The following is a 72,089-nucleotide window of genomic DNA, read 5'->3' as shown; positions in this document are numbered from 1 at the left end:
CTCGTGGCTCCTCGCAATCTTTGGGCTTGTACCGGTACCACTGAAGTCGCCCCACGTTGGCCGCGCCAACTGAAGAACCGGGTTTTCAAGTACCCAGCGACGTCAGGGACACGCCCAAAGTCCTCTAGGTTCCCTTGCCTTGGTATACAGAGACACGGAATACTTCTAGGTGGCGTCAGAGATCAAATTTATTAGCTACAGCTAGTAGCAGAAATCCCAGCAATACAACACGGTGTACAACTCAAGAAACTGCTCAATTTTACTAAAGGCGAGACATCCCTATTTATACACAAAAAGGTACATTTAAAATGCACGCCCCTGCACCAAAATTGAACCAATAGAAAGTACATGACATCACACAGCATCATACAGTAAAGCTCATTTTACAGTGTCCCAACCCACAAGTTAATATTTAGGCATAAATAATAATCTGGAAGGCCCGCACAAACCCTTAATTGAAAGCGTAACCCATGAAATGAAGAAACAGTAAAGAAAAGTAGTTTCAGATAATGTGCAAGATAACAGAAACGTATAGAAACTTAAAAGTTAACAAATGTCTTGAATGGTGATTGGGAAAGTAAATAACGATCTTGCAGGGAAATTGGCTTGGCATGGTCAATTCCTAGGTGAAAGGCCAGCTTCTGAAATTAACTCCAGTGCACGAAGAAATCCTTGGTTAATGTATATATATATGATTCACAATAGGTCAGACTGCTTTGCTCACAGACTAACTTCTGAGGCCTACATAAAAAGTAACACCAGATGGCAGTCACGACACATGGCAAAAACCCATGTTTCAGAAAAGAACGTTTTTAAGGAAAGAAACCATTTAGATATTGTTTAAGATAAGATATGAGCAAGGAAACTAAAGGTTAACGAGGTCCTGAACAGTGATTGAAAAACTCAGACAACAATCAGCTAGTGAAACTGGTTTTGCAAAAGGTCAGTTTCAGGTGAAAAGGGTTACTCTCTCTGCAGTTCATTCAGAGTCAGAGAAACCCAAATAAATATATGCACGAACTCAGAAGGCAAGGCCACTTGTTCGTTGGGCCTACTTCACTGGCCTACGTGAGGGCAAAACTAAAATGCAGTCAGGTTTGAGAATTACAGAACCACAGGTATCACCCAAAATAGTCCAAGGACCTGGGTATCAAATGGTAAACATAAAAATGGTCCTAGACTTATAATTAATATACAAAATGAATCAATTATTTGACAGCTATTAGTCTATTTATTTATTTATTTATTTTTGACACTTGTACAGCGCTTTGTTACCCGTAGGTGTCCTGTCCTGTATTGGAATTAATCCTGAGTAAAAAGAGAGAGCGAAATGTTCTTGTCTATGCATATTTATACAATTTACCCATCAAATGTTCCAAAAGATGCTCATGCCGAACATCCACATTTATTTGAATATTTACAATTTCTTAAAAAGCTTTATACATACATCAATTGTACCTTATTCCTTTAATGTGAATTATTAAATCTTTCTTCTATTTATCTTTCCTTTCACACAAACACTTTTTTCCTGCACTTTGCTACTGCGCCTTGCAGTTGTTTCATTGATGTATGTATAAAGCTTTTGAATATTAATTATAAGTGTGTCATCTTTGTAATCATTTTGAACCCAGTTCTGCAAATCATTATTGTAAGATTTGACGCAAAAATGCGAATCGCACACTATTAGTGTCGGGAATTCACGTTCTGCATTTTCAAGTGCCATCTTTAAAGATCTGATTTCAGCTCGCTGAGCCGAACAGTTTCTCAGTGATTCAGTTTTTGTTATTTTCGGTCTGAATTTACCGCAGAGCCAGCGACCTTTAACAATCGCGCAGGCTGCATTGTAGGATTTATCAACTACATTGTAATGCTGTACAAATCTGTCTGTATAGATTATACAAGAGTATTGTTGGAGAGGCAGAATTTCGATTGGCAGAGGATAATCTTCTTCATATTTTAAATCATTCAGTTTTTTCATGTTCGGGACAAAATAGTATGTCACGTCTTCTGCCGCCAGAGAATTTTCCCACTGTATCCATTTCGGATCTAGTGTCACTGTTTTTAGATTTACTGGGCTGAATAGCGCATCGAAGGCTGATTCTGCTGTGAAAACAGTTATTCTTTTGCCTTGGGCTAGGGCTCGTTCTCTTGCTACAGCAGTTTGAAATGCCTTTACAGTATTTTCTGTAAGACTGAATGTTTTTTCTGCTTTTGTGTACAAATGTGATTTGTAAGCTATTGGTACCTTTTCTCCATCATTAGAGGTCAGGTACATGAATCCGCATCTTCCTGGGATGACCCGGATTACAAGGTTGCGTGTATTGTCACGTGTTTCTAATTTTGTTTTAGCTAACATGTCTGTTTGCAGTGATCTCAAAATTTCTGTGTGTTTTTTAGTCCAGTTGATTGGTTTAAAATCAGGTTTTATTAATTCGTAGAGAGGTTTAACCCTCTCTGCATAGTTTAGAATGTAAATTCTTCTGAAATTCAGGAAGCCTAGAATCGATTGTAAGTTCTTCAGCGTTTTTGGTGCTTGGAGTACAGCGCACTTCTCTAAAAAAGTTGCCTGCTAGGCTTTTGCCTTCACTTGATAATTCGTATCCTAAAAATAGGACAGTTAGATGGGCAATTCGTGACTTTTTAAAGTTGAATTTGTAACCCTCTGCTGCGAACCCAAGTATTATGGTGTTCACTCTTTTCAAGTGAGTATCCAAGTCGTCGTCTGTGAGATAGATGTCATCGACATAAGATAATGCCTCATCATCATATATTTGTAGTAACTCTGTTACTCTGGCTAAGAATAATCCTGGGCTGTTCTTGAATCCCTGTGGGAGTCTACAGAAATTTTTCTGTGATCCCATTATTGAGAAAGCGGTCAAGTACCTGCTTTCTGGTGCAATATTTTGACAAAAGAACCCATTAGAGATGTCTAATGTTGTTTTGTATTTTTTGCGAACTATGTTGTTCATTAGTGCCGCACTGTGCGAATTTTGTAATGCAAATGTTTTGCAACATGAGTTAAGGTGTCTGTAGTCCAAGACTAGACGATACGAATCGTCTGGTTTCGAGACAGGAAACAAAGGATTGTTCATTTGAGAGGTGCATGTTTCAATCACCCCTTGGTATTCAAGTTGATCTAAAATCTCCCTGACTTGTTTTTTAGCTTCTTGCTTAATCGGGTACTGCCTTTGTGCAGTAGGTTGACATTTTAACTGGATTTTGTGAGGAGAGTCCTCATCCCATCCTACATGATTCTTATATAGTGCAGGTGCTTGGGCTACTGCCCATTTCCTTGCATATATATATTTAGTGTGAATTGGAATATGATTTGAGAAGGCAGGCATAATCATTTCTTCGCCATGAGGGCACTCTGACAAACTCTGGGGGCCAATCTTTCTCGGCTAACAGGATGTCATAGCCCTTTGAGAGGTTATCACAAAATCAGTGCTTAATTTGTGCCAGTGCTTTCCGGTGCTTAGCACCGGCACTTATTCTTCAGGGCCGGGTCTATACTATGCGTCTAAATGTCAAAAGGCATTGAGTTAAAGTAAACGTAAAATAATCTCCCTGACTCACAGCAGACGCTGTTGTTCCTCCCCCGAGCCTCCGGTAAAGAGTTTTGAGGCTGTGAGAGCCAATGATAGAAACATTGCAGCTCCATTCATGATGCGAATATTAAGCCCGATTCCAGCTATGTCCATGGTGCGAATATTAGGCTCCTTCGTTCAGTGTTGCCCGGTGGGCGGGACACTGAAATTGGGCTGGATTTGATTCTGCTGGTAGGGGCTGTGCTCGCAGCGTGCGTGTGTACATTAATTTCAAATTGCCATGCGTTGTCAGACACAAACCAGACAGTCCCCATCAGTTCAGGTCGACGTTGATGGCTGGCAGCAGCAGCAGGCCCACCACCAGTAACCGTAAGTAGCCAAATCAATGCTGCTCGCTTGCTAATAAACATATTTACACACGCAGCTGACACCACACTTTCACATGCAGCGCCGGGCCACCGCCGCACACGTTGGCACTAACTGCCATTTCCAGCTTGCTACTGGTAACTAAATATTTGGCCCTTAGAAGCAGACAGTGGTTGCGGCATGGTGGCTGACTAGATTTAAACAGTTCTCCAGCTACACCTCCAGAATTCTAGAGTAGACTACACTTCAGGTGACACTCATACCTTTGGTGTCCGTTTTTAACAAAAGGACTTTCATTTTCTAGGGAAAAAAGCCTGCAATGCAAATGGATTTTTAAAAATATGCAAATGCTAGTTTTCCCATCATTGCACTGTGTCATAGTAATGTTTCTCCTATTCATCCGCTGGTGCAAAGCTACTTGGCACAGGGCTGCAATAAAAGCGGACCCACAATGGCTCTGCTTTGTTCAGCAGAGCATTTACTGCGAAAAAACGTTTACAAATTAAGAGTTAAGTGGCAGCTGCTGAAAGTGCCCATAACGGAAAAAAGGTACACACTTTAATTTAAACACCAGCAAATGGATTAAGGTTTTCACAGCCAAAACCCTCACTCCTCGTGTTGGCAACGCCGAAGTTGTTAGGAAACAACAGGTGGTATGGCCTGAGAACCTGTGCGCAGCACCACATCCTCACCTCCTTCTCCCAGCCCAGCCTGCAATGCTCAATGCACCAAACGTTGTTAAACCAATCTCAACAGTGCAGAGGCAGTGCCCCGGCTCTCCCTCGCCCTCCCCTCCCCTCCCCTCATAACTCGAGCTGTGCTTAAATATCGGCCTCAAAGTGCGGAACAGAAATGAGTTGTCAGCTTGTTCCTCTTGCGGGCTAGCAGGCAGGACATCACTGCAGGGCGGAAATGATTGAGGGTTACCCTGGGCCTGATTCTTTGTGACTGCCCCTGTGCTTGCTTCTAAGAGTCGGTGTAAAGCATGGTACACCTGTGAGCACTTCAACACTAGTGATTCTGGGCATCTGGTTTCTGGCCAATGCAGACTTGTCAGGCTAACCTACATTGTACTTTTTGTTCAGGTGCTCTTATATCGCAGCTGTAAAACTAACACGTCTAACACTATAGAGTGGGCTTTGAGTCCACCCCTTCAACCACTGTCTTTCTTCGACTAGCCTCTTTGAGCCATGGGCTTGAGACTTTATAAACCACATCTTGCCTCAATACTGCTTAGTAAACATCTCTCACCCAATGTTATTGGCTGCCTCATTGTACCCCCCCGCCTCTGCTCCAGTTCTTGCATTGATGTGCATAAAGGACTACATTACAACTGTTACCTTCTCTGCCTGCTCCCACTGGAATATTCCCAAGTATCTGTCTGTAATGTAGTAATGCCCCTTGTGTAAGCAAATTAAACCCAGATCTACTGCCTTTACTAATGTTTGTGGTACTTACCCCCTACTGCTCACCTTCCCATCATTGCATTACCTTTGGATATATAAATTTTAATTTTTGTTAGCCAACATCAAGGAAGAGTAGATATAACTGAATTTAGAGGAAAGTGAGCGTAGACTGACAGGGGAGCAGGTCGCAAGGACACACCCCTGATCTTAGGAAGAGTTCCAGCACAACAGTCAAAGTGCTAGCCACAGAGAATCGAAACCCTCAGAAACTTCCATAGAGTGCACCTGGAGCAGGGTGCAGGGTGCAGGGTGCAGGGTGCAGGGTGTATCATAGGTGTTGCCTGCGTTCCATTTACATGACCTCTGGTGCTCATCACATTAGTCTCCGAGGGCACCAATGTGGCCTTCTTAGCAAAGAGCAAAGCTAGCATCTGGCATACATGGAAAGGAGCTGATCTCTCCAGTAAGACAATGACGGGAACAGTTGTCGCCACTGTGCAGGAAGATCTTGCCACCGTGATGTTCTCAATGTGATGTGGGGTAGGTAGGCGTGGCTTATCAGATCAAGGAGTGGATGAGTGTCTTTAGTAATAGGAAACTGTAGGGCAGGCGAAAGGCACCATTGTAATGTGGAGAGGAGTCAGTAGGTGATGGAGGGTAGCCACTTACTTGGTATGAAGTGTGAAGTGAACCGAGTCGGAGACCTGGTCTCTCAGTGGAGAGTTTAATTTGCCAGGTAGTGAAATCCTTCTGCTCTCGTTGCAGTTCACCATTCCCTCAGTGACAATGACACCCTCCGCATAGCTGTCAAGGTTTCAGATTCCTATGAGTGCCATTTTCATAATTTCTGTCATTTCAGTGTAATTATGAGTGACATTTCAACGACTATGAATGACACTTTCTGGAGAGAAAAATAAAGCAATGAAGATTAGAGAAACTTGTAAATATCAGACATTGCACCCATTTGTGCATTGAGATTGTCTGACTTTTATGTTTTGAGCTAAATCATCACCCTTTATTAAAGCATCCGCTACATTATGCTCCCAAACAGGGAGGTGCATGACCATGACTGTTCAACACCTTTGAGCAATGTTTGTAACCGGAGTCCAAAATATCTATAATACTTTAGCCCTCCTATTCTTAATCCCTAAATTCATTACATTAAAGTTTCTTTTCAAATGTGTATGTCTTGAACCGCCTATCAAAACCTTACTATGAGGAAGGCTCCCTTGCTGAAATTCAGATCTGGTATTACATCTGACTTTTACCAGTTCCAGTTGCGGATGTGAGTTGGGGTCAATAGAGTAAGTGGGTGGAGCCAGTGGAGGAAGTGGGTGGAGCTGGGAAACGTAGGTGGGGCTTCCGACAAACATTTGAGCACCTGCACTTCATATTTTACAAATTAAGCACTGCCCAAAATAGACCCCTTATTTTCCTAGTCTTATCTCCCTCTATACGCAACGTTATTTCGTATATTTTATGACGTCCGCTAAATCTGTGTAACAACTGGATTTTTGGACCAGATGGGATCAGCTCCTGAGAGCCCCTCTAACCCAGCCGGAACGTAACCACCTCCCTCCTCAGGACCATCTATCCAGGCACCTGGGTACCTACCTGAGGATGGGGAACTCGCAATATACAAGCTCATATCATCAGAAACACCACTAAATCTATAGGGATACTAAGAATACTCACTGATTACTAAGGACATCCATGCCCTACACTACACTCATACCTCATAGTCTCGCGGCCACATGGGTCCAGACTAATCTACCCTGGGGCAGTTCTGATTATCTACCATTACACACTGATCACCCTCAGTTCTCACTCAAGCCGCAATCTTGCGGGTATACACACTGCTCACCCTCAGTGCTCACTCAAGCCGCAATCTTGCGGGTATACACACTGCTCACCCTCAGTGCTCACTCGACACACAATCCAGCGTGCCATATACACTGGGCTGCAGCCCCAGTGCTCACTCTCTTTCTATTGTGTCCCCAATCCAGCGGAACTACACACACCAGTCTCCTACCTGGTGCTCACTCACTTACAATCCGATCTGCAATCCGGCAGATCTACACACTGACCACAATCAGTGCTCTCACTAACGCCACTTAACAATGACGACCACTTTCCTATGAATACCTTCAGCTCTCTGTCTCTCTATGTTGGGAAGTCTCTCTCACTATTCACTAAGGGTTCGCTACTACAATAATATCATGGGATGGCCGAATTACTTAGTGTCAACAATTCCCTAGCTCAAGGGCTCCTCTTTCTCCCTACTTGTTCAGACTTACCGGATCAGGGGCAGCATCTGTTCTGGCTGTAACATCTGACTAGAAGAAAAGGTTACCTGTTCTCTGAAATAGGAGACACTCTGTTTGCAGGAGTAAAAACGCTCTCTATCATAAAAACCACAAATACACACTAGTTCACTAAGAACTGGGGTCTCTTTATTTTAACAATGATGAAATACACATACACAAATCTGCGGGGTCTCTATGACTAACAGGAACTTTAACACATCGCTGAAAGAAAAGGATTAGACATACAGTAGCCTAGGGAATAAGGACAAGATTAAGGGGTAAGTGTAAAGGGGACTAGTTTAGACTACCTCACCTATTAGAAGGAAGATTTCTCTCTGACTCTGGTGGGATCAGGGCTCTCTCTGTCTCTGGTGGGATCAGTGCTCTCTCTGTCTCTGCCTCCATCACCACAGCACCACGCCTCTGGTTCAATTGCTCCAGCTGACAGCCTTAGCTCCTCCATCTGCTTTGATGCTCTCTGACAAACTGGCAGTCCCAGCTGATAGTCACTACTCTCTCTTCAGCTTCAGCAATCATCTGCCTTATTTCTCCATTCCAGAACTGCACTGCATTCTGCAGCTCCAGCAGCCATCCTGCTCTCTCCTCTGCAAGAACCAAACTGCACTGACCACTCCTCCTCTCCTGCTATTCGCTAATATGGATTCCTCTCCCCTCATGGAAATTTCCAACAGAGGGCTGCCTCCCACCGAATTCCTGTGCTAGCTCCAGAGCTCTTTGCGCAACCGCAGTGGCCAGCTGCTTGTTACGTCTGGGCCCAAGAGACAAACACATTCCTCGGATAAGAAGCAGTCCTGACTGGTTTTCCCCTAGCAGTCAACAGCCTTAACTATAAACTTTACCTTTACCCCTGAAGCCTCTCAGCTCCATCAAAATGGAGTTTCTCTAGTTCTGGACCTTGTAGGCCTAAGAAGGATGAAATAACCCTTAGCTCTGTCAGAGTACCTACATAAACCATACCAATGTGTAATATAAAGTCAGGACCACAGGATCCAACCTCTACTATAAGCAAAAATGACAGGCCAAAGCCAATAGGCAATAGATGGCGTCTTCTATGTCTGAAAGAAAGGGCTTAAAAGGGCCAACACAAGCTAGGAATACATATCCTAGATGTGAGCAGGATTAAAGTCTATATCACTGCCAACTAGGGCCAAAAAGCCTGTCTATACATTCCACCCTTAGACTTTATTTTGCGAACATCTATAAACAACAACATCCAAATAAACAAACATCAACATAGTCTATCAACAAAACCAAAAACCAAAAAACTCTCTGAAATGAATGACAACTTAAGAAAATTCCACCTGAAACTTAATGTAGGGAATACAAATCCAACAACCAACTGAAAACAAATCAAAGCACCCTTGACTTGAATGCTAAAACATACCTAAGATTTGATCTGATAACAACAGAAACTAACCAAAGCATCCTCAAACTAAATGTGCCTCAACTTCTAGTGATAACTGATGAAATCTAGTGATATAGGGACTTAATTGTTGAATGAAAACAGCAAGGGGCCTAAATGGGGCCTACCTACTTCGGTCAACTGAAGAACTAAATGTGCTTCAACTTCTAATGATAAAACAACAAAGGGCCTAAATGAGGCCTACCTACTATGGTCAACTTAAGCTAATGATAACTCATGAAATCTATTGGTGTAGGGCCATGTTTGCGGAATAAAAATAACAATGGGCCTAAATGAGGCCTACCTACTTTGGTCAACTTAAGAAAAAATTTGGTGAAATCTGAGAAATAAATATGACAAACGGTTCTCAAGGTCTGGGCAAACATTAATAATAAATGTAGGACATAACCATACTAAAAGACACACCTCCCAGGACAACTGAAAGTCTAGGGTAACCACCCTTGGATCAATAAAAGTGAAAGTGTAATAACAGGAAAATAAAGATAACCCCATTCCTACAAAATAGCTGGTGTAGCACTATGCATATTAGGTAATGAATCAAAGAAATGTATCTAAATGTGGTGCATACATAAAAGCACAAAACAGTTAGCACCTAGTTTCTCACTGTATCACACTGTGGAACACATGTGTGCACCACCATTTAAAAAACACAATCTTTGTGTATCGATCTTTCATTGGCAAAAACTGGTGTGCAGAAAACAGGAAAACTATAAAAGGTGAAAGATAAACCAGTGTAGCAGACTAAAGCAAAATACAAATGAAACAGTGCAGTCATGTGGCACTGCATAAACATTAAAATCAGGAACAGGACTATCAGGTGGGGCCTGTTCGTGGTGATTGCAAAGAAAAACATGGGAATAATGCAGGCCAAGGAATTACATAACAAAATCCTTTTGTGGGAAATATTATCATAATGGGTTCTTTTAGAATAAACATTTTTTAAAAGATGACTATTGGCTTTGTCAGCCAACTGCAGGTTGTAAGTCTAATATCAAGAGTTCAGAGTTCTTTTAGCATAATTTTGGGGTTCAAGGCAGTCAATTGTGGGTACATCAGTGTAGGTCACCACCCTGCATCTTCATCTGTATCCGGTACCAAGGAAGCACTTCCTCCGCCGTTCATCCACCACCATTCCGGTCTGGTCTGGTTCCACCTTCCAAAAATAACAAACTAACATAAAAAAAATGAAAACAAAAAAGTAAAATAATAAAAGGAGTGGGAGGGGGGTGGGCCGACGCACACACCAAACACCACAACCCAGCAACCTAGAACGAGAAAACCAGTATCATTAATCTAACAAGAATAAATTTTCCATTTAAAAAGCACCCCAAGTGCTTTTCTTTTTTTTTTTTTTTTTTTTTCCCCCCATCAACATCAGAATTACATATTCATAATACATTGCCAGAGAAACAGAAACATAAAAAAATAATCTTAAGATTCAAAACACATTATCGCCAAATTTAAAACAAATAGAGCATTTATTTCAGGTACACAAAGAGCTTTAGACTGGGAAAAGTAAGTAAAAGAAAAAAATAATTAAAAAAGGAAAAATGGGAAAAATTCATCTCAGACACAATAGAGAACCATCATTAAGAAATATCACATATTCTTAATTGCATCTGACTTTCCCCCTATTTCATCTTAAATCTCTCCCAGCCTCCTTTTCCATTCAATTATCGGGGCCCATATCCTCCGTCCAGCTTCTTTTTTTTCCCTCCCTCTTTTATCATATAGGGCCATTTCTAATATATATATGGCCAGTACACGAGAGATCCATTGCTGTAATGTTGGAGGGTTAGGGTCCTTCCAGAGTGTAGCTATGCATAGTCTGCTGAGAGTCATAGCTAAATACAGAAACTCATGATGAAGAACATCTACACCCGCCCTCGCTACACCCAAAATCATAACTTCATCTGTCAATGTTAAATGTATCCCCAAAGAATCGGAGAAAAATTGTTCCAAAGATTTTTTATATATGTCCAGAGAGGGGCATGATGCAAACATATGAATTGTATCTGCTTGCGTGGATTGGCATCTCGGACAGATGCCCCCGTTATTTCCCCCCCACTGCGCTATTTTATGAGGAGTGTAATAAAGTTCAAACATAGTCTTATATTGCTGAGATTGTAAATTTGCCACTCTTAAGACCGAGTTTGACAGTTTTAATGACTTCTCTGCCTCATTTCCTGTTAGACCTAGTTTGACTCTCCACTTCACGTACATTCTATCACAATCATCCTTTTTATATTTACAAATTTCTTCGTATAATTGCGAGATGGAGGATCCCCCTTCATCCCTTACACATTCCAGCAGTTCGATTCTTTGAAAATTCATATCTCCTCCCTATGTCTTTACCAGAACTGACCTCACTTGTAAAAAAGTCTCTGCGCCCTAGGTTATATAAGCGTTGTGCCTGCTCAAAAGAGATCAGACCGGTTGCCCCTATAAGGTCCCCGATAGTTTTAACCCCTAATGCATCCCATCCCCTCATAACTGGGTCGTGAAATACCCCCGGCAGTGATGGGTTCCCATACAGAGGGGTATAATAATTAATTCTCCCTAGTTTTAATTTTCTCCTTATTCCAGACCAGACTGATCTTGCGGCCACCAAGGTCTTAAGCCTTACTTTTTTGTGATAGCTCCTCTCCTCATATGTGAGTAACCATTGATTAGAGTTTTTCACTACGAGTTCATATACGTCTGGGATCCCATCTCTACCTCTCCATCTGTCTTTAACACTCCCCCCCAGCATACCTCTGATGTATTGCAGGACCGTTGCTCAATAATATGCCTTAAAGTCTGGTAGCGCCAGCCCACCTCTCTCTCTTGGGAGTGACAGAAATTTTTGGCTGCGGCGTGTTTTGCCTTGGCCCATATAAATCTGTTTGTTACCTTTTCTAGCTCCCTGAAACAGCTATTGTTAAAGATTAGCGGTATGGTCCTAAATAAATAAAGCACTTTTGGCATAAACACCATTTTGATAACATTGCAGCGGCCAATTGTTGTTAGGTGTAGATTATTCAGTTTGTCAAAATCAATTTTGGCCTTATCTATAATGGGGCTTAAGTTCTTCGATACCACTTTCCAAAGGTCTGAGGTTATGCAAACCCCCAGATATACTGCTGTCTCTACCACTCTTGGATCGACCAAAGATACTTTCTGATTTATTACTACTTGGGTCTTATTTACATTTAATTTGTACCCAGACAGTCTTCCAAATGCAGCCGCTTCCTGTTCTATTTCTGTTAGTGCTGACATTGGTTCACTTGATGTTATGGCCAAGTCATCTGCATATCCTAGTATTTTAGTTTCATGCCTGTTCATTACTATGGGCAAGATGTTTCTGTTCTGCTCTATCCTCCTGATGAATGTATCTATGTATAGAGCGAAGAGTAGCGGGGAGCAAGGACACCCTTGCCTAGTTCCTCGTCCAATATCTATTATACCACTCAGCTCCCCCATGGTTCTAACCCTTATTCTTGGATTGTAGTATAAGGCTTTCAGAGCTCCCACATAGCCCTCCCCCAGATTCAGCTTCTCCAGCGCAGCCCAAAGAAATCCCCATGAGACCCTATCAAATGCCTTCTCAGCATCTAAAAGAATCAGCGCCATAGGGTCTCGTGAGGATGCCGTGCCATCAAATAACGTAAACACTCTTCTAACATGTTCCGCTGTTCCTCTCCCAGGGATAAACCCGTGCTGCCATGGAGAGACAATCTTGCCAATTACTGCTCCTAGCCTATTTGCCAACATCTTTGAGTAGATTTTCACATCGCTGTTCATTAGGCTTATCGGCCTATAAGACCCAGGATTGGTTGCGGGCTTATCTTTTTTCAGAAAGACTATCATAGTTGCCTCTCCCCATGACTCAGGAGGTATCGCGCCCTCTTGTATATTTACAGCCAACTCATATAGTTCTTCTTCTATCTCGGCTAAAAATGTTTTGTAAAACTCCAAGGGTATAGAGGCTGGGCCTACCGCTTTACCAGATGGTAAGTCATAAATTGCCCTCTGTATTTCTATTTTATTAAATGCCGTCTCCAATGTCCCCCTGTCCTCTGTCGTTAGTTTCTCTAGTCTGACACTCCCAAGATAATTATCTATATCCTCACTAGGTGCCATATCGTCAGCTTCATATAGCTTCTGATAGTAGTCCCAAAAGCTAGCACATATACTCTCGGGTGTTGTTGCGACACTTCCGTTCTCGGACCTGATCTCAGAGATATCCCCCTTAGTAGCAGCCTGCCTTATTCGAACAGCTAGCATGCGGCCTATCTGCTCACTATACTCATATTGATCTTTCCTTCATGCCAAATATTTCCCTGCTGCTGTAGACACAAATAGTTCCCCAACCGCTGCCTTAGCCATAGCAAGCTCGTATGTTATTCTAACAATATCCTGATTCGCCCTAATTGCGCTACTAAGTTCATGTTCTAGTCTAGCAACTGTCCTTATTCTCGTTTCTACTTCCTCCCTCTCTGCTTTATTCCGCCTAATTGAGTACCTGATTGTCTCCCCCCTTATACCTGCTTTTAGGGTATCCCATACTACTGCAGGGGGAGCAGAGCCTTTATTTAGTACCAAAAAGTTTCTGATCCATTCTTTCATTAGGGCGGTATATTCTGAATCCTGTAACAGGGCTCTCTCAAAGGTCCAATTTGTCATCTTCTTTTGTTGGGCAGCGGTTGTTATATCTAAGATAAGCGGGTTATGGTCGGACATTACCCGGGGTAGTATGCTAATCTTTGCGGTGGATGCTACTGCTAGTGATACCAGAAAATAGTCTAGCCTTGCCAAGACCTTATGAGGGGCAGAGTAATATGTACTACCGGTCCCTAAATTATTTTGCAGTTCCCATATATCTACTAGGCCATTGTCACACATCAGTTGAATCAATGCTCTGTGGCTTCTCTTCTTCCGACCGGAGAATTTCACCGGATCATTCTTCCACAAGCCATTCAGTCCATTCACATTTAAATCTCCACAGACTATTAATGGCAAAGGCCAGTTGGCTATTTCTGAGTTAACAGAGTCCATAACTTCCGGGTCGTCTACTGTGGGAGCGTACAATGAGCATAGTGTGAAATTAAAGCTCTGTACCTGGCACTCCACCAAAACCCATCTACCATAACGGTCTGATTTTTGCCTATTTACAACCACACATCCATGCCTTGCTAAGATCGCTACCCCTCTTGTTCTTGTTCCTTGTGTCGTATATGATACTAATTGGTATCCCAGCTGTTCTAATAGCCCTTTTTGAGAGGCCTCTATGTGTGTTTCTTGTAGGCAGATCAGCTCAGCGTGTAGTGTTCTTAAATATTCCCTCATTGCTCTTCGTTTTTTTCCATCATTTAGTCCGCAGACATTCAGCGAAACTATCCGCATAGGCATCTCTTTTTCATTTTCGCTCTTCCCCAATCAGTTTTTGTTAACCTGGCGTCTTTAGTTTCTTCTATAACCTGATGTGATGAAGTTTTTTCCCCCCGCTTTTCCCTCCCCGGCCATTTCTTATCCCCCTGACCCCTCCCACTTCTTGTTCCTCCCCCCCTACCATTTCCCCTCCCTCAGTCCCCCTCCCTTCCCCCCTTACCATCCTATGAGGCTTGCTGGGTCCCCGAGTACCCAGGTGTGGGCGTCAGTGTAGTCAGAGTGCGCCTCAGTGCGCCCCGCGGGCAGGCCCTTTAAACTTTGGACGTATCGGGTTGGTGGGGTCAGTGATGTAATCAGGTATTTGCCCCAAACCATTATTTGAACACAAATATTCATACCAAATTTCAGATGCATTTATTCCCTCCCCAACCCCTTTTGATTACTCCCCATGCTTTTGTGTTCATAGACTAGTTCCTGATTTGCATTTATGTTCCTGAATTCCCTTTCTCAGTTACTGAGATTTCTCTTAGGTAAGCTTCGGCTTGAATTTCGCTTGAGAAGCTTCTTGTTGATCCCTTATATATTATTTTTAGCCGTGCTGGATTTTGTAGGTAGACTGTTGCTCCGACTTTTTCAAAGGGTGTGATTAATTGTCTCATTCTCCACCTTCTCTCAACAGTTGCGTGGGCGAAGTCTGGTCTGGTGAAGAACGTGAAATCTTTATGTTTCCTCTGCTTTGTGGGCCTAGCCAGATCATAAAGGGCTTCTCTTAAAAGGAAATTTCCAAAGTAAACCAATATTGCCCGGGGGTATTGACGTGATTTTTGTGTATGTTTGGGTAGCGTCAACGGGAATCGATGGGCACGCTGAATTTCTCTGTCCAGGTCCCAGGTACCAAGTTCCGGGAAGGCTGATTTCAGCAGATTAATCATGGAGCCCCTAGGGTCGTTCTCCTCAAAGCCTTCTGGTATTCCAAGGAACCTCAGATTGTTTCTCCTTGATCTGTTTTCATGGTCTTCCACTTTCATCATGAGGTCCTTTATGATTCCATCGTGCTCATTCTCCTGTTTTTGCAGCTTAATTACATCCATTTCCAAATTTTCTGCGCGTGCTTCCACTGAAGCCATTCTATCCGAGATCTCGGTACAGATGTTGCCGACTTTTTTAATTGCCCCTTGTAGCTTCTCAATGGCAACGTGATTTCTTTGGGTTTCCTTTTTAATGTCCTTATGGAAATTTTTTATGGAGCTCAGCACTTCACTCAACAATGGCTTTTCATTGTCGAAAGAAACATCCTAATTAATAAAAAACATTATTCTGAAGTCAAGGAATAATTAAAATTTGTTTGGGCAAAATCTAAATTTTTCATACACAGCCAGAAGGGCTGGGGCTAAGCAACACCCTAATCCTCTGTGAGACAGCCCCTCCCTTCAGAAAGATGTTCATGCTCAGAGTTTTGAATCCGCTCCAAAAAATACGCAGAAGCCAGGCTACAGTGTGAAGTAATTTGAATCACTGCCAAGTGCTGATCTCATTGCAGGAGCAAGGCGCTGCCAAGCACTCGGTTCAAGCATCTCTAGTCTCTAATCAGGGAAGCTCACCCAGGCCTTCAGTATCTATCAGTATCTATCTAACTCCAAGGGCCAAGAGTCTGCCAACTATTCTGCATGTACAAGGATCCCTTATCTGAAGGCAATGAAGCTGTCTGCGCCGACAGCAAGGAAGAGCGACTTGACCCCTCCCTTACATAAACATTTCTTTCGCGGAAGAAATTGGAGGTTGGCCAATGATAACAAGACAGGCACTGCTCGGCGCTCCAAGAGGGAAAGGCCCTCCCTTCACAAAACAGCTTTTCTCTGAGAGCCAGGCGAATTTCAAGGTCAAAAAACACATTCCCTGGAAGTCAAAACAACTCTGTTCCCATGAGAACCACTGTTCTCAAAGTAACTAAATTAAATTGAAAACTTGACGAAAAGCATCCTAATATTAATAAGTAATAAGGGCATATATTTTTTGTAACTAAGTGACATGCTAGCATTTTAAAATAATTCAGTACTGCTACTAGCTGCAAAGGAAAAAATATTAGCAGATACATTACAGTTTAGTATTGGAAAATAACATGTGAAACACCATAATTTTGCATTGCAGGCCAGATTCATCAGTGTTTTCAAATAGTCATTTTTCTAACTGAGTGGGCGCACTCATACAATGGTCTGCTACATATCAGAAACATTTGCATTTGAAAAAGGTGCAGCTTGCATTGGAAAAATAATAATGAGAACACATTTGTTTTAAAAACACACGGTTGCATTTCACTAATTAAAAGCACATGTTACCGTGCACTGTTGGGCAAGAGTAATTATTCACAATCTGTGATCATTCTAAAACATCGGTTGACATATTTCTTTCTAGTTGGAAAACCCTCTACGAAATAATTAATGAAAACAGCCCGTAGCGTGCACTCTAACTGGGCCATCTTTTTAATCATTTATTCATTTCAAATCATGCATTCAAAAATAATTCTCCACACGTCTGTGGATGCATATCAAGTGGCACATTTAAAAGAACACAGCTCCCTCCGTGCAAACCCTTATCTCAATCCGACTGGTTGATTTATAACTTACCGACCTCTAAGGGTCAGACACATGAAGTCATCAGTTCCAAGGCAAACCCACACAAATTCGTAGACGCAATTCAAAAAGAATGTTAAATGAACACAGCTCTACTCTTAGCTCAAGATGTTACCCTTCCGTCAACAAGCTGACAAAGCACATAGGCAGATTCAGCAACCAATGAAAGTCAAATCAAACCATCATTCATCTAAACACTCACTGACTTTTAATGTCAGCTCAAATAACCATGCATGTTAAACAGCATGTTAAAATAAATACTGCCATCTCAATACAAGATATTAACCCTTTGGCAGCTCAAGCACAATCATTCCCCAATGTCTGCAGTACATGGGAAATTCAAGAACTTATCTCTCCACGTTTTCATATAACACGTGCACACATCTACAAAACAAATCCCCCAAGCATTTGAAAGAGATCCAGCTCTCTCCTACCTAACGCAACAATAACATGCTCTGTACAAGCCATAACCACATGGCGCTATTCACAAGCCATATTTACAAGATAGTCAACAAGTTCAAAAAATGACATGCTCCACACAAGGAATATATGCAAGGCGCAGTTCACAAGGAACACAGCAAGTCAAAATGAGAACATGCTCCCCACAAGCCACAACTACATGGCGCTATTCACAAGCCATATTTACAAGGAGCTATCTACAAGGAACTCCATAAGTCATATTACATTGAACACATTACACATTGCACAGCATAAGCAGACGCAGCAAGCAATTTAATGGGCAATTTAAAAGCATTTTTCACGCACATTTGTACAAGTGGATCATCACAAAGATGTTACTGGCTCCCTCATGTAATGTCACCATTCAACCCTGAAAGGTCAAACACCAAGATGAAAAGCATTTCCTCCACCCTGCATAAGCCAAATGCCATGATGTACTGCAATCTCCTCACACTGCAACTGTTCAAGCCCATAGGTCACACAGGCTTCATAAACTGCAAGACTACGCCAGATGGAACTGGCGATCAGGGCACTCCCCCACAACTTATGGGAAACCATCCAAGCACATGGCCAGGTCACACAGGCTTCGTAAACTGCAAGACTACGCCAGATGGAACTGGCGATCAGGGCACTCCTCCACAACTTATGAGAAACTCTCCAAGCACATGGCCAGGTCACACAGGCTTCATAAACAGACGACTACGCCAGATGTAACGACTGGATTTTTGGACCAGATGGGATCAGCTCCTGAGAGCCCTTCTAACCCAGCCGGAACGTAACCACCTCCCTCCTCAGGACCATCTATCCAGGCACCTGGGTACCTACCTGAGGATGGGGAACTCGCAATATACAAGCTCATATCATCAGAAACACCACTAAATCTATAGGGATACTAAGAATACTCACAGATTACTAAGGACATCCATGCTCTACACCACACTCATACCTCATAGTCTCGTGACCACATGGGCCCAGCCTAATCTACCCTGGGGCAGTTCTGATTATCTACCATTACACACTGATCACCCTCAGTGCTCACTCAAGCCGCAATCTTGCAGGTATACACACTGCTCACCCTCAGTGCTCACTCAAGCCGCAATCTTGCGGGTATACACACTGCTCACCCTCAGTGCTCACTCGACACACAATCCAGCGTGCCATATACACTGGGCTGCAGCCCCAGTGCTCACTCTCTTTCTATTGTGTCCCCAATCCAACGGGACTACACACACCAGTCTCCTACCTGGTGCTCACTCACTTACAATCCGATCTGCAATCCGGCAGATCTACACACTGACCACAATCAGTGCTCTCACTAACGCCACTTACCAATGACGACCACTTTCCTATGAATACCTTCAGCTCTCTGTCTCTCTATGTTGGGAAGTCTCTCTCACTATTCACTAAGGGTTCGCTACTACAATAATATCATGGGATGGCCGAATTACTTCAAGTCAAGTCAAGTCATAACATTTATATAGCGCACTACATACCCAGAGGGTTTCAAGGCGCTTAGGAAGGGGAGGAGGATTATTTGTCAAATATCCACGTTTTAAGCTGCTTTCTGAACGCTAGGTGATTCTGGGTGAGGCGAAGGTAAGCGGGGAGTGAGTTCCATGTTTTGGCAGCCAGGTATGAGAAGGATCTGCCTCCCATGGTGGTCTTGTTGATGCGAGGTACAGTGGCGAAGGCTTGGCTGGAAGAGCGAAGTTGGCGGGAGGGGGTGTAGAAGGACAGTCGAGAGTTGAGGCAATCTGGTCCGATGTCGTAGAGTGATTTGTGTGCGTGGGTAAGCAGTCGGAAAGTAATCCTCTTATTGACGGGTAGCCAGTGGAGGTCTTTAAGGTGACCAGAGATGTGTTCGTTGCGTGGGATGTCTAATATGAGCCTGGCTGAAGCGTTCTGGATGCGTTGGAGTTTTTTCTGGAGTTTTGCGGTGGTACCTGCGTAGAGGGTGTTTCCGTAGTCCAGTCGGCTCGTGACTAGAGCGTGGGTGACTGTTTTCCTTGTTTCGGAGGGGATCCAGCAAAATGTTTTTCTGAGCATGCGAAGAATGTTAAAGCAGGAAGAGGATACGGCGCTGACTTGTCTGTTCATTGAGAGTGAAGAATCCAGGATGACGCCAAGGTTCCATGCGTGGTCTGTCGGGATGGGTGCATTTCCGAGGGCTTCCGGCCACCAGGAGTCGTCCCATGCAGAGGGGGATTTACCTAAGATGAGGACTTCTGTTTTGTCTGAGTTCAGTTTCAGACGGCTTTGTTTCATCCATTCGGCGACTTCTTTCATTCCTTCGTGTAGGTTAGTTTTGGCGGTGCTGGGGTCCTTGGTGAGAGATAGGATCAGTTGAGTGTCATCCGCGTAAGAGATGATGTTGAGGTTGTGTTGGCGGGCGATGGCCGCGAGGGGGCTCATGTATACGTTGAAGAGGGTGGGACTGAGTGAGGATCCTTGTGGTACGCCGCAGATGATTTCAGAGGCCTCGGACTTGAATGGTGGGAGGCGGACTCTCTGGGTTCTTCCGGTGAGGAACGAGGTGATCCATTCCAGTGCCTTTCCTCGGATTCCGATGTTTCTGAGGCGATGTAAAAGGGTGCTGTGGCAGACTGTGTCGAAGGCTGCAGAGAGGTCGAGGAGGATGAGTGCGACTGTGTCTCCATTGTCCAGTAGAGTTCGAATGTCGTCTGTTGCTGCGATGAGGGCGGTCTCAGTGCTGTGTTTGGCTCGGAAGCCAGATTGTGAGGGGTCAAGTGATTTGTTGGCTTCGAGGAAGGCGGCGAGCTGGTTGTTGACAGCTTTCTCGATGACTTTGGCCGGGAATGGAAGAAGCGAGATGGGGCGGTAGTTTTTGAGTTCGGTGGGGTCTGCTGTTGGTTTTTTCAGAAGGGCGGTGAGTTCAGCGTGTTTCCAGACTTCTGGGAAGGTAGCGGAGTTGAAGGAGCAGTTGATGACGTCTCGGAGGTGCGGAGCTATGACGGAGTCTGCTTTGTTGAAGATGTGGTGAGGGCATGGGTCTGTGGGGGATCCAGAGTGGATGGAATTCATCAGGCGGATGGTGTCCTCAGTGGAGATTGGGTTCCAGGCGTTAAGGGTGTTAACGGGGGGAAGATGGTCAGCTGATGGTAGGGTGGGTTGGCTTCCGGGTTGGTTGTCAAAGCTGTTGTGGATGTCAGCAATCTTGTTGTGGAAAAAAGAGGCTAGGGAATCGCAGAGGGTTTGAGAGGGGGTGATGTCGTTGGAGTTGGCTGAGGGGTTGGAAAATTCCTTGACGATGTTGAAAAGTTCCTTGCTGTTGTGGGCGTTGTTGTCAAGTCGATCTTTGAATGCTGTTTTCTTGGCTTTTCGGATCAGTTGGTGGTGAGTACGGATGGCGCTTTTGAAGGCGTCTTTGTTGCTGGTGGATGGGTCTTTTTTCCAGGCCTTTTCAAGGGAGCGGCACAGTTTCTTGGACTTCTTGAGGTCGTCGTTGAACCATGAGGCCTTCTTGATGCCAAGTTTGTGTTGACGTTTTTTCAGTGGTGCTAAGGTGTCGGCGGTGTTGGATAACCAAAGAGTGAGGTTGGAGGCGGCTTCGTTGGCGTTAGAAGAGAGGGCTGGGGAGGTTTGAAGGAGCGATGTGGAGATCTGCTCTGTGGTGATTTTGTTCCAGTTTCTTTGTAGAGTTGGTTGGAGGTGGATGATGGGTTTCGGCTTGTTGTAGGTGAAGTGAACGCAGCTGTGGTCAGTCCAGAGGAGATCCGTAGTGTGGCTGAAGGAGACATGGTTGCTGGAGGTGAAGATGGGGTCGAGAGTGTGACCTGCGATGTGGGTGGGGGAAGTGACCAGTTGTTTAAGTCCGAGGTTGGCGAGGTTGTCCAAGAGGGTGGCGGTGTTGCGGTCGTTGATCTTTTCAAGGTGGAAGTTGAGGTCTCCCAGAAGGATGTAGTCTTTGGAGGGGAGCGCGTGTGGGGTGATGAAGTCCGTGATGTCTTCGCTGAATTTTGCGCGTGGTCCTGGTGGTCTGTAGAGGAGGGTGCCTCTGAGTGTGGTCTTGGGGTCGATGTGGATCTGGAAGTGAAGGTGTTCGGAGTTGGCGAGGTTGGCATCAGAGCTGGTTGAGATGCGGATTGTTTTCTTATGGACGATAGCGATTTCACCTCCTGTATGGTCGGTGCGGTCCTTGCGTGTGATCTTATAGTCATCAGGGATAGCGATGGCGATGTCAGGGGCGGAGGAGGCGTTCATCCATGTTTCTGTTAGGAAGGCGACGTCCGGAGAGATGGTGTCTAGTAGATTCCATAGGTCAATGGCGTGTCTGTGGACCGAGCGGGTGTTGAGAAGGATGCATTGTAGGTGGTTGGGGTCGGGAATCTGTGGTGTGGTCGAAGCGGAGATGTTGTCGGTGCCGCTGAATTTGCAGGAGTAGCAGGAGAAAGGTCCATGAGTGTGTCCAGGAGCGGCTTGGACGCAGTTGGGGGCGCGACCGGGGTTACGGGCTAGGAGGGTGGCGGCATCGTAGGTAACGCGGGGGGGCTGGGCAGCGCGAGGGGCAGGGGGTCTGGCGCTGGGCGCGGTCCAGGCGCGGACGGGCGTAGACGGGCTTACCTTTGGCGCACCTTCGGCGTGTACGTAGCGCGTGGACGCTGCGCGTGGGGGCATTTGGCCATAAATGGATAGTGGAGGGGGAGGGGCGAGGGCGCTTCAGCTGGGAGGCGGGGCGGGCTCAGTAAGCACAACAACAACAACAGGGACAAAATGGAGGGGGGAGCAGGGCAGGGCGCCGGGGGTATATCTCGCTAAAATGCACTTACAAAGCTGAAATAATGCAGGCAGGCGAGGCAAGCACAAACTTAATGGCAGGCGACAAGATAAACAGTGGCAGAGTAACAGCGCGAGAATGCTCAAATAATGCAGGCAGGCGAGGCAAGCACAAACTTAATAGCAGGCGACAAAATAAACAGTGGCAGAGTAACAGCGCTAGTCAGCACAGCTTCTACGATACCGTGTCTCGGTAGCCTCGGCAGTGAGACAGGGGAGCGAACCACTCAGGGCAGAGGCGATGAGGGGTCACAGCGCTGCGAGGATCGAGGGCGCCGTAAATAAGTAGTGGGAGGGCGCTTCAGCTGGGAGGCGGGGCGGGCTCAGTAAGCACAACAACAACAACAGGGACAAAATGGAGGGGGGAGCAGGGCAGGGCGCCGGGGGTATATCGCGCTAAAATGCACTTACAAAGCTGAAATAATGCAGGCAGGCGAGGCAAGCACAAACTTAATGGCAGGCGACAAGATAAACAGTGGCAGAGTAACAGCGCGAGAATGCTCAAATAATGCAGGCAGGCGAGGCAAGCACAAACTTAATAGCAGGCGACAAAATAAACAGTGGCAGAGTAGCTAGCTACCTAGCTCAAGGGCTCCTCTTTCTCCCTACTTGTTCAGACTTACCGGATCAGGGGCAGCATCTGTTCTGGCTGTAACATCTGACTAGAAGAAAAGGTTACCTGTTTTCTGAAATAGGAGACACTCTGTTTGCAGAAATAAAAACGCTCTCTATCATAAAAACCACAAATACACACTAGTTCACTAAGAACTGGGGTCTCTTTATTTTAACAATGATGAAATACACATACACAAATCTGCGGGGTCTCTATGACTAACAGGAACTTTAACACACCGCTGAAAGAAAAGGATTAGACATACAGTAGCCTAGGGAATAAGGACAAGATTAAGGGGTAAGTGTAAAGGGGACTAGTTTAGACTACCTCACCTATTAGAAGGAAGATTTCTCTCTGACTCTGGTGGGATCAGGGCTCTCTCTGTCTCTGGTGGGATCAGGGCTCTCTCTGTCTCTGCCTCCGTCACCACAGCACCACGCCTCTGGTTCAATTGCTCCAGCTGACAGCCTTAGCTCCTCCATCTGCTTTGATGCTCTCTGAACAACTGGCAGTCCCAGCTGATAGTCACTGCTCTCTCTTCAGCTTCAGCAATCATCTGCCTTATTTCTCCATTCCAGAACTGCACTGCATTCTGCAGCTCCAGCAGACATCCTGCTCTCTCCTCTGCAAGAACCAAACTGCACTGACCACTCCTCCTCTCCTGCTATTCGCTAATATGGATTCCTCTCCCCTCATGGAAATTTCCAACAGAGGGCTGCCTCCCACCGAATTCCTGTGCTTCCTCCAGAGCTCTTTGCGCAACCGCAGTGGCCAGCTGCTTGTTACGTCTGGGCCCAAGAGACAAACACATTCCTCGGATAAGAAGCAGTCCTGACTGGTTTTCCCCTAGCAGTCAACAGCCTTAACTATAAACTTTACCTTTACCCCTGAAGCCTCTCAGCTCCATCAAAATGGAGTTTCTCTAGTTCTGGACCTTGTAGGCCTAAGAAGGATGAAATAACCCTTAGCTCTGTCAGAGTACCTACATAAACCGTACCAATGTGTAATATAAAGTCAGGACCACAGGATCCAACCTCTACTATAAGCAAAAATGACAGGCCAAAGCCAATAGGCAATAGATGGCCTCTTCTATGTCTGAAAGAAGGGGCTTAAAAGGGCCAACACAAGCTAGGAATACATATCCTAGATGTGAGCAAGATTAAAGTCTATATCACTGCCAACTAGGGCCAAAAAGCCTGTCTATACACTCTGGTATCTGCAGTTTCTACTTGAATGTATTCATTTGTGTCCACTGTCTCCAGATGATTCATCAGGATCTTGCGAGCTATGCTGATTTCTGCTGCGCTGTCTAGCATTGACTGTGCCCACTCTCCGTTTTTCAGCTGTGTCCTCAGTATCCTCGGCATGTTTGATTACTTTAATACTGGCTACCTTCTTTTTTGGAAATTGTAATTTTTTACTTTGAGCAGGTTCCTTGTCTTTGGACTTGGCGTGCTCTTCCCTGTGTTCTGACCGTCCTCTTCTTTCCGATTTCTGCGAAAAAGATCGAGAGGGACGTGTATCAATATCTTGATATCTATCAGGCTTTTTCAAATTATCCCTATTTCTAAGGTTGTATCTTTTTTCAGAGGGCTCCCCTTGGGGAGACTGGTGTTCTTGATTCTGAGTTCTTTCTCTCCGCCGATGAGACCTTCCTCTGGACTGGAAACCTTTTTCTTTGGGAGTGGATTGTTTATTTCCATCCCAGCTCTTTTTAGGAGTGTTTAGATTATTTTTAATAAATAATTTTTCAGGATTTTCAAGTAGTTGGGGTTTTACTGGTTTCCCACCCAAACTATCTCTACCTAGTTCTTCATAGCATTTTTCTATAATTCTGGCAAGCTCAATTGGTTGATCTGTTATATCTGTTTCTTTCAATTTTTGGCGGATCGCCACAGATGCTGCTTCTCCTTTTATGTTGGCTAATAATATAGCAGAGACCTGCTTGAAGTCTTTCAGTAATTTCATACCAAGACTTAAAGCAGGTTCTGGACCGTATTCATTCTGAATTTGTTTTAGCACATCTGGTATTACCGCCATGGACGGAATACCATGTGTTTTTGTGTAAATGGAAGCAAAGACTGTGCCCCAAATGTCAAAGTCCTCCACATGTGGCGTGACCCCCATTGGAAGGCAGATAGTCAGAATTCTGTGTTTCTCAATAGGGGTAGTATTCGGGAATACTGCCTCTATTTGAGTTATTTTCTGTGCTAGCCAGAATAGAATTTGTTCCCGTTTTGCGGGTGTTTTTCCCAGACATGAATGTATGTTCTGTGGTGTAATTTTATTTGTGTTCCCCTGATGAGGGGTCAGCTGTGGAATATTAACAGCTGGTTGGACTGTTGCTGTCTGCATTACATATTGGACTAGCTGTCTGTGTATTTTAATTAATAATTTTAGCTGTGCTAAAAGTTCTTCTCATGACATTTTATCAATGTCTGGATGTGGTGTGTAGCTGGCTAGAACCGGCCACGTTGCTCCTGGTATACCTAGTGGACCGAGCCTGGTGATGTGATCATTATGTTTTAGGGCGCCTTTAAACCAGAGCAGGTGCTCTTGGTAATTTAGTGGTATTTCAATATCCTCGAAAGGAGTATATTCATCCGGTGGTTCCTCTTTTTTGTAATAGTGGAACTCGTGTGTTGTAGCGTTTGCCGCTGGAAATTTTATCCATGAATAGAATACCTCTGTCTGCCGCTATTCGTGTGCCTCTATCACGAAAATGACTGTACCACCTCGTGATGTCAGTCCGTTCTCTATAAGTTTTAAGGTTATAGTTTTTCTTACAGTTGCCGGGATGATAATTGCACCCGGTTCATTTTCATTAAACCCTGTAACATCGAAACCCCGTTGATTCGCATCTACTGCAGCTTCATCGGTTTCGTTGTTGTCGCCGTTATTTGACATTGTTTTAATGAAAGTTTGCAGAGCAGGTTTCCAAGGAGACAAAAGATTAGGTGCACAATATTTTCAAACACTGTATCCTTCAATGTTGACTAAACCAGAAACTCTACATAGGAATCTCTTCCTACTAAGTTCCGGCAGATTTTAACCTTTCACCCACTCCAGACGTCTATTGGAGTATTTACGGGAGAAAGGGTCTGTGTGAAAAAGCACGACTGAGTTACTCTAACGTCTTGCGTTTGTTTTATCGCCTTACCAAACGTTGGGCGCCATGTAGTGTAGTTCCTATTTTCCCTATAGGCCGTGTGCATTGGAATAACATAAACAGCAGTTTAGACGTAGGACTGAGGTCTTCTAGGTCTCTACTGACTGTGTTAGACTTAATTTAGGTTTGCGCCAGCTAGCTCAGAGGTCACTGGAAACTTTCTTGACTGAATAGGAGTGATCAGCTTCCCTGGCTCAGACAAGAAGGGATTCAGCTTCCGACAACCGCATAAACATGACAACTTTGCTCCCTCAGAATAAGAGTCAATCTCTAGAGTCGTGTGAAACAATAGACAGCTATTTCACTCAGTCAGTTGTGCATATTTAACTTCACCAGGGAGCAGAGAATAGAGCGACGGGCGTTTTCGATAAAAGATATTATTTATTGAGCAGTCTTCCTTCTCATGTAAGAGAAATGAATTGCCACAATTGCAAGACTTGTTATAAAGTAAAGTACGTACAGTAAAAGGAGTATTATGAAATAATACTGTAAAAGCATTGATATGGTTTCCTAGCCATAAGACACTTTAAAATGGATAAAATATATATACATATATACATAGGGTAACATACTCAACTGGTGCTTCTAAAATACGCCTACCCCGGTGTACCTGACCTAAGCCTAATACGTGGGAAGGAGTAAGTAAGTAGCAGTTTAAGTTAAGTAGGTTTGTTGCCAAGTATCTGTTCAAGAATTCTCTCTAAGAGTTTAGTCAGCACTGTACCTTGGGAATAGAATGTAGGAGGTCTGGTATCTCCCTCTCAGGACTTGATATTCCAGTCACCCACAAGGGTAGGCTGGAAACGCCGGAGCTGGATTTTCTCGGCAGGAGAAAAGACATTGTCTTTCTCAGCGCGTCAAAGAGGAGGGGCAGCGTCCGTGGGCTTCTCGCTTCTGCTGGGCTCTCGGAAAGTAGATTAGCTGCTCTGCTCCAGAATCACCACCGTGTGTTTGCTTAAGGCAACGTTGGTATAATTATACCTGAAAGGTGCCGAGTTTGACGTAAGGTTTGGACATAAGACGTCAATAAAGATGTCACTAAGAACTGGTCGTTCTTACAGTGCTCGCAGGAGTTCTATTACAAATCAAAACAAAGCAAGCGGGGCTTTCCCAGGTTGCTGGGGGTTTGGTGTGTCGAAAGAAATCGGTGTGCTCTCTAGGAATCCAAGGAAGTAGCTTCTGCTGTGTCATGGACTGCAGAGGTGATTTACTGAAAATATGGCTCTGAATATTAAGCCATTATGGGGATATTTATTGATTATAGCCGTATTGGGGCATAAGGTCACAATATTGAATCGGGTTCCTAGATAAAACACATCACTCTGAGCTCATGTCACCAGCTCTACGTGTACCAGCGTGAGATGCAAACATCAAGCCTGCTGTTCCCTTTCAGGGTTTTTCATTTTAAGGTGGAATATACTTTACTGGAAGGGCCTCTCTATAGTTACTGCAACATCTTCAAAAGATAAACAGTTTTGCCATTTCTTACAGGTGATCTCCCATGATGTAAGCCGAATACTGGTAGGTGCTTTGTGATTGCACATTAATGTTTTTAGATTGGTCGATGTCATTAGGGGTCCCTCTTTTTCAGTCATGAGTTTTATAAACAATAGAATGCATTCTGTAAGTTGGAGTCCTTTTAAACATTGTATGGCAAATTTTAAAATGTCAATGCTTTGTAAAAGGAAATGATAGACCTGAGTAGGGTGTCCCTGGTGACATAGCCTATCTGGTAACCTAGCTAGGCTATGAGCTGTCTCCAGCTTTGTACCTGATAGCTCTTAAACTAAGTGCCTACATGCTGCTTTCACACTGAACAAGTTGAATCAAATACACTGGCCACTGACAAGTCTGAATCAGATCTTTGAGACATTAGTAAAGCAAAAGCCAATTGAGCAGTGCGGGCTGGTGCTATTTCAGAGTGGTGAGGCATAAAAGTTGGGAATTAATTGATTATAGCAAGTGGGTCGTTCTGACATAAGGGCTTTCAACCCATAAATCGTTCACCCAATAATCCTCCCAATAATTCATACATGTTTCCATTATCTACTGGATTCATTAGTTCATAGATACATCTATCCATCCATCCTTCTTGAGACTCTCCTATTCAGTCTTCCACCATCCCATCCATCCATGAATCCATTCACTACAAAATCATCCATTCATTTGTCCATCATAGGGAGCATTCATCCGTTCATTCAAGTATACATCGACTCAACCTTTTGCACACACTCTCATTCAAATCTTGCTCCCATCCATCCATCTATGTATCCTTTCACCACTGGCAAATCACCAGAGCATCCAACCATTTTAGGAAGCTCTCTCACCCATCAATCTATCCATCCATCCATCTTGATTAAAGTACATTTGCTCCCTGTATTTCAACCACATTCTCAATTACTCTGTACGCCAGACAAGCAAAACACAATACTGTTTTGCCGCCTTTGATCCCAGAGAATTTCCGTTGTAATCTCATTTGTTTTGTTATTAATTTTCTGGTGTTCAAGTGCTTCATTCTAATTAGAAGAAGGTATGTTTTGGAAGCATGAATCATTAACAGTTATGGTATCAGTCTAAATCAAACCTGGGTGGACGTGCCTTCCTTAACTTAAAGTAAATCAGGTTAACAAGGGACATATTAAATTGGTTTTTCTTCTTATACCCAGAATAGGTTAAACTGTGTCTGCAAGAGAAAGATCGACTGCGATGGAATGCGAGCTGCAAATCCTGAGCATAACAGTGCTGCAATTGATTCCAATTTGACATTTATCCACAGTTTAAATTGATATACCTGTTTATCGCTCATCTGCACCTCATGGTGATATCCCTCAATGCCATGAGACGGGGAACCGCTAGCACATACGTGCTGTACATGAATGCAGGCTGAGCTGTCCGGATGCCTGAACAATGGTACTGTGACAACTGGTCAGGCAGGGGCGGAGTCAGTCACATGACAGTAAAGCCAGTGATTGCTTCTGATGGAGCGAGCTTCAGAAATAATTTTATTCTGGCTCGTGAAGTTAATCCCTTGTAACATGAACTAATATAATAATGTGTTATTGCATGTTTGTTGTACTAAATCAATCTAGATTAAACGTTCATCATTGCATTACACGCGGGTTTAATGATAAATGTGCTCTTGTTGCATTTGCAAGTACGTTTTATAATACATAACTAATGTTGTTTTGTTTGTCCTATTGTCTTTGTCAACATTAATGCGGCTGATTTATTGATGGCATGTGCCTAATTTATATGTGCTACTGTCTATGTTATGTTGTTGTCTATGTTGTGTTTGTTTTTCTTTTTATCATTTCAGATTTATGAAGAATCCTGCTGGACCTTATGAAGAATAGTAGATTATAAATGTGCTGCTTTTCTATGTGCTTCTGCTAGGTGACTTATATTAACGGGATAACATTAGTAATGGAGGTTGGGTAACAGAATGACTTTCTTTTCTTGTATTAATTATTCTTTTGTTTTTGTTTGAATACTAGCCCGAGAGAAAGGCTTGAGACCTGGTTCTGGAAAATGATGGTTAGCCTGACTGTGAGCAGAGCCAAGCACAGCCATGTTGAAGCTTTTGCACAAAAACTTTTCTCTGAAATAAACTGAAGCTCAAACAAAGACATTTGTGCGTAATGTGCTCTGAAAGATATTTTTTCAAGGCTAAGGAAGTGACAAGAGATGGTTTGGCTGAGCTATGGAGGAAACTGTGAACTGACTTTGGTTATTGTATCAATCCTTCGGAAGCCGGTGTCGCTTCATGTCAATGGACAATGACGGGTGACGTTTTGGTATTTGGAAGCGGTGGCCTCTCGGTGGTCTGACAGACAGCAACCAATCAGGGTGCTGGAAATTATTAAAAATATATCGTTTAGTTAGATTAGTGAGTTAGAAAAAGTATAAGAACTTAGCCCATTGAGGGGAGCGGGGCTGACTGTTCCTGAGGGCGAAGTGCTGTCCGATTTTCCTTGGACACGTAAGAAATCCAAATGCATTTTTAAATGTCTTACTTTTACAGGTCAGCAAGCTTAACATAGGGAATTTGGGTTAATGTTTATTTTAATTCATTAATTTTGTGCAATTTTGATGTGTCAGACTTTTGTGCCAATAAACTAATGGATAATACTGAATTAATAAAAAAAAAAATTGAATTTAATAAATGAGCTAATAAAGAATTTTGAAACTGAAACATTGACATTTTAAAAATAAAAGACTTAAAACATCAAGCTGGTCTTGATTATTTTAGTCGTTACAATCAGTTAATCCATTGACCAAAGTGGCCTAATTAAATGTGTTTTTCTTGAAATCTATGAATAAAATGTTTTACTGCAGTTGTATATAATGTACATAGTTTGTTTAGATAGTGTGATTAATTAGGTCACATGATTCAGATGCTCACTTTTCTGTCTCTGTTTAATGGGCCTTAGTTTGATTAGTATGGTGAGTATTAGGTGGAGATTGGTGCTTATAGAGGGGCAGAATTTCTATAGTGACGCTGGATCAATTCTCTGGTAGCAGAGTTCGGTTTCTATGGTAACTGACATGTTACATGTTAATTACATAGGATGCATGTCTAAAACATGTTGTTAAGTTTGTTCATTTGTTGAATGTAGTCGAAAGGATTTTTCCTGCAGTGTGAAAAATTCCTGGTTGTTTGCCGGCAAAGAGTAGTGTGACTAGAAGAGTTACACAGTGCATTTGCTCTGTTTCAAAATTGTGGTATAGAATATATCGCAAAGTGTTGTGGACGTACAGCACAAGTTTAGGGACCTTAGATGTGACTGGTTAAATGTAATTGTGAGAATCGTCTATGAAATTGTAGCATTAAGCATAGGGACCTGGAGAGCCCGTTTTAAAACTTTTTGTGAAAAGAGTAATAGAATTATTCGAGCTTGAGTGAAGGGTAAGATGGCGTCGTCTATTCTTATTAACGTTTGACGATTTCTGTGGTTGGTTAAAGTCCTGCCAAGATTTCGTGTGTGTGTGATCAGGCTTTTCTGTTTGAATGCGTGAATGATCGTATAGAAATAGCGTCGTCTATTTTATGCGAAAAGAATTCTGAATGTTTGTAAAACTATTACTTTATTTAGTGAAACAGACAAGTGGTTTGTTTATTTGTAGTTTCTAATTGAAATTCATTGGAAAAGTATTGTTTAAAATGGCGCTGTGAAAAGCTTTTGTGAAGGAGGGGTGAGTTTACGGAGTAACACACAGTGAAGCTGCAGCGGCAGTGTACGTCATTTCGGTCCGCGCTGTGATTGGCTAACATACGTCACAGGAAGCGCACTGATTGGTTCACGTGACAGTGACGAGCTGATACCAGATTGGACAGTTCTGAATACTGTATTTTTACTGGTTGAGCAAGGTGGTGACGTAGCTTGACCTGATTGGCTTGTTGGTGTCTTTCGCGCACGGATTGGCTGAAGTAGCGGAACACCAGGAAAACATTTCGAACGTTTCGGAATAAGTGATTTTGATTTAAAACATGAGTTATTGGTATGATAAAGAGAAAACGAAGCCTTCATGGTTCCAGAAAATGAAAAATTTATTTAAACCTGACAAGAAAATTGAAACGCGTGGTGGTAAATTACTTCATAAGTACAAAACACCCGCAGCCTATATGGAAGGTGAATATGGTTATCATACTGTAATTTGGTTTGAAAATTGGATGCATTATACACAAAAGGATGGTGTATTAGCATGGCCGGAAGATGGGTCATTTAATATGAAAGTTTTGAGGAACCTGAGAGAAAAGATGATGGATCTTGTGCAAAAGGCTAGACCTACAGAATTTGAGGCTTTAGTTGAATGGGAGGTTGAGATGATGGAACTTGAACGTGAAAGTAAATGTTCAGCACCTAGACATTCAAGGCAGATTTTAAATAGAGAAACACATGAGGATAAAGTGAGACGCTGGAGAAAAGCAGACATGTATGATGGTCTGTATCCAGTAAGAATAATGATCACTAAAGATCCAGGTCAAAAGGAAGCTCAACAGAAAAGTAGACTTGATGAGGAATTAGATGATGCAATTTTAGAGGACATTTATTCTACTAAACGCAAACCGCCACCTTATCAAATAGATTCTCAATCCACCCCGGGAGTTTCTACAGGAACTTCTCCAAGTGCACCTCCTCTTAGGGAAGCTAATGAAGGTTCACCCAGATTTTTAAAATTACCTGAAAGAGTAGGGTCAATAAATAATTCTAGTACACCCAGAGAAAATAGAATTTCAGAACAGAGAAATAATTTTCAAAATAATCAGGAAAGAATTCTTGCTGATATGCCAGAAATGCCAAGTTATAATAAAGCAAAGGAAGATTTAATTCAGCAATTAACAAAAAGCATGGAAGCAGTGACAGTACCAGTAACAATTGGTCCTGTTGTGCCAGTTTTGATCAAGGAGAAAATAGACATTCTGCTTTGACAGTCCCATTGAATGCAGAAATTCAAAAAGTGGCTGAAAAATTCTATTCGGAACTTTCAGAAATTCACAGAGAAAAATCTATGATGCCAAATTTAACTTTAAATCGAAGATTAACAGGTTCTCAGACACCATCCGTTGCAGAATCAGATCCAGGTCCCTCAGAAAGCGGGTTAAATAAAATAGATTTAACACAAAATGCATTGTCTCCAGAAGCTCTTGAATTTAAAAAGCTTGATGTTGCAAAATTAAAAGCTGATTTGGAGGAATTAATTATTGGCACGATTGGTACTGACAGTCTGAAATTGTATCAGGATGATGAATTACTTTTTATTTGTAAGAGTATTCAGTGGAAAATGAAAAAAAGGTATGAGCAACTGGAAGAAATGGCTGCTGAATTAGAAATTGATCTGAGCAAACAAAAACATTTGCAGAAACATTACAGAGTGTTTTTTTCTGAAAAGGATATTGATAATCTCAATACTGCTGGAAGAATGACCCATATTAAAGAATTTAGAGTTTTTCTTAAAAGATTAGGTGAATTAGGAAAATGGAGAATGAAATGGTCAAAGAATAAAGAACAAGACAAAAGGGTCAGAAGTGAAACTGTTTCAGAATTTCTAATGAGGGAAATAGCAGGTGGAGGATATGTGCATGTCCCATGGTCAAGACAGGATATACTGTTGTTTACCAACGATTTTCCTCGGCTGAGAGAAAAGCCTGTTGAATGGTATCGACAGGTAGACAGACTCATTAAAGTGTCAAAAGTTCTGTGGATTGATCTGGATGGATTCTTTGACATTGTTGTCCCATCAGATCTTTGGACAGAATGCAAAGTTTCTGTGGGTTGGCCGAAAGAAGAACCTGCCCGAGACACAATTACAGGTGCTCCATCGAAAGATGTTATGGAAATGTACAATAAAGTAATTTATTGGCTGAAAGGAAAAATTCCCCTTGAAAGAAGTAGATTGGGTTAAAATTGACAGAACAAATCAAGAGCCAAAAGAATCAGTACATTCTTTTTATGAAAGGTTGCTGTTAGTATTTAAACAGTACAGTGGCTATGAAAAATTAAGTGAAAAAGACATGAGCCATTTTATTTATAGATTCGTCTACGGCCTGAGACCTAAAATTGGTGAGATGATTAAAAATGGAATTGTGTGCTGGCAATCACTTTCGGTTGATGATATCCTGAGAAAGGCAAAATATTGCAGTGATGAGATAGATGCCAAATAGAAAAATCTTATGTGGGCAATGTGGGCACAAGTGAAGGTAGCTGAGCAACAGCAAATGGCTTTTGAAAATAAAAATGCGCAGCAGAATCAAGGCAAATTTAAGAACAATTTTAATAATAAACCTAAATTTAATGTAAATGTTGAAGAGTTAAAACAGAAGCTCCCATCTTTTAATTGCGGCGAAAATGGACACTGGACGTCCAAGTGTAAAAACCCACCCAGAAATTTTAAAAATACTTCATTGAATTCACAGATGCAGAGTGAGTTAAATCAGCAGCAACAGCAGCAGCTACAGCAGCAGTTAAACGAGTTATGTCAGCAGCGACAGTTACAGCGACAGGTAGCGAATCAGCAGAGCCAGATACAGCAGAGCCAGATTCAACAGAGCCAAATTCAGCAGAGCCAGATTCCACAAGCACCATTTCCAAACAGTGTAAATGCTCAAAGGTTTACACCAGAAACAGGTTTCTGTGGAGGTAATCAGGTAAATAATGGGTCGAAAATGAGTATGTCAAATGCTTCTCAGCAGTTTTGGATGAAAAATAAGGAAGAGAGTGATTCATCAGAAGATTATTCATGACGGTGCCTGAGAGAGGAAGAAGAGTGTGTGCTTGGACCCACTCTTTTTTTTTTTAAAAACCTTTACTGATGCATTCAAAGTATTACAAGCGCAGGCCTACAACCACAGGGGCCGGCCGCAAACTCAGCAAAACAAATTAGAATTTATGCATATATCATCGACCCTGGCAACAGCTGCGAAGAAATTATAGCGTGTAATAGAATGCGCCACCAGTCCAAGGGATATATCAGAGGTTTAGTTTTTTCTTTTTTGAAGAATCAGTAGTAGCATTACTATAAGAGGCGTCACACCATACCATAAGAAGCAATAAGAGATGAGGGGATGTACCACGCACTGCAGTCAAGAACAGGTAACAAATAATACAGCCTTAGTCACGCAACGCCTGAGATAGACAGACAAGGAGTACAGATTGATCCATTAGCAAGCGATCTAGTGCGAGCACCATCCAGAAAACCCACTCTTAGGAGACAGTAAAGCTAAAGCTGGTATAGACGCCCGATAAAGCAAGAAATGAAATGAATGAAATGAAATGAAAATTGCACTTGTATAGCGCGTAACTACCCGGAGGCCTCGCAGCGCTTGTGACTGAATGCTTAACGCGAGCTCAGGGTAGTTCAGCAGGTTTTGGCAAACAGGTGCGTTTTCAGAGCTTTCCTAAAGGACATATGATTATTGTTTTCTCGAAGAGAGAGAGGGAGAGAGTTCCAAAGTCTGGCCGCAGTGTGGGAGAAAGAGCGGCCACCCCAGCGGGCTCTGTTAACTTTGATGGAAGTTTCCAGCTGGAGGGTACAAGAGCGAAGGGGACGGGACGGGACATAAGGCGTGACCATGGGATGTAGAATTGCGGGGCCTGTTCGATGAAAGGACTTGTGCAGGATGCACATGGCTTTGAATTGCACTCTTGCCGCTACTGGGAGCCAGTGGAGTTTCTTTAGGGCCTTCTTCGCTGACTGCCAGCGGGGCAGGTTGTAAAGTAGGCGGGCAGCGCTATTTTGTGTGACTTGAAGCTTCTGAGTGACGGAAGCCGGGGCTCCCATATAAAGAGCGTTCCCATAATCCAGACGGGAGAGTATCAAGGCCTGGACCATGACCCTTCTCGCCTGGAATGGGAGCAGGGGGAGCACCTTGCGCAGCATCCTCATTAGACCGAAGCAAGTGGCGGCAGTATTGGTAGCTTGAACCGAGAAGTCGAGTGCTTTGTTGAGCCAGATCCCGAGGCACTTTATCTGGGACTTAGGAACGGGTGGAGAGCACAGACATGGTGGCCAGATGGATGCAAGGGCAGAGGGGGAGGGATTACCCAATAGGATGATGTCTGTCTTCTCCCCGTTAAGCTTCAAACAGGAAGATTGCATCCACCTGGCAACAGCCTCTAGACAGGGGCCTAAGGTGTTGGACGATCCCTCAGAAGTGACAGAAGGAGAAACAGCCGACCCTACTGAGAAGAGGAAAGGAAAAGAAAGGGACCATAGAACAAAACAAACAAAAATAACAAACCCCCCCAACACCCGCCACCCTGCACCCCTGTAATGGCTACGGCCTACCCCACTAACAGCGTGCCTGTCGCCCCAGAACTAACCCTAAAGAAAGGAAAAGAAAGCGGAGGAGGAGAACAACATACACACTCCTGATCTACCTTACCCCCCGCCATTAGCGACCTCCCCAAGACATATTAGCCACTGTTTGAAGCAAGTATTTAACCCCAACCTGGGGAGGACATCAACAGAACCACCCGACTCCCGTACGATATAAGGTACAATGCCGGCACAGATCACATTACGTAGCAAACCCCAAAAGCCAAAGTCAACCCTGACCAGTACGGTTCTTTACGAAAGCCCTTGTCGCCCAAGCCACAGTCATCATAAGGAAATCGAAGCATTCAGAACAGTTCAAGTCAATGGAATCGGATCGAAGACAGGATACAAGATGGCGACATCCACAAATCCGGCAAGGAAAGATGAAGAAGAAAGGCAAACCTCTCCGATAGTCACTGAAGAGCTGTTTGTGGCGATCAAAACCTTTAGTAATTAACGATGATCATAGGTGCGCCATCTATGAAGCCAGAGTCATCAAAGTGGGCTAAACCAGGCTTCCGCCCGGGAACCTCACAATGGTAGACAGAGTACTCCAAAGGAACCACAGTTTGCTGATAACATGTCGGAGCATCGTCCTCCGGTCTCAAACAGACATTTTCCAGCGTTACAGACATCCGAGCGTACCTGACGGTGACTTGGGAGTGGAGTGCCCCATTGGCGGCCATTCCGGACCTCAACGATGGTGTGTCGTCCGTCCCCTCCATCCCCTCTCGCGAAGTGACGTAGCAGGGTTCGAACCCCGGACACAACTCCGAGGCACCAGGCACACCCAGAGCCGATGACAACAGCGGGTGCTCTCAAAACTGGCAGAGTCGACACCTTTGCCACCCGCGGGGGCCAAGCCCGTCAACCCCGTCCCCCCAGCACGGTCTCCTGGCGTCTGACCCCCGACCGCGGCTACTGATGTTCACTTGCGTCACTGTACCGTCTCCTTAGCGTAAGCCGGTCACTGAGTTGCCAATCGGAAATACAAAGAAGATCCGAGTTCGGGAGGCCGGACGCAACCCTGGTCCCACAGCCGATGTTGATCAATTCTAACCCGGATGGGCTAGAAATCGACGTCCCGGTGTCAGCCCTGGAGTAGGCCAAGAATAGAACTCGACATAACTTCGTCACCCGGTAAGTTGGAAAGTCCGGTATTGCGCTGCAGGAGTCAGGTGCGGGAGTCCGGCATGCGGAAAGGCTGGTTAATAGGATATACGAGCTGCCGGCGGAGGTCGGTGGAGCCGGGAGCTTATTCGGCCATCTTAGTTCGTAGCGTAGCTCCTCCCCCCTTGGACCCACTCATGAGGTAGATCAGTCTGGTCCATTTGTTAATGGTAAAGTGAATGATGTGGATATCACTTTTCTAGTGGACACAGGTGCTACCCGTTCTACTGTTAGATCAACAGAAATTGAAAACCTTCCTCTCTCTGGTGAGTCCATCCAAGTTGTAGGTGTAGCAAATCAGCAAATTAAAACAAGTCTGACAGAACCTGTAAAAGTTGAGATTGGAAATACAAAGATAAACACAGGTTTCTGGTTTGTGACAGTAGTCCAGTAAATCTGTTGGGTCGTGATATATTGTGCAAAATGAATTGCAAGATATATTGCTCACCAGATGGCATCGAGTTACAAACATCAGAAGTAGATGGTCTTTACAAATTAACAATGTTGATGGTCGAAGACGAAAGGAAATTATTATTTCCTGTCTTTGACAAAAATGATTTGCCAGAAGAGCTCAAAAAGCCAGTCAAACCAGAAATTTGGGACTTAACTGGAAATGATATGGGTCTTATGAAAAATGTGGATCCAGTAAAAATTACTGTAAAAAAAGGAATAGATTTTCCGAATGTTCCACAATACAAAATGAAAGCTGAGACAATTGAAGGTGTCATTCCAGTGATTGAAAAATTCATAGGTCAAGGTGTACTAAAAGAAATTGAGAGCAGCCCATGTAATTCACCGATAATGGGTATCAAAAAGCCGAATGGAACGTACAGAATTGTTCAAGATTTAAGGAAAATTAACCAAATTGTTGTTCCATGTTGCCCAATTGTTCCAAACCCTCCGGTAATTCTTTATCAGATTCCGCATGATGCAGAATGGTATACGGTCATTGACCTATGTAATGCCTTCTTTACAGTTCTACTGCATCCAGAGAGCCAGCAAATGTTTGCATTTAGGTTCCAGAATCGCATTTTAGCATGGTGTTGTATCCCACAGGGGTATACTGAGAGTCCATCTAGCTTTAATAAGTTATTAAAGAAATCCCTGGAAGATCTGATTTTACCTGGAAATTCAACATTGGTCCAGTATATTTATGACCTACTCGTGGCAGCAAAGACACGAGAAAATTGTGTAACTGACACCATTACTCTTTTGAATCGATTGGCATACGAGGGACATAAAGTGTCACCTGCGAAATTACAGTTTTGCAAACAAGAAGTAAACTATCTTGGTCACAGAATTGCAAAAGGAATCAGACAAGTGACTATTGAAAGAATTAAAATGATTCGAGCAATACAGCCCCCGAACAACACAAAGACAGGTCAGAATGTTTCTGGGAATGGTTGGATATTGTCGTCAAATGGATTAGTGGATTTTCGGTATTTGCAAAACCACTACAAAGATTGACAAAAGCAGACATAAAAGATCCAATCAGATTGTCAAAAGTTGAATTAGAAGCCTTTGAACAGTTAAAAAGAAGTTTATGCGAAGCTCCAGCTTTGGGTATGCCAGACTATGAAAAAGAATTTGAATTGTACTGCAGTGAAAGGGGAGGTTGTGCACTGTCAGTCCTGATCCAGAGACATGGAAAACTGAGAAAACCAATTGCTTATTTCTCAGCTGTTTTGGACCTGTTGCAAAAGCTTTGCCAGGTTGCTTAAAAGCAGTGGCTGCAACAAGTGTAAGTCTTGAACAGAGTGAGGGTATCATTATGGGATTTACTGTAAAAGTATATGTACCTCATTCAGTTGAAATTCTTCTTACCGGAAGCAAAACTCAGCACCTAACCAGTAACAGATTGACAAAATATGAAAAGACAATTCTGGGATCAGATAATGTTTCTATTGCAAGATGTGTGAATTAAAATCCTTCCACATTATTGCTGGATGGTGTTGTTACTAAGGTTAATAATGAAACTGACATTGATCATGAGTGCCTGGATGTTGTAGATTACTGCACTAAACCTCGTCAGGACATAAAAGATGTTCCTTTACCTGAATCTGATTTGGTCTATTTTGTTGAACAGACAAAGAAATTCTGAGAGCAGCATATTCAGTATGTACTGTTTCAGATGTTGTAGAGGGTTCACCTCTTGATGTGATTCGTTCAGCTCAAATTGCAGAATTAATTGGTTTGATTCGAGCTTGTGAAAAAGCAGCTGGTAAGAAAGTGGCAATAGTGACTGATAGTCAGTATGGGTATGGCGTAGTTCATGACTATGGTCAGCTCTGGTCTCAAAGGGGTTATTTGACCTCTGCGGGAACGCCAATCAGTAATGCAAAATTGATCAAAAGATTGATCGATGGCATTTAATTACCAGAACAAATTGCTATCGTAAAATGTGCAGCTCATAAAAAAGGTGAGGATTACATTACCAAAGGTAACGCTTACGCAGATGAAATTGCAAGATACTGTGCAAAGAATAATTACTCAATCAATCGGGAAAAAGACAAAAGTCACATGTTGAACTCTCTCATGCTAATATCTGTAGTTGAAACATGGCAGGGAGTAAAAGAATTACAAGATGAGGCAGATGAAGAAGAGAAAAACACATTGTTGAAAGCAGAGTGCAGACAGCGAGAAGAAGATGGAGTTTGGGTCTACAAAGATGGCAGACCTGTAATGCCAAATTGTATGATTGCTGACATGGCACGGATGTACCATGGTCCAGGGCATTTAGGGAGAGATTCCATGATCAGACTATTCAGAGAGACAGGGTTCAGTCCAAAATTCAGAATCATAGCAGAGTCACTTTGCCAAAGATGTTTGACCTGTCAACAAATGAATCCGAACAGGAAAACTGTTGTAAGTTTGGGAACCATAGGACGGGAGGGTGGTCCTTTTACCAGATTACAGATGGATTTCATTAACATGCCAAAGCATAAGAAGCTGAAATATGTGCTTGTATTTGTTTGTCTGTTTTCAAGATGGGTGGAAGCTTTCCCAACACGTCATAATGACTCAGTCACTGTGGCAAAATTGCTTTTGAGGGAGATCATACCTAGATATGTATGTATAGGCATTTATATAGTGCACTACTTACCCGTAGGGTCCCAAGGCGCTTCGACCGCTGCGAAACCCTTCCTGGCTTCCCTGAGAGATGGTCCCTTAATGGGTATCTCCAGGGTGAGACCAGGCATCCCCGGCGGTCTGGTGGGGCCGTTAGTGAAGATGAGGCAAGCTAATGCCCAGAGTTGCCGAGTATGATCGCTGATCAGAGTGGGCACCGAGGCGAGAGAATTATCGAGTCCGCTGACCCTGGTCCAGAAACCTGCCGCGCCGGGAATCGAACCCTGGTCCCGGGCCGTCCTCTGCTCTCGGGTCTGCCGCCTCTAACCAGTGAGCCACACTACTTCACATATATATGGCTTTCCGGTAACTATTGAAAGTGAAAGGCTTTCCGGTAACTATTGAAAGTGATCGCGGAACGCATTTAGAAAACAGATTGCTAAAACTGATTTGTGAAGCTTTAAACATTCAACAGAAGCTGCATTGTGCATACAGATCAGAAGGATCAGGTGTTGTAGAGCAGATAAATGGAACAATAAAAAACAGGCTTTCAAAAATGTGTTTAGCCACAGGAGTGAAGTTGACAGATGCTCTTCCACGTGTTCTAATGTCTTTGAGAAGTACTCCAGAGAAAAAGACAGGCCTTAGTCCCCATGATATCTTAATGGGCAGAGTAATGAGGCAAGCATTTGTTCCAGTTGGCAAGCTTTTAAGTATTAATGATAGTGCAATCATTGAATACTGTCAGAACCTTTCTGATGTAGTTAATTCTGTATTTCATCAAGTGGGAACAGATGTAATAACTAAGGAGAAAGAACAAGCTCATGATCTGTTGCCTGGAGATTGGGTGAGAACCAAAGTTCATCAAAGGAGAAACTGTTTAGTACCTAGATGGCAAAAGGCAAGACAAGTAATTCTTGTCACAACAAATGCTATAAAGTGTAGAGGATTGAAAAGGTGGGTGCATGCAAGTCACACCATTCGTGTACCACCTCCTGACAATTCTGATGAAGAAAGTGAGACAACAACTGATTCTGATTCAGAAGGAGATCCTGAAGATCAAGAATCTGATGATCAGCAAGAAGATCAACATCTGGAGGATCTAGATGCAAATCAGGCCTTGAGTGAAAAAGATCTGGAAATTGTGACTGGATATCAAGATGTTGATGAAGATCTGAAAGAAAAGGAATCTCGAAAAGAAAAAGAAGATTCAGAAGAAAAAGACTCTGAGCAGGATAAAAATCTAAATCAGGAGAGTATTGAAAGGCAAAGGAGTAGCTCTGTGTGCAGGAGCAAGAATTCTGAAACTGGGAAGCTAGAGGTGATCCCTGAAGAAGAGGAAGAATTACCAAGTACCAGCTGTAAGGATGATGTTCCTAATGGAGTGAAGCTGCCGAGTAAAGAAGTTCCTAGATACAGATTTGAAGTCTCAGAAACAGACACAGATGGGAGTGATGAAGAATCTGAAATAAGAAAATTCAGGAAAAGAGCTTGGAAAGCTGAAAGTAACGAAAACGTGCCAAAGAAAAAAATCTTGAGGAAAGGAGATATTTGGACAGATGAAAACCTGAAATTCAAATTAGTAAAGAAATCAAAAGAACAAATTAACGAAATTTCTAGTCAGGGAGGTGACTCTGATAAGAAAGACGAAATGAATAAGAAAATTGAAGTAATCACTCGTAAGACAAAAAGAATAATAAAGCCAAATCAAAAGTAAAAGTCCCCAGAGTGGACGTACATCATAATCCCGCCAATTGTTGAGGTAGGAAGCAGTAGTCAAGAGGATTTAGAAGAAGCTAGTGACAATGATTGAAGTGGTTTAATTTGGATAAGAGTTTTTAATTCCTGGCATAAGGCCGAAGAGAATGTGTTAGGTGACACAAGGTCGAAGAAATTGTGTTAGCTGAAAAACACACGTTCATGTGACGAAAGGTCGAAGAAAAGCTGTTTTAGGGTTCTTTTAAAAAAAAAATTAAAAAGGGGGGATATTTTATATTTTAGTTTTATAACTCATTACTTACATTATTTTAAATTGTTGTTTTTGTTTATTCATTTAAAAATGCCTAGCTCTGATACTTCAAGGTGCTCTATTTTGAAAAGATGTTGCAAAATGTCTTTAATTTGTGTGGTTCTCTTAATACTGGTTTGGTTAATTTTAGCTGCAGTATATCCTTTTGGTATTGATAAACAGAAACTTAAGACAAATATAACAAGTAAGGTAGAGACTAAACATGAAAAACATGCTGGCAAGTCTAGCAGAGTTATTGAGCATAATCCAGAGATCCATCAAGATAGATCTGTTGGAGATTTTTCTAGTAATTCATTTTCTAGGCTTTTGTCTGAATATGTTAAAGTAATGAACGTAAAGGATTGCTATGTCTGTGTGAAGCTGCCTGCTTCTGTTTCAGAGGGGGTTACTTATAACATGTTACCTCACACTTATGGCATCACCTGTAGTGTAATTGCTAGCCTGTTTTATCAAACTGGTCGACTGGAGTATTACTACTCAGACTTTGATGAGATTTTTGCAAACCTCAAAGTTGTAAATAGCTTAAACAAAGTTAAGCCTGCGAAACAGATGAGGGAATTCTTTTTGGTAACTAATGAACTTAATTATGAATATGCTTATAGAAATAATTTAACATGCAAGATGAGAGCTGAGGAAAAGACTTTCCTGAATATGGTTGAGGAGAGAAGGGCTATTTACAAAAGAAATGAGGTGCTAAAACATGCTAAGTCCAAGTTCTGGCAGATGGAGGATGCTAAGCTTAATGGTGTTAACACAAATGCAGCCATACATATTGATGAACCAGTTAGTGGTAAATTTTGCATTAGAAGAGATAATACGCTTTATGATAACTTTTTTGTTGGTGCTAGTCAATGTGAAGATACTTATCGTATCATAGGGGGGTGGGGATTTAAGGGTGGTAGAGATCCAATTTTTCCAGGAATTTATTTTATTTGTGGTAATAAGGCATATTTTAGCCTCCCAGACCATTGGTATGGGACGTGCTATCTTGGATTAGTTTTTCCAAAGATCTTTCATGTTAACAGAAACGAGAAAGGTACCTTTGAATTTGGTGAACACCTGAACAGGTTGAAAAGAGAAAGTTTTACAGAAGTCATGGGAGACATCTTTGGTGCAGTCATTCCCATGGTAGGAATGACCATGAATTCAATCAAAATTAGAAAGGTCTCCACAATTGTAGATAGATTGTCTACAGATACAGCAAGTGGTTTTCAATTAGTCAACACAGAACTTGTTGCTACCAGAAGCATGGTTATGCAGAATCGTCTTGCATTAGACATTCTGCTTGCAAAAGAGGGAGGAGTCTGTGGGGTTTTATGTGGTAAATGAAGGAAGCAGAGTCCACTTGATAAGTTAAGATCCTTTATTGCAGGTTCCTTCCAGGTTAGACAGACAGGTTAAGTTGTAAGGTAAACCCCACTAGGAGCCAGCTGTACGCAGCTCAGCCTCAGATGACCAACTGCCCAGTAAGTAATAGAAAGGCACAGTCAGCTAGAGGGACACCCTAGCATTCTATGATGTCATAGATAACGTAGTACAGTCTAGCCAGAGAAGAACAGTGGAGAGGACATTTACTACATTTTACATGTCCAGCATTGTTGTACATATATTCCTGACAAGAGTCGGAATATAGAGTCGCTTATTAAAAACATAACAGAATTTCATGAAGAAATAGAACCCCTGGAGGAAGAAAATTTCACTGAACGAATAGGCAAAAGGATTGAAGCAATTAAAGAATGGTTTTCAGAGATTGGTGGCTCAATCATCGGCAAAGTGCTCTGTACAGTAATTGTCATCATTATGGTGATGTTGCTGTTAAAGATTAGTTGCATGATTCACAAGAGAAAGAAGCATCAGAAGGAAAAAAGGAGGATTTATAAACTCAGAAAGGAACAAGAGAAGGAATATGAGTTAGAAGAGATGCGAAGGGCTCAGTTTGAAAGTATCAAGCAAACAGCAGAGACAGGGGTTTAGGGAGACTAATACTGAAAGAGCTCAATATGTGATGTCTCTAAATTGGGTTCAACATTTTCTAATTTTGGGTGTTGTTTGGTGATTTTGAAATCACCAGATGAGGGAGTTGATGGAGCGAGCTTCAGAAATAATTTTATTCTGGCTCGTAAAGTTAATCCCTTGTAACATGAACTAATATATTAATGTGTTATTGCATGTTTGTTGTACTAAATCAATCTAGATTAAAAGTTCATCATTGCATTACACGCAGGTTTAATGATAAATGTGCTCTTGTTGTGTTTGCAAGTACGTTTTATAATACATAACTAATGTTGTTTTGTTTGTCCTATTGTCTTGTTTTATTAATAAGGCTGATTTATTGATGGCATGTGCTTAATTTATATGTGCTACTGTCTATGTTATGTTGTTGTCTATGTTGTGTTTGTTTTTATTTTTATCATTTCAGATTTATGAAGAATCCTGCTGGACCTTATGAAGAATGGTAGATTATAAATGTGCTGCTTTTCTATGTACTTCTGCTAGGTGACTTATATTAATGGGATAACATTAGTAATGGAGGTTGGGTAACAGAATGACTTTCTTTTCTTGTATTAATTATTCTTTTGTGTTTGTTTGAATACTAGCCCGAAAGAAAGGCTTGAGGCCTGGTTCTGGAAAATGATGGTTAGCCTGACTGTGAGCAGAGCCAAGCACAGCCATGTTGAAGCTTTTCCACAAAAACTTTTCTCTGAAATGAACTGAAGCTCAAACAAAGACATTTGTGCGTAATGTGCTCTGAAAGATATTTTTTCAAGGCTAAGGAAGTGACAAGAGATGGTTTGGCTGAGCTATGGAGGAAACTGTGAACTGACTTTGGTTATTGTATCAATCCTTCGGAAGCCGGTGTCGCTTCATGTCAATGGACAATGACGGGTGACGTTTTGGTATTTGGAAGCGGTGGCCTCTCGGTGGTCTGATAGACAGCAACCAATCAGGGTGCTGGAAATTATTAAAAATATATCGTTTAGTTAGATTAGTGAGCTAGAAAAAGTATAAGAACTTAGCCCATTGAGGGGAGCGGGGCTGACTGTTCCTGAGGGCGAAGTGCTGTCCGATTTTCCTTGGACACGTAAGAAATCCAAATGCATTTTTAAATGTCTTTCTTTTACAGGTCAGAAAGCTTAACATAGGGAATTTGGGTTAATGTTTATTTTAATTCATTAATTTTGTGCAATTTTGATGTGTCAGACTTTTGTGCCAATAAACTAATGGATAATACTGAATTAATAACATTTTTTGAATTTAATAAATGAGCTAATAAAGAATTTTGAAACTGAAACTTTGAAATTTTAAAAATAAAAGACTTAAAACGTCAATCTGGTCTTGATTATTTTAGTTGTTACCATCAGTTAATCCATTGACCAAAGTGGCCTAATTAAATGTGTTTTTCTTGAAATCTATGAATAAAATGTTTTACTGCAGTTGTATATAATGTACATAGTTTGTTTAGATAGTGTGATTAATTAGGTCACATGTTTCAGATGCTCACTTTTCTGTCTCTGTTTAATGGCCCTTAGTTTGATTAGCATGGTGAGTATTAGGTAGAGATTGGTGCTTATAGAGGGCCAGAATTTCTATAGTGACGCTGGATCAATTCTAACCCCACGTTTGGACTGTAAAGCTTAAAACAAGTTTACAGCAGTATTGACTTTAACGGGATGAATGGCTACAACCCCTGCCCCCCCCCCTCCCTCTCCTCATTGGTTTGAGTTTCCTTTAGGTTTGACTGGCAGGTGGAGCTCAATTCAATAAATAACATTTTACCAATACGGCTTTGACTATGGCGACAACTTGCAGTTCCGTATTTTTTTGGCTTTGCAAATGTTTCATTCCCTATGATGTGTTCCTCACCTCTGCAGGAAAGCATTTTTATCATCCCAGCTTCTAATGATAAAAACAGGGACATAGGGGCATATGTAGGTTTTCCATTTTGCGATTCTCAAATAGCGATTTTTAAGGAATCGCTATTTGAGAATTACAAAATGGAATTTTTGCAAATTTCTCAAATTCCTTAATTGCGATTAGCAAATTGCGAAACACAATTAAGGAATGGGTGTCTCATTCATTCCTATGGGCCAAGAGGCCCATAGGAATGAATGGGAATACATTCTCAAATTGCGATTTTCTATGAGAAAATTGCAATTTGAGAATCGCAATTCCAAGGATGCCAGGGTGTCCAAAGGACACCTGTTGCACCCCTGGAATGTGCATGTAAGGGCATGTCTGTGCGTCACATGGCACTTTGAATTTAAAAAAAAATGCATATTGACAGGAAATCGCAAAATACCATCTATTTGGAGTAGGTGGTATTTTGCGATTCCTTAAGCCAAAATCACAATTTTCAAGGCACCCCTACATAGCATTTAAGGAATCGCAAAATTGCAATTCCTTAACGGCCACATGCATCTTCCCGACCTTTTGCGAATTCCAAATTGCGAAAAATAGGGAATCGCAATTTTGAATTCGCAAAATGGGATGCATGTATATTTTCGCAAAATATTTGTGATTCGGTAAAAATCGCAATTTTTACCGAATCGCAAATATTATGCGAATTTAAAAGTGCGAATCGCAATTCCCATTGATTCCTATGGGCCAAAAGGCCAATAGGGATCAATGAGAAGGCTTTAACAAATTGCGATTTTCTTTTTGAAAATCGCAATTTGTTAATGCATTCCAAGGGTGCAGAGGGGGGTCCAAAGGACCCCCCCCTGCACCCCAGAAATGTAACTTGAAGTGCATGTTTCACACGCAATTTGAGAATCGCAATTCCAAGGATGCCAGGGTGTCCAAAGGACACCTGTTACACCCCTGGAATGTGCATGTAAGTACATGTGGCGCACATACATGCCCTAAGGGCATGTCTGTGCGTCACATGGTACTTTGAATTTTTTTTAAAAATGCATTTTGACAGGAAATCGCAAAATACCATCTATTTGGAGTAGGTGGTATTTTGCGATTCCTTAAGCCAAAATCACAATTTTCAAGGCACCCCTACATAGCATTTAAGGAATCACAAAATTGCAATTTCTTAACGGCCACATGCATCATCCCGGCCTTTTGCGAATTCCAAATTGCGAAAAATAGGGAATCGCAATTTGGAATTCGCAAAATGGGATGCAGGTATATTGTCGCAAAATATTTGCGATTCGGAAAAAATCGCAATTTTTACCGAATTGCAAATATTATGCGAATTTCAAAGTGCGAATTCGCAATTCCCATTGATTTCTATGGGTCAAAAGGCCCATAGGGATCAATGGGAAGGCTTTAACAAATTGCGATTTTCTTTTTGAAAAACGCAATTTGTTAATGCATTCCAAGGGTGCAGAGGGGTCCAAAGGACCTCCCCCCTGCACCCCAGAAATGTAATTTGAAGTGCATGTTTGACACACACATGTCCTAAGGACATGTGTGTCTGAAACATGAAAGTTTAAAAAATGAATTTTTGAGCATTTTCAAAACTTTTCGCAGATTACCACGAGGTTCAACCTCGTGGTAATTTGCACCTCCTAATTGCTAATTTGCAATTAGAAAAACAATCATGCATTGCTTTTAAGGAATCGCAAATTTGCGATTCCTTAAAAGCAATCGCATTTTTGGAAATCACTAATAATAGCGAATTTCGCAAAAATGCATGATGCATCCCAAAAACTTATTTAGGAAGTGCAAACGGCCGAATTTACCGATTCGCACCGTTTGCACTTCCTAAATAGGTTGATGCATGTGGGGGAGACTGCTTGAGAAAAATAAGGAATCGCAATTTTAGCGATTCCTTATTTTGCTATGTGGCCCATACATACCAAAACGCCTTTTGCGATTCGCAAACGCTGGAATTCTGTGAATTCCGGCGTTTGCGAATCGCAAACGGCTTCCTACATATGCCCCATAGTGTATTTAACAGATGACTGCTGGACCCCCACAGTAGGTGAGTAGTGCCAGGCCCAGAAATAGGGGCCAGTGCACCCTCTGGGTAGGGAGGCCTGAGGGCACCCAGACACTCGTGAGGAAATGACAAGTGAAAACTGAAAACTGAAGGTGACTGATATTCCCAACTCTCATCATGACCAATGCTGTTACTGGTGCTGTGCATGAGGGGAAAGCAGCGTCATCACGGCGTCACCATGTAAGAAATATGACCAATCACTGTGTGGCATAAAAATCCATCAACAAAGTGATTGGTCATTTCTTTAGTGATTCCACCCATGTGCTGCCTTCAAAGACTGTATGTCATTAGTGACAAAGGTCCCTGTCAAGGAAACATAACGTCATACACCCAGGCCTGCAGTCAGAGCCGTGTGTGTGTGTGTCCAAATGGAAACCATGTATTTATTTAAACAATCGAATAACACAAAAAGCATATAATATAATGCAGTAAGCACGAGGTGGCGGGGTTTAGAAATCACCAGATTTCCAGACCTGATGGGCTAGAAATCGAGGTCCCGGTGTCAGCCCTGGAGTAGGCCAACAATAGAACTCGACATAACTTCGTCACCCGGTAAGTTGGAAAGTCCGGGATTGCGCCGCAGGAGTCAGGAGCACTTCATGTGCGCGGGAAAGGATGGTTAACAGGATATACGAGCTGCCGGCAGAGGTCGGCGGAGCCGGGAGCTTATGCGGCCATCTTGGCCCCTCCCCCCCTTGACCCACTCTTGAGGTAGATCAGTATGGTCCATTTGTTAATGGTAAAGTGAATGATGTGGATATCACTTTTCTTGTGGACACAGGTGCTACCCGTTCTACTGTTAAATCAACACAAATTGAAAACCTTCCTCTCTCTGGTGAGTCCATCTAAGTTGTAGGTGTAGCAAATCAGCAAATTAAAACAAGTCTGACAGAACCTGTAAAAGTTGAGACTGGAAATTACAAAGATAAACACAGGTTTCTGGTTTGTGACAGTAGTCCAGTGAATCTGTTGGGTCATGATATATTGTGCAAAATGAATTGCAAGATATTTTGCTCACCAGATGGCATTGAGTTACAAACATCAGAAGTAGATGGTCTTTACAAATTAACAATGTTGATGGTCGAAGAGGAAAGGAAATTATTATTTCCTGTCTTTGACAAAAATGATTTGCCAGAAGAGCTCAAAAGGCCAGTCAAACCAGAAACTTGGGACTTAACTGGAAATGATATGGGTCTTATGAAAAATGTGAATCCAGTAAAAATTACTGTAAAACAAGGAATAGATTTTCCGAATGTTCCACAATACAAAATGAAAGCTGAGACAATTGAAGGTGTCATTCCAGTGATTGAAAAATTCATAAGTCAAGGTGTACTAAAAGAAATTGAGAGCAGCCCATGTAATTCACCGATAATGGGTATCAAAAAGCCGAATGGAACGTACAGAATTGTTCAAGATTTAAGGAAAATTAACCAAATTGTTGTTCCATGTTGCCCAATTGTTCCAAACCCTGCGGTAATTCTTTATCAGATTCTGCATGATGCAGAATGGTATACGGTCATTGACCCATGTAATGCCTTCTTTACAGTTCCACTGCATCCAGAGAGTCAGCACATTTTTGCATTTAGGTTCCAGAATCGCATTTTAGCATGCTGTCGTATACCACAGGGGTATACTGAGAGTCCATCTATCTTTAATAAGTTATTAAAGAAATCCCTGGAAGATCTGATTTTACCTGGAAATTCAACATTGGTCCAGTATATTGATGACTTACTCGTGGCAGCAAAGACACGAGAAAATTGTGTAACTGACACCATTACTCTTTTGAATCGATTGGCAGATGAGGGACATAAAGTGTCACCTGCGAAATTACAGTTTTGCAAACAAGAAGTAAAGTATCTTGGTCACAGAATTGCAAAAGGAATCAGACAAGTGACTATTGAAAGAATTAAAATGATTCGAGCAATACAGCCCCCGACAACACAAAGACAGGTCAGAATGTTTCTGGGAATGGTTGGATATTGTCGTCAAATGGATTAGTGGATTTTCGGTAATTGCAAAACCACTACAAAGATTGACAAAAGCAGACATAAAAGATCCAATCAGATTGTCAAAAGTTGAATTAGAAGCCTTTGAACAGTTAAAAAGAAGTTTATGCGAAGCTCCAGCTTTGGGTATGCCAGACTATGAAAAAGAATTTGAATTGTACTGCAGTGAAAGGGGAGGTTGTGCACTGTCAGTCCTGATCCAGAGACATGGAAAACTGAGAAAACCAATTGCTTATTTCTCAGATGTTTTGGACCCTGTTGCAAAAGCTTTGCCAGGTTGCTTAAAAGCAGTGGCTGCAACAAGTGTAAGTCTTGAACATAGTGAGGGTATCATTATGGGATTTCCCGTAAAAGTATATGTACCTCATTCAGTTGAAATTCTTCTTACCAGAAGCAAAACTCAGCACCTAACCAGTAACAGATTGACAAAATATGAAAAGACAATTCTGGGATCAGATAATGTTTCTATTTCAAGATGTGTGAATTTAAATCTTTCCACATTATTGCCGGATGGTGTTGTTACTGAGGTTAATAATGAAACTGACATTGATCATGAGTGCCTGGATGTTGTAGATTACTGCACTAAACCTCGTCAGGACATAAAAGATGTTCCTTTACCTGAATCTGATTTGGTCTATTTTGTTGATGGTTCCTGTCTAAGAACAGACGAAAAAATTCTGAGAGCAGCATATTCAGTATGTACTGTTTCAGATGTTGTAGAGGGTTCACCTCTTGATGGGATTTGTTCAGCTCAAATTGCAGAATTAATTGGTTTGATTCAAGCTTGTGAAAAAGCAGCTGGTAAGAAAGTGACAATAGTGACTGATAGTCAGTATGGGTATGGCGTAGTTCATGACTATGGTCAGCTCTGGTCTCAAAGGGGTTATTTGACCTCTGCGGGAACGCCAATCAGAAATGCAAAATTTATCAAAAGATTGATTGATGGCATTCAATTACCAGAACAAATTGCTGTCGTAAAATGTGCAGCTCATAAAAAAGGTGAGGATTATATTACCAAAGGTAACGCTTACGCAGATGAAATTGCAAGATACTGTGCAAAGAATAATTACTCAATCAATCGGGAAAAAGACAAAAGTCACATGTTGACCTCTCTCATGCTAATATCTGTAGTTGAAACATGGCAGGGAGTAAAAGAATTACAAGATGAGGCAGATGAAGAAGAGAAAAACACATGGTTGAAAGCAGAGTGCAGACAGCGAGAGGAAGATGGAGTTTGGGTCTACAAAGATGGCAGACCTGTAATGCCAAATTGTATGATTGCTGACATGGCACAGATGTACCATGGTCCAGGGCATTTAGGGAGAGATTCCATTATCAGACTATTTAGAGAGACATGGTTCAGTCCAAAATTCAGAATCATAGCAGAGTCACTTTGCCAAAGATGTTTGACCTGTCAACAAATGAATCCGAACAGGAAAACTGTTGTAAGTTTGGGAACCATAGGATGGGAGGGTGGTCCTTTTACCAGATTACAGATGGATTTCATTGACATGCCAAAGCATAAGAAGCTGAAATATGTGCTTTTATTTGTTTGTCTGTTTTCAATATGGGTGGAAGCTATCCCAATACGTCATAATGACTCAGTCACTGTGGCAAAATTGCTTTTGAGGGAGATCATACCTAGATAAGGCTTTCCGGTAACTATTGAAAGTGATCGCGGAACGCATTTTGAAAACAGATTGCTAAAACTGATTTGTGAAGCTTTAAACATTGAACAGAAGCTGCATTGTGCATACAGACCAGAAGCATCAGGTGTTGTAGAGCAGATAAATGGAACAATAAAAAACAGGATTTCAAAAATGTGTTTAGCCACAGGAGTGAAGTGGACGGATGCTCTTCCACTTGTTCTAATGTCTTTGAGAAGTACTCCAGAGAAAAAGACAGGCCTTAGTCCCCATGATATCTTAATGGGCAGAGTAATGAGGCAAGCATTTGTTCCAGTTGGCAAGCTTTTAAGTATTAATGATAGTGCAATCATTGTATACTGTCAGAACCTTTCTGATGTAGTTAATTCTGTATTTCATCAGGTGGGAACAGATGTAATAACTAAGGAGAAAGAACAAGCTCATGATCTGTTGCCTGGAGATTGGGTGAAAACCAAAGTTCATCGAAGGAGAAACTGTTTAGTACCTAGATGGCAAAAGGCAAGACAAGTAATTCTTGTCACAACAAATGCTATAAAGTGTAGAGGATTGAAAAGGTGGGTGCATGCAAGTCACACCATTCGTGTACCACCTCCTGACAATTCTGATGAAGAAAGTGAGACAACAACTGATTCTGATTCAGAAGGAGATCCTGAAGATCAAGAATCTGATGATCAGCAAGAAGATCAACATCTGGAGGATCTAGATGCAAATCAGGCCTTGAGTGAAAAAGATCTGGAAATTGTGACTGGAGATCAAGATGTTGATGAAGATCTGAAAGAAAAGGAATCTCGAAAAGAAAAAGAAGATTCAGAAGAAAAAGACTCTGAGCAGGATAAAAATCTAAATCAGGAGAGTATTGAAAGGTAAAGGAGTAGCTCTGTGTGCAGGAGCAAGAATTCTGAAACTGGGAAGCTAAAGGTGATCCCTGAAGAAGAGGAAGAATTACCAAGTACCAGGTTTAAGGATGATGTTCCTAATGGAGTGAAGCTGCTGAGTAAAGAAGTTCCTAGATACAGATTTGAAGTCTCAGAAACAGACACAGATGGGAGTGATGAAGAATCTGAAATAAGAAAATTCAGGAAAAGAGCTTGGAAAGCTGAAAGTAACGAAAACGTGCCAAAGAAGAAAATCTTGAGGAAAGGAGATATTTGGCCAGAAGAAAACCTGAAATTCAAATTAGTAAAGAAATCAAAAGAACAAATTAACGAAATTTCTAGTCAGGGAGGTGACTCTGATAAGAAAGACGAAAAGACTAAGAAAATTGAAGTAATTACTCGTAAGACAAAAAGAATAATAACGCCAAATCAAAAGTATAAGTCCCCAGAGTGGACGTACATCATAATCCCGCCAATTGTTGAGGTAGGAAGCAGTAGTCAAGAGGATTTAGAAGAAGCTAGTGACAATGATTGAAGTGGTTTAATTTGGATAAGGGTTTTTAATTCCTGGCATAAGGCCAAAGAGAATGTGTTAGGTGACATAAGGTCGAAGAAATTGTGTTAGCTGAAAAACACACGTTCATGTGACGAAAGGTCGAAGAAAAGCTGTTTTAGGGTTCTTTAAAAAAAAAAATTTAAAAGGGGGATATTTTATATTTTAGTTTTATAACTCATTACTTACATTATTTTAAATTTTTGTTTTTGTTTATTCATTTAAAAATGCCTAGCTCTGATACTTCAAGGTGCTCTATTTTGAAAAGATGTTGCAAAATGTCTTCAATTTGTGTGGTTCTCCTAATACTGGTTTGGTTAATTTTAGCTGCAGTATATCCTTTTGGTATTGATAAACAGAAACTTAAGACAAATATAACAAGTAAGGTAGAGACTAAACATGAAAAAACATGCTGGCAAGTCTAGCAGGGTTATTGAGCATAATCCAGAGATCCATCAAGATACATCTGTTGGAGAATTTTCTAGTAATTCATTTTCTAGGCTTTTGTCTGAATATGTTAAAGGAATGAACGTAAAGGATTGCTATGTCTGTGTGAAGCTGCCTGCTTCTGTTTCAGAGGGGGTTACTTATAACATGTTACCTCTCACTTATGGCATCACCTGTAGTGTAATTGCTAGCCTGTTTTATCAAACTGGTCGACTGGAGTATTACTACTAAGACTTTGATGAGGTTTTTGCAAACCTCAAAGTTGTAAATAGCTTAAACAAAGTTAAGCCTGTGAAACAGATGAGGGAATTCTTTTGGTAACTAATGAACTTAATTATGAATATGCTTATAGAAATAATTTAACATGCAAGATGAGAGCTGAGGAAAAGACTTTCCTGAATATGGTTGAGGAGAGAAGGGCTATTTACAAAAGAAATGAGGTGCTAAAACATGCTAAGTCCAAGTTCTGGCAGATGGAGGATGCTAAGCTTAATGGTGTTAACACAAATGCAGCCATACATATTGATGAACCAGTTAGTGGTAAATTTTGCATTAGAAGAGATAATACGCTTTATGATAACTTTTTTGTTGGTGCTAGTCAATGTGAAGATACTTATCGTATCATAGGGGGATGGAGATTTAAGGGTGGTAGAGATCCAATTTTTCCTGGAATTTATTTTATTTGTGGTAATAAGGCATATTTTAGCCTCCCAGACCATTGGTATGGGACGTGCTATCTTGGATTAGTTTTTCCAAAGATCTCCCATGTTGACAGAAACGAGAAAGGTACAGAACTTGTTGCTACCAGAAGCATGGTTATGCAGAATCGTCTTGCATTAGATATTCTGCTTGCAAAAGAGGGAGGAGTCTGTGGGGTTTTACATGTCCAGCATTGTTGTACATATATTCCTGACAAGAGTCGGAATATAGAGTCGCTTATTAAAAACATAACAGAATTTCATGAAGAAATAGAACCCCTGGAGGAAGAAAATTTCACTGAACGAATAGGCAAAAGGATTGAAGCAATTAAAGAATGGTTTTCAGAGATTGGTGGCTCAATCATCGGCAAAGTTCTTGTCATCATTATGGTGATGTTGCTGTTAAAGATTAATTGCATGATTCACTAGAGAAAGAAGCATCAGAAGGAAAAAAAGAGCATTTATAAACTCAGAAAGGAACAAGAGAAGGAATATGAGTTAAAAGAGATGTGAAGGGCTCAGTTTGAAAGTATCAAGCAAACAGCAGAGACAGGGGTTTAGGGAGACTAATACTGAAAGAGCTCAATATGTGATGTCTCTAAATTGGGTTCAAAATTTTCTAATTTTGGGTGTTGTTTGGTGATTTTGAAATCACCAGATGAGGGAGTTGATGGAGCGAGCTTCAGAAATAATTTTATTCTGGCTCGTAAAGTTAATCCCTTGTAACATGAACTAATATATTAATGTGTTATTGCATGTTTGTTGTACTAAATCAATCTAGATTAAAAGTTCATCATTGCATTACACGCGGGTTTAATGATAAATGTGCTCTTGTTGCATTTGCAAGTACGTTTTATAATACATAACTAATGTTGTTTTGTTTGTCCTATTGTCTTTGTCAACATTAATGCGGCTGATTTATTGATGGCATGTGCTTAATTTATATGTGCTACTGTCAATGTTATGTTGTTGTCTATGTTGTGTTTGTTTTTCTTTTTATCATTTCTGATTTATGAAAAATTCTGCTGGACCTTATGAAGAATGGTAGATTATAAATGTGCTGCTTTTCTATGTGCTTCTGCTAGGTGACTTATATTAATGGGATAACATTAGTAATAGAGGTTGGGTAACAGAATGACTTTCTTTTCTTGTATTAATTATTCTTTTGTGTTTGTTTGAATACTAGCCCGAGAGAAAGGCTTGAGGCCTGGTTCTGGAAAATGATAGTTAGCCTGACTGTGAGCAGAGCCAAGCACAGCCATGTTGAAGCTTTTGCACAAAAACTTTTCTCTGAAATAAACTGAAGCTCAAACAAAGACATTTGTGAGTAATGTGCTCTGAAAGATATTTTTTCAAGGCTAAGGAAGTGACAAGAGATGGTTTGGCCGAGCTATGGAGGAAACTGTGAACTGACTTTGGTTATTGTATCAATCCTTCGGAAGCCGGTGTCACTTCATGTCAATGGACAATGACGGGTGACGTTTTGGTATTTGGAAGCGGTGGCCTCTCGGTGGTCTGACAGGCAGCAACCAATCAGGGTGCTGGAAATTATTAAAAATATATTGTTTAGTTAGATTAGTGAGCTAGAAAAAGTATAAGAACTTAGCCCATTGAGGGGAGCGGGGCTGACTGTTCCTGAGGGCGAAGTGCTGTCCGATTTTCCTTGGACACGTAAGAAATCCAAATGAATTTTTAAATGTCTTTCTTTTACAGGTCAGAAAGCTTAACATAGGGAATTTGGGTTAATGTTTATTTTAGTTCATTAATTTTGTGCAATTTTGATGTGTCAGACTTTTGTGCCAATAAACTAATGGATAATACTGAATTAATAAAAAATGTTTGAATTTAATAAATGAGCTAATAAAGAATTTTGAAACTGAAACTTTGAAATTTTAAAAATAAAAGACTTAAAACATCAAGCTGGTCTTGATTATTTTAGTCGTTACCATCAGTTAATCCATTGACCAAAGTGGCCTAATTAAATGTGTTTTTCTTGAAATCTATGAATAAAATGTTTTACTGCAGTTGTATATAATGTACATAGTTTGTTTAGATAGTGTGATTAATTAGGTCACATGATTCAGATGCTCACTTTTCTGTCTCTGTTTAATGGCCCTTAGTTTGATTAGTATGGTGAGTATTAGGTAGAGATTGGTGCTTATAGAGGGACAGAATTTCTATAGTGACGCTGGATCAATTCTAACCCCACGTTTGGACTGTAAAGCTTAAAACAGTATTACAGCAGTATTGACTTTCACAGGATGAATGGCTACAACCCTGCCCCCCCTCCCTCTCCCCATTGGTTTGAGTTTCCTTTAGGTTTGACTGGTAGCTGGAGCTCAATTCAATAAATTTTACCAATACGGCTTTGACTATGGCGACAACTTGCAGTTCCGTATTTTTTTGGCTTTGCAAATGTTTCATTCCCTATGATGTGATCCTCACCTCTGCAGGAAAGCATTTTTATCATCCCGGCTTCTAATGATAAAAACAGGGACATAGGGGCATATGTAGATAATTTCCATTTTGCGATTCTCAAATAGCGATATTTAAGGAATCGCTATTTGAGAATTACAAAATGGAATTTTTGCAAATTGCTCAAATTCCTAATTGCGATTTGCAAATTGCGAATCGCAATTAAGGAATGGGTGTCTCATTCATTCCTATGGGCCAAGAGGCCCATAGGAATGAATGGGAATGCATTCTCAAATTGCGATTTTCTATGAGAAAATTGCAATTTGAGAATCGCAATTCCAAGGATGCCAGGGTGTCCAAAGGACACCTGTTGCACCCCTGGAATGTGCATGTAAGGGCATGTCTGTGCGTCACATGGCACTTTGAATTTAAAAAAAAATGCATATTGACAGGAAATCGCAAAATACCATCTATTTGGAGTAGGTGGTATTTTGCGATTCCTTAAGCCAAAATCACAATTTTCAAGGCACCCCTACATAGCATTTAAGGAATCGCAAAATTGCAATTCCTTAACGGCCACATGCATCTTCCCGACCTTTTGCGAATTCCAAATTGCGAAAAATAGGGAATCGCAATTTGGAATTCGCAAAATGGGATGCATGTATATTTTCGCAAAATATTTGTGATTCGGTAAAAATCGCAATTTTTACCGAATCGCAAATATTATGCGAATTTCAAAGTGCGAATTCGCAATTCCCATTGATTCCTGTGGGCCAAAAGGCCAATAGGGATCAATGGGAAGGCTTTAACAAATTGCGATTTTCTTTTTGAAAATCGCAATTTGTTAATACATTCCAAGGGTGCAGACGGGGGTCCAAAGGACCCCCCCCTGCACCCCAGAAATGTAACTTGAAGTGCATGTTTCACACACACATGTCCTAAGGACATGTGTGTCTGAAACATGAAAGTTTAAAAAATGCATTTTTGAGCATTTTCAAAACTTTTCGCAAATTACCACGAGGTTCAACCTCGTGGTAATTTGCACCTCCTAATTGCTAATTCGCAATTAGAAAAACAATCATGCATTGCTTTTAAGGAATCGCAAATTTGCGATTCCTTAAAAGCAATCGCATTTTTGGAAATCGCTAAAAATAGCGAATTTCACAAAAATGCATGATGCATCCCAAAAACTTATTTAGGAAGTGCAAACGGCCGAATTTACTGATTCGCACCGTTTGCACATCCTAAATAGGTTGATGCATGTGGGGGAGACTGCTTGAGAAAAATAAGGAATCGCAATTTTAGCAATTCCTTATTTTGCTATGTGGCCCATACATACCATACGCCTTTTGCGATTCGCAAACCCCGGAATTCTGTGAATTATGGCATTTGCGAATCGCAAACAGCTTCCTACATATGCCCCATAGTGTATTGAACAGATGACTGCTGGACCCCCGCAGAAGTTGAGTAGTGCCAGGCCCAGAAATAGGGGCCAGTGCACCCTCTGGGTAGGGAGGCCTGAGGGCACCCAGACACTCGTGAGGAAATGACAAGTGAAAACTGAAAACTGAAGGTGACTGATATGCCCAACTCTCATCATGACCAATGCTGTTACTGGTGCTGTGCATGAGGGGAAAGCAGCGTCATCACGGCGTCACCAAGTAAGAAATATGACCAATCACTGTGTGGCATAAAAATCCACCCACAGAGTGATTGGTCATGTCTTTAGTGATTCCACCCATGTGCTGCCTTCAAAGACTGTATGTCATTAGTGACAAAGGTCCCTGTCAAGGAAACATAACGTCATACACCCAGGGCTGCAATCAGACCCGTGTGTGTGTGTGTGTCCAAATGGAAACAATGTATTTATTTAAACAATCGAATAACACAAAAAGCATATAATATAATGCAGTAAGCACGAGGTGGCGGGGTTTAGAAATCACCAGATTTCCAGACCTCAGGCATTTGTTTCCAAAGTGACTTGTTGTGATACATTTTTTACATTAGTCACAATGAGGTAAATATCTTATGCTCCACATGTAACATAAGCAAAAGGTAGGGGTCAAGATGTAATTGTCGACAATGTTTCGATCCCCAACTGTGGTCGGGGGATCATCATCAGGACAGAAAAATCTGAATGCTTGAGAGGTAGCCTTATAAAGGCAAGAAGGGGCGGTGAGGAACAAGGAACATAAGGAAGGGGGTCGGGAGGGGAAAATAGGGGTGAAAAAGAAAGGGGGATGAAAGGAGATAGAAAGCCGGGTTTGAAAGGAATGGGTGAGTAACAAGCAATGCAAGGCATGCGATTAGTTAAAAAGGGGGATACTGGGGTTATGCAGTGGGTGGTGTTGTCGTGAACCACGTTTGCAACAGGCTGTTCAATTGTATTAGTAGGCGTGAAAATGGGAAGGTTGGGCCATGCTGAGTGAGGGTAGGAAATGGGAGTATTTGTCCATGGTAGAGGTGCTGGTCCAAGACTGCATGTGAAATGTGGCGATTGATGGGCCTCCAAGGACAGGTAGATCTAAACGATCAGGGGAGGGCACCCGATGGTGAATTAAAATTCGCGGGTGGAACCACCGAACTTACTGTCAGCTCAAAAGTAGGGCTCAGAGGTCAGAGAAGTGATGGATCTGTTCGCTGCTACTGGGTGCCATGGTCCGGGGTCGTGCGGCCATAAGGACGATCTGAAACAAGTGAAGCGGATAATGGCAGGGATCATGCAATCATCAAACAAGGCTAATTAGGATTTTAAAGTTAGGTAGGTGCGAGGGCCAACAGTAGTTAGAAAGTGTCCGGTCATGGTCCTAACCTCAGAGGTCCAGATAAGCGTGATGATGGAGATCGGTGACCAAAGAACAGGAGCCCAGGAACGCCGTGCGCGTATGCCGGTGTCCATATTAAGTATGGCAGTGCCTAACACGAGTGGCATGCGCGACAGGTGTGATGATTAGATGGCTATGTGGGTAAAAAATCCTAGGCCATCAGCAAAGTAAATGACCAATTATTCCAGAACCAGTGGTTGTGAAGAAGAAACGAAAATGGACTGTATACAAATATATATTTAATAAGTATGAATAAAAATCATATAGAAAAACAAACTATATGATAGGGTAAAAGTATAATTCATAAAAAACAGACACAGGTGTTATAAATCAATACATATCCTATAAATCATGCACATTACAGAAAACAATACATTCACATAGGTTAATGGCATAAAAAGTACTGAAAGTTTAATCATTAAAAACTCGACGCGCGTTTCGGCAGAAAACCGCCTTCTTCAGGAGTCTCTGCTGATACTCTGGAAATACATATACAGAAAAAAAGATATATAACAGGTCATAGTTTTGTTTTTATATATCTAGCATCATTATTAAACAGTATATGAGAAAGTTAAAAAAAGAACATATGGACAACAGGTTCATATTATATCTATCAAATTCGTCAATCTTCACAGCCTAACAAGTTAAGACACTAAATTTGGTCATTTATTGTCATATGATAGACAAATATTTTCAGCAGTATTGTGCAGTACTTAACTTACAAAAATCTCATTATTCTATATATAAGGTATATTGCACTTTATAGTTCTCTTATTGAGCTATGTAAACATGACCTTCATAACAAGAAGATGGACACAATAAACTTCTCTTAATTTAAAACTAAAGTTCCATGTGATATAGACAAGAACTTACATTGATATATTTTTTAGAAGTTGGTGATATCTTCATACATACGAGTAGTCAGAGCCACTTGATAAAGGCTAATACCTGATCAAAATAACAAAATAACAAAATGGATTAAATAAGGGTGATTGAGAAATTTAGGGGAAAAGGGGAACAATAGGTCACTTTGAACACATAGCGCCACATGGATGGTGAGTCTAACGTATTCCTCATATTCCTTTCGGTAGATTGTGTCAACTAGCGGGGGATAGAAGAATCTAGGGGAGGTGATTATGATATACAATCACATAGGCCTATCTAGTGTAGAATGCCAGCCTAATTAAAACGATATATCTATGCCAAGGACCGATACTAAACAGGATGTAACAACTGACAATCGAAAAATCTAGATGGTTTCGAAGAGAGGTCCCAACATTATTTAAACATGTGGACTATTATTATGACTGCGGACATCTTACTCCTACATAACTAAAAAATGTATATAGAAACTACATATTGTTGTTAGAAATACCTGGTTTAACACTGACATCATCATAATTTCAGACACGATGATCCTGTACAACTGCAAGGAGGATAAGGCCGAGGTTGAGGAAGGATCTCAAAGTCAGCATAAACGAAGAATAATGTATTGATGAAAAACGGGACAGATGGGAAGAGGATTGAAACATGACCACGTAAATAGCATGTTAGCAGTTAACTAGAGTAGAATTATTTCAATTACACGTTTGCTAAAAAGCATCCGTGAATAACGAGTCGATACATGTAAAATAAAGGAGGAATACCTATGGAATTCTGGTGCAGGTTTGTAAATTCATACAGTGGATATCCACATCCGCAATTGGTAAAAAGGTTCGTGACTGCAGTTTAGAAAAGAAAAGCACACAATGGCTACCAATAAGTAAAAAGACTGCTAATGAACCTATACTAGCTTGAATTCACTGGTCTAGTAGAATGCTTGTGCGAATAGTATCGAAAAATTGGCATCGCATACGGTATATAGCGGACACGGACCTTGTGTATTCAAGAGAATATATAAAATATGTCTCTTAATCCGTACTCTATGAATAGGAGTTAGGTCAAAGCGGCGTCTGACGGTACCGGATATTGCAAAACTGCAAAGAAAAAAAGGGAGGTATTCTAAATAAATGAAAAGGGACCTGATATGGGCTAAGTTAAAAAGAACCAATTCGCAAGTCATATGTCTAATGACATCTGCGGTCTAAAAACCATCAATAGTATTTACCTTACATAGGAAGGAATCTTATGGACAGCAGGATGGTGCTGCTCCAAAAGGGCGAGACGTCACGTCACGTAGATACCTCCAGCCGGGAAAGTAAACGTTGCGAATACGGGCTGACATTTAAAGCCCCGATAATGGCGCGAAAAATCTTGGCTTGAATGAAATAGTAATGGAAAGCGGTAACGGACTAATAACCACACAGAGTGAAATAGGCCTGTTCCAAGATGGCGCTCTATGTTGGAAGCAGCGTGTAATGAGTAAATTATTATGTTATATATGAAGACAGGATGGAATTGTTTATATAGGCCGAGAAATACTTACATAAATACTTACATAGACGGAATTATTATAATTAATATAATTCCGTCTATGTAAGTATTTCTTGGCCTATATAAACAATTCCATCCTGTCTTTTTGCCAATTGCGGATGTGGATATCCACTGTATGAATTTACAAACCTGCACCAGAATTCCATAGGTATTCCTCCTTTATTTTACATGTATCGACTCGTTATTCACGGATGCTTTTTAGCAAACGTGTAATTGAAATAATTCTACTCTAGTTAACTGCTAACATGCTATTTACGTGGTCATGTTTCAATCCTCTTCCCATCTGTCCCCTTTTTCATCAATACAGTTTATTAGTTTATGCTGACTTTGAGATCGTTCCTCAACCTCTGCCTTATCCTCCTTGCAGTTGTACAGGATCATCGTGTCTGAAATTATGATGATGTCAGTGTTAAACCAGGTATTTCTAACAACAATATGTAGTTTCTATATACATTTTTTAGTTATGCAGGAGTAAGACGTCCGCAGTCATAATAATAGTCCACATGTTTAAATAATGTTGGGACCTCTCTTCGAAACCATCTAGACTTTTCGATTGTCAGTTGTTACATCCTGTTTAGAATCGGTCCTTGGCATAGATATATCGTTTTAATTAGGCTGGCATTCTACACTAGATAGGCCTATGTGATTGTATATCATAATCAGCTCCCCTAGATTCTTCTATCCCCCGCTAGTTGACACAATCTACCGAAAGGAATATGAGGAATACGTTAGACTCACCCTCCATGTGGCGCTATGTTTTCAAAGTGACCTATTGTTCCCCTTTTCCCCTAAATTTCTCAATCACCCTTATTTAATCCATTTTTTATTTTGTTATTTCGATCAGGTATTAGCCTTTATCAAGTGGCTCTGACTACTCGTATGTATGAAGATATCACCAACTTCTAAAAAATATATCAATGTAAGTTCTTGTCTATATCACATAGAACTTTAGTTTTAAATTAAGAGAAGTTTATTGTGTCCATCTTCTTGTTATGAAGGTCATGTTTACATAGCTCAATAAGAGAAATATAAAGTGCAATATACCTTATATATAGAATAATGAGATTTTTGTAAGTTAAGTACTGCACAATACTGCTGAAAATATTTGTCTATCATATGACAATAAATGACCAAATTTAGGGGGTCATTAGGATCGCGGACAGACATGAGTCCGTCCGTGACCCCAGAGCATGAGGTATCGTCCGCATGGGCTGCGGCGTTTCCTCTGTGCAGATTAGGATGTGACCGCCAGGGTGGCGGTCACATCCTCTATTTTTAACATTGCTGCGGGTGGAGCTTCAAGCTGCACCCGCAGCAATGTTAAAAATGCATGCACAGCATTTGCGTGCACAAAGCGGCAGGCACCGCGCGGTGCCTGCTGCATTGTGCACGCAAATGCAGGGGGGTACCATAGGTACCCCCCATGTGCACCCCCCACCCCCCACTACACCTAGGGGGCCCGCAATGGGCCCCTGCAGTGCAGTTACACATGCTTTTCCATGGCGGAAAAGCCGCCGCGGAAAAGCATGTTCCCAAGCACATCCTAATCTGGCTGACGGTGTCTAAGAGACACCTTCACCATTTTAGTGCTTTTCCGCCGCGGTTGTAAGCCAGCTGCGGCGGAAAAGCTGCGGACCTAAACCATGACCCACCAGCCATCCTAATGTGGCGGTGGGTCCTGGTGGGTCCGCAGAGGATTTTCCGCATCCTCCGGGCCGGCGGTGGCTTCCGCCGGCCCGGAGGATGCGGAAAATCCTCCATCCTAATGACCCCCTTAGTGTCTTAACTTGTTAGGCTGTGAAGATTGACGAATTTGATAGATATAATATGAACCTGTCGTCCATATGTTCTGTTTTTTAACTTTCTCATATACTGTTTAATAATGATGCTAGATATATAAAAACAAAACTATGACCTGATATATATCTTTTTTTCTGTATATGTATTTCCAGAGTATCAGCAGAGACTCCTGAAGAAGGCGGTTTTCTGCCGAAACGCGCGTCGAGTTTTTAATGATTAAACTTTCAGTACTTTTTATGCCATTAACCTATGTGAATGTATTGTTTTCTGTAATGTGCATGATTTATAGGATATGTATTGATTTATAACACCTGTGTCTGTTTTTTATGAATTATACTTTTACCCTATCATATAGTTTGTTTTTCTATATGATTTTTATTCATACTTATTAAATATATATTTGTATACAGTCCATTTTCGTTCCTTCTTCACACCACTGGTTCTGGAATAATTGGTCATTTACTTTGCTGATAGCCTAGGATTTTTTACCCACATAGGTGTTTACCCTGCCCTAGGAGTCTGTATTGATACCCAGGGGGTCCTTGTTTTTCTCGCATTCGTTTACCCACAGCTTGTCTGTGTAGGGCTGTTTTCCTCCGTATCATCACAATATACATCAATAATTGTCAGTACTTACTTTCGTTCTCTGCCCATATTTTGTGTCAGAAAACGTCTTTGAGAACAACTATGGCTCAATTACCAACATTTGGCTTCTCTGATGAAGTTTTTGCCTCTCTTGTTGGAACTAGTGCAACTCCCATTAATGGAGGTCAAACTAATATATCAAATAATGAAGATAGCCGAAAACTTACCGAACTAAAAAAGAATCTTACCCGTATGGAAGCCCATGGGGAATTTATGCTGGCTTATCTAAAAAATGGCATTATCCCCATTGGATTAAAAATTTGGAATATCCCTGGCCTTTTTGTGAATCATAGGCCATTTCTAGAAAAATGGAGCCTTATTGCGAATAGATGCTCCAGGGATCTCATGATACTTATCATTGAGACAGCCAAAGAGTTAGCTATCGATATTAAAAAAGAAATCGAGGCATTAGAAACTAAACTTAAAACCTCTAGCAATATTGAGGATGCTATGAAGAAAATAGAAGAGGCTAACAAAGAATTGGAGTCATTCAGTACATACTTAAATAAACGTAAGAATGACAAATTAGCCAAAGACAAACGTTACTATACTCTGGAAGGAACCTACCCATACTTGAGACAGGACTTTTACAAACAGAACCATTATGTTGACGACATCAGAACAACACCCCAAAGAGTAAATAACTTCACTGACTCTTCTGACTCAGAGAATGAAGGCCCCAATAACTATTATGAGGCAGAAAGTAACTCTAATCAATACAATGGCCCTCGTCCAAAACAGCCTTTTTTGTCCAACAGGGGCCCAAGAAGAGGGAGACCCAGAGTCCACTTTCAAAATCAGACCAGAGGCAACTTCCAACAAGCCCATCACTTACAACAGCATCAACACCAATATCAACACCAACACCAACAACATCAGCCCCAGGAACCCCAATTCATTCACGAGACGCGCAATCGTCAGTATTGGGGTCAAGGGATGTAATCCCGATCTTTAACTTGTCTTCTAAGAATATCGATTTCCCTACTGAATCGTTACTGTCTAAAGGCCTGTCTTATGTTCCCCATTCCCAACTGAATGTCTTTGAGCTTCAAAAAGATATTATCTCTTTCTTCCGCAAAATTAGGTTAAAAAAATTATTTTCTATGCACACAGATAGCAATGAAACATCCCAAGAAATCAGCCAACTTTCCTTGCCATCTACTTTTAATCCTTCACTAGATCAGCTAGGTCCGGAGGTTGCCACTTTCGAACTAGTTGTCCTCCAACAACTCGAAAGAGCTCTCCGCTATATACCTAAACCTATCTACAACCTCAGCAGAGAAGAATCAGACTCTCTTAAAAGTCTCAGACAAGATAACACCTTAATTGTCAAGAGCTGTGACAAAGGGGGTGGTATTGTTCTGATAGATACGGATAAGTATGAACAAAAAATGAAGACCATGCTCTCTGACACAGCCACCTACTCCCCAGTAAGAACTAACCCTATAACATCTATTTCTAATAAAATCCGTAACCTTACCACCACAGCGCTTACCAATGGTGATATTAGTCAAAAGGAATTTGATTTTTTGAACCACCATCAATTCAAAACAGCATGCATTCATGGCATGCCAAAAATTCATAAGAACATAATTGACCTACCCTACAGACCCATTGTATCCACGATAGGCACTAATACGGAGCCTCTGTCCAAATTCATTGATTCATTCTTACGCCCCCATATACCTAAGATCACTTCATACATTAAAGATACAGGCTCCATGATATCCAGAGTGGAAAACCTACCTTTTGATCCTAATAATGACTTATTAGTTACTATGGATATCGAAGCGCTGTATAGCAACATCCCCCAAAAAGAAGCCATGCTTGCCACAAGTTGGTTCATTGATACTTTCAACATTAATTGTCCAAAAGACTTTATACTGGATCTCCTACATATTGTTCTCACTGAGAATATTGTAGAATTTGGCAATACCCTTTATCGCCAAATTAAAGGCGTTAGTATGGGGGCTTCGGTCGCCCCATCTATTGCCAACATCTATATGGCAGCCTTCGAAACCAAAGTCATCTATAATGAAATAGCACCATTTTTTGAGTCCATTTCCCATTGGTCCAGATATATCGACGACATCTTCTTTATCTGGACCAATGGGGAAAACTCACTCCGTGAATTTCTAGAATGGATCAACTTGGCAGATGGAAATCTTAGATTTACGGCCCAATATAACAACAATCACATTGAATTCCTAGATATAGTCATAAAACACCTGACAAACTAGTTGTCGATCTTTTTGTTAAATCCACTGCGAGGAACACTCTCCTCCATTTCAAAAGTTTTCACCCTCGGTGTCAAAGAGAAAGTATACCCTTCTCCTAGTTCCTTCGAGTCAGAAGGAACTGTTCCAGTCTAGCTGACTTTGACATACAAGCGAGCATTATGCGACAGAAATTTTTAAGCAGAGGCTACCCACATAGGTTAGTCAGAGATTCATACAAGCGAGCAAGATTCTACGACAGAGATTCACTACTTAGATCTAAGCCACCTACGACAAACAAGCAATTAGTTTGCATTACAAAACACTCTACCCTCGATAATACGGTTCGACATATTGTAAATTCAAATTGGCACATCTTGAACTCCAACCCAACTAATTGCAAATTAGATAAACCCATGTTTGCTCATAGGAGAAATAAAAACCTTAAAGATCTGATTGTACACTCTCGCTTCACAGCTAAAAAAGTCTGTTCAGAATTTGTTCAAAGATCACTTACTGACAACTTTCCAGTCAGAGGCACTGTTAGATGCTCATCCTGTAAATCCTGCAATAACATCATAACAGGTGAGTCCTTTGAACACAATGGTTGCCCTGTTAGCGCCAACGATATGTGGAACTGCAAAACGGCTAATTGCATTTATTTCATCATGTGCCCATGCCAGCTGGGCTATGTGGGTGAAACCTCTAGACCCATACAGACTAGACTTACAGATCATCGGTCAGCCATCCGTACGAATAAGAACCTGGCACCCCTAGTCAAACATTTCGTAGAAAAACACCACAGACCAGATGAGTTTAAATTGCGCATTCTAGAAAAGATCAGACTTCCAGATAGCAAAGGTGGTGACAAAGTCAGAAGAAAAAGGGAAGTCTTTTGGATTTTTGCCCTGGGAACCTTTAAGAAAGGACTCAATGCAGAAATCCCTTGGGAGAATGCCATAACTTAAATTTCTAGTCACTACTGTAATAGTTTACGTTCTATCCCCAAGTACCCTTAGCTGAAACGATTTAAATTAGGTCCCTATAGCAATAAGACTGTCCTTATATTTTGTTGGCAATATATACATGTCAACTCGAGTTATCCAAATCATTAAGATCAATACTATTTCATTTGTATAAAGGTACCCCTGTTTCTATGATTGGGTGTATCTGGCCTTTACTATAGACTTTACAACTATGCCCTATTCTTGACATATATATCAATGTACTTTACTCGCAATCTAAAGCATGTTCCATAATTCTAAACATGTTCTTATGTATATATGCTTATCTCTGTACGACCGAGCTGATTTGTTTTTAATTATTTTTCGGCAAACCAAAGTTAATATCCGCTAGAAAGCATACCCTTCTTTACCTGTGGGCGCAATATCAAGTGGCTCTGACTACTCGTATGTATGAAGATATCACCAACTTCTGAAAAATATATCAATGTAAGTTCTTGTCTATATCACATGGAACTTTAGTTTTAAATTAAGAGAAGTTTATTGTGTCCATCTTCTTGTTATGAAGGTCATGTTTACATAGCTCAATAAGAGAAATAAAAAGTGCAATATACCTTATATATAGAATAATGAGATTTTTGTAAGTTAAGTACTGCACAATACTGCTGAAAATATTTGTCTATCATATGACAATAAATGACCAAATTTAGTGTCTTAACTTGTTGGGCTGTGAAGATTGACGAATTTGATAGATATAATATGAACCTGTTGTCCATATGCTCTTTTTTTAACTTTCTCATATACTGTTTAATAATGATGCTAGATATATAAAAACAAAACTATGACCTGATATATATCTTTTTTTCTGTATATGTATTTCCAGAGTATCAGCAGAGACTCCTGAAGAAGGCGGTTTTCTGCCGAAACGCGCGTCGAGTTTTTAATGATTAAACTTTCAGTACTTTTTATGCCATTAACCTATGTGAATGTATTGTTTTCTGTAATGTGCATGATTTATAGGATATGTATTGATTTATAACACCTGTGTCTGTTTTTTATGAATTATACTTTTACCCTATCATATAGTTTGTTTTTCTATATGATTTTTATTCATACTTATTAAATATATATTTGTATACACTCCATTTTCGTTCCTTCTTCACAACCACTGGTTCTGGAATAATTGGTCATTTACTTTGCTGATGGCCTAGGATTTTTTACCCACATAGGTGTTTACCCTGCCCTAGGAGTCTGTATTGATACCCAGGGGGTCCTTGTTTTTCTCGCATGTGATGATTAGATGGGCCAGTAGATAGAGCGTGAAGATCCATGGGCGTTATATTGGGGCGCTTCCGAAAGACAGAGTGCTGGTTGGGGTGTGAGAATTGCATTGAGAGGCTAGTAAGAACAAGTAAATTGCAATGCTAAAGATATTAAAGCTTAACTTAGTTGCACTTTGTAAAGCGACCCACACATGAGAAGCGAGACAACCAGTGGAGTAGGAATAAGCATGGTATGAGCCATAATGACATAAAAACATTCATAGGGTATTACAAACAATCATGCATAGCTAATGCCAACAAATGCAGTATTCAGAACATTATGTAAACATGATCAATGCCCTGCAGGAGCATCAGTATCGCCACTTGGGGTACCCAGCAGGTAGATTGGCAATAATGTGAGTATAGACAACATATTCAGAATAAGAGGGCAAAATCTATAAACCAAAGGGAGTAAGTGGAGAAGACAGAGATTCAGAACGGTCGATTGGCAGAATTGTAGTTGATACCAGAAGTTCAGCAATGGTATGAAATTAGACAACAATATGAATTAACTTTAGAGAAGGAAGAAATTGATAGCAAGAACAGAGATTAGGCCACTGGGTAGAATTGTAGTTCAGACCAGTAGGTCGGCACTGGTATGAAATTAAACAGGTATGAAATTAAACAACAATACAAATTACTCTAAGAGAACAAAGAAATTGGTAGAGATGCATTATGTCCATCACCTGTTATTTTTGCATTTGTTACCCCGAGTGGGACGGGTATGCTCAGACGTGAGTCCCGTGCTCTCCATGCCACTGGAATCAAGCTATCCAGGCTGATGAGGGCTGAAAACCCGAAACCGGTCCTTGGATGCTTGTTTCCAGTCCAGGGAGGACCTGGCTTGGCAGTTTGTGCTGGACTGTTCCCATGGGGCACAGGGTCAAGACTGATTTGCATATGGCTGGGTTCACACTGGAATGGCATGGTGAGCAAAAAAACGATGGATTTAGGCCCAGATCTCTGTACTGGGGTGAATGTATGACATTGTTCTGCATTCTGTCCATCACCTGTTGTTTTTGCATTCATTCTTAAGATGGCACACAGTGCATCCCCCACAACGATAGTGGCCTAGCCTGGGTGGTAGGCCCCAAATCTCAGTCAGTCTTTTTGGTTGGTAATGCTGCTCTGAACAGGTGATCTTTTATATTTTTGTTTTTGCAGAAGGCGTTCCAATGTCATTTTGCCAGCATTCAAAATTGGCCAGTGTTTTTTGATACATTTTTTGACCTGATTGGAAATCGGAGAAAATGTTGTCACACATACCATCCGTTCCTTAGTATTTTTGGGCTCTGGAGTGAGCAGTGCCTCGTGGGGGCAGTACCATGCTCGTTTCAGTGAGTTTTTAACAAGTTTGCGGGGATAGTCTCTACTAATAAATTTGCTATATAGAGTTTATGCTTTTTAAAAATAATCCTTTTTAAAAAAACAATTACTTCTGATGCATAGGAACTGTGAGTAAGGTAGGGAATCTCGTAGTGCATGGGGATGATGGCTGTTATAGGAGAGTTAGGTGTTTTTCTCAGTAGGTTTACGGAAAAGGGTAGTGTATAGTTTATCCTCCTGGGATATGATCAATAGGTCAAGGAAGGCAACCTGCTTTTTGCTATGTGTCAATGTAAACTTGAGACCATTACAATGGATATTTAGCTACTCGAGGAATAGCAGCAAGGAGGCGTCATGCCCTTTCCAAATCAGAAAGAGATTCATTGGGCTGTGGGACAGGCTAGCCTTTCCCAATGAATTGAGACTTTACTCTCATGGTTTTTATACTTAAAGCTGAGGACAAAGCAAGTGAACCAAGCGCTCCAAAGGAGACCAAGAGGGCTCCGCTGTGATGCCCCTGGCTCCATCACATAGTGCTAGTTCAAGCACAGAAATGCGCTAGTCAAGTTGTCTATAGTTCAAGACCAGTCCAACTTAACATGTGCTCTGGATTTTGGCTGCCAGCTTTGCATGAGCAGCCGGGTGCCCAGTCTTAGGAAAAGACCTATTTTCTAAAATTAGGCACTGGCACCTCACACAGGAATCAATGCCCCTCCCACCCCTGAAGAGGAACCACCCCACCAATTGAGGACATTGTATGCTGAACCTCTTCTATGCTGAGTTCCACCATGTATCTGCAGCTTCATTGGAACTGATTACACAAGGAAGGGACATCTCAAGCATACCCATCACTATTATGAGATAAGGGCCATTTGTACAGTCAAAATTGTTATAGATTTAAACAAATATTCACATGGTGCTATGTTTTATTGTTTATTTCTAAAGTGGTTTATGCAACTAGCGTAGGCTGAAGCATTAGAGAGACCTTGTCTATTTTGTTGCATGCCAGACCTGAGTACATGGTTAGTAGAGTATGTTGTTGTTCATGTGGGTCAGAAAGATCACCAGTGTTGACGCTGCAGGTTTGCCCCTGGGCTTCAGAGTGGCTGTTTTACAGACCAATCACAGGTTCAAAGGTTAGCACTTATAACTAATAGTATCTCCACTGGACAGTTGTAGGTGAAAAGGTGGGACTCGTACTGGAGGGTGAGCACCCATTAATTATTTTATGCATTTTCAGTTGATACGATATTCCCTTTAACCTACAAATCAGTGAATGTATGTGCAATGCATATATTCATATATTTCTGAGCCAATTGATCACACCATTTCTCAATGTGATGTAATCAATGTAAATCAAATATCTTCTTAACTTTTATTTTTATGGGAATGGATGCAGTTGGTAACAGTATATTATATAACATTTTCATCATATCCCACTAGTTTAACCTCCTATGCTACCACTGCTGTGCTTAACACGGCCTGATTAGACACCGAAATCCAGATTTGCCACCCTATAGGGTCACATTCTCATCTTTCGCATTCCAGGCCTTCACCACCTGCTTACCATTTGTTGTGAGATCATGTGGTTTAAGATTACTGTCACCTTACACATTTTTTTCAAAAACGTTATTTATAATGTTTTGTCAAACATCAAAATAAACCACAGAATCAGCATTAATCAGTCTTCACATGGCACACAAACATATCAGAAAGAAGTTACATGCATTGAAATCCCCATATGCAGACCAGCTTGA

The sequence above is a fragment of the Lissotriton vulgaris genome, chromosome 1_1 (genome assembly GCF_964263255.1).
Source record: "Lissotriton vulgaris chromosome 1_1, aLisVul1.2, whole genome shotgun sequence".
NCBI classification, from domain to species: Eukaryota; Metazoa; Chordata; class Amphibia; order Caudata; family Salamandridae; genus Lissotriton; species Lissotriton vulgaris.
The sequence above is the reverse complement of the archived record's forward strand: the minus strand, read 5'-3'. Positions refer to the sequence as shown.